Genomic DNA, 72,089 nt, shown 5'->3' with positions numbered 1-72,089 from the left:
AAACAAGCAAACACCCCACCACTTTCCCTCCTCCAGTGATTCTATCCTGTTAAAAGCTAGCTGGTTGTTCTCTTTCCCAACCTGATGTTAATAGGTAAAAACTTCAGCAGCTCCTGGGCTGCACTTAGGGGTCCTCCAAAATGCTCTATTCCGAGCTGTGCTGGGCCAAATTAAGCCGAATGCTTTTGAAAGGAGAAAGAGGGGGAGAGCTCTCTTTGAGCACTAATAAATCTCTTTTGCAACAGCTGGCTGAGCCCTTTTAACCAAAGCCAACCACCAACTGCGCTCCATTATTGGATTCTTTTCTTCCCTTTGTCCCCAGTGATGGAGAAAAGGAGATCCCATGTCGTAGCAGCCTGGCCGTTGTGATGGGCCTTCCACAGCGGGATTCCGTTGCTGTTATCGGCCCCATTTGTGATTCACAATAAAACAGGCGCTCTATGGGAATGCAGCAACAATTTAATAATAATAATAATAATAATAATAATAATAATATCTTTATTGTCATTGCCCCCTCTCAGGGACAACGAAATTACTTGGCTGCTCCATCCACCCAGATAGGGCACTCCACTTAAAATCAAAACAACTATAAAAACACTAATTAAAACAATATAATATAATATAATATTTGTGTGCCACACTGATCGTGTGGCCGAATGCCTTCGCCGCCAGTGAAATATACCCAGAGTCGAGAGTGGATTTCATGCTCTTTATTCAGCTCATAGTAGTGAGGAATGAAAGTTCCCCCCAAAATATCTGCTTTATATACATTATTTACACAATGGGCCCCACGTGATTGGCTAATTCTGGGATTCTCCTGTAGGCCAATCAGGTTGCGGATTCACTTCCACTTGGAGCTGGATTGGGTGGCTCCTGTGGACCAATCAGACTGCTGCATTCTGAATCCTATTGCTCTAGGACCAATCAGACTGCTGCATTCTGGGTCCTATTGTTCTAGGACCAATCAGACTGCTGCCTTCTGGATCCTATTGTTCTAGGACCAATCAGACTGCTGCATTCCGAATCCTATTGCATTCCGAATCCAAACTACTATTCTTCTTCTTCTTCTTCTTCTTCTTCTTCTTCTTCTTCTTCCTCCTCCTCCTCCTCCTCCTCCTCCTCCTCCATTGTTGGCTCGGGGCAGAGCATCTCTCTTGCATGCAGAAGTTCCCAGGTTTGATCCCCAGCATCTCCAGGAAGGGCTGGGAGAGATAACAACAACAATGAAAGATGCGGGTGCTACTTTATTCTGAGTTGGTACTGTAAAAACTGACCGCCAATAGCTCTCCAGCTATTTTAGACAAAAGTCTTTCCCTGCTTTACCTGGGAGTGGTGGTTATTGAGCCAGGGACCTTTGACAGAAAAAGAGCAGGCAGCTTGGATCACCAGCTTTTATTGAAACCCCTTTTCTTGCCCAATGAGGGCATATATTTGGAACGAAAATTCATATCTGTGCTATTATTACTATTATTACTATTATTACTATTATTATTATTATTACTAGTAGTAGTCTGCATACTTTCCCATTGTTTGGAGTGTGGCCATATGCCTGTTAAATTTAACTGCAGAACTGCTAGCATTACCTGATTTATCATCAAGGGTGAAAGGATCCTGAATTTGCATTACAGATGATTTTTTTACATCCCCCCTTTTTAACATATGTAAATTCAAGAGCACATTAAAGTCATTGCTCTCCAGTCCTTTTGAAACAGCGGGAAGCCTGGCTTATTTTTAAGTATATAAAGTGAAAGCACCGTGGGGTCCCTCGTCCTTTTCCCACAGAAACACAAAGTCACATTTACTCTGAGAGATGCACAAAATCTTCCGGTTTCTTTGTTGGGGGAGCATTTGAGCTTCTCCTTTCCAGATACGGGCTCACCTCCTTCCAGTTTGTGGTTTTGGTAGCCTCCAAACCCCCATTTCTCCCCCAACCCCCTGGAAAAAGTGTGTACAACGGGAGGCGGTGGGGATACAGGCTTGACGTCACCATGGTAACAGCATCCCCATCCTGTGTACATTCATGAGGATATCTGTAGACCCTTGCAAACAGGAGGTCTCTTCGGATATTCAATGAAGTCGCTTTGGCCCACTATCAAGCTTGTTTATGAAAAGGATCCGTCCCCTTCTTGCGCCATGCAAAAGGAAGGCTCTGACATTTTCCCCGCTTTGGGACTGAGCTGGCAATCTGTGGGTTACGTTAAGTTGTTTTAACACGTAGCCAAAAATGGCCATTTCACACGGAAGCAACAAAGGCCACATCCTGTGTACATTTCCTGCACCAAACAGCAAGGCCCATTAAAACTTGCTGTGTTCTCAGCTGGGAGACGGGAAAGGAGGGCATAAATCCTAGGTGAGAGAACAGGCTGGCTCAAGAGGCAGTGTGGTGTAGTGGTTAGAGCACTGGAGGGACCAGGGTTCAAATTCCCCCTCAGCTCATTGAGTTGACCTTGGGCTAGTCATTGCATCTCAGTCTCAGGCCCAGGGGTCAGCAAACTTTTTCAGCAGGGGACCGGGCCACTGTCCCTCAAATGTTGTGGGGGGCCAGACTATATTTTGAAGGTGGGGGAAAGAAAAAATTCCTATGCCCCACAAAGAACCCAGAGATGCATTTTAAATAAAAGGACACATTCTACTCATGTAAAAACACACTGATTCCCGGACCGTCCATGGGCAGGATTGAGAAGGCAATTGGGCTGGATCCGGCCCCCGGGTCTTAGTTTGCCTTCCCGTGGTCTAAGCCAGTGGTGTCCAAACTTTTTTCAAGGGGGGCCACATTTAGTGAAGTGAAGGGCCATGAGGGCCAACCAAAGTTGTTGACCTTTTTTAGGGTTCAAATTGTTGAGGTTTTTTTAGAATTTTACCCCAAGAAGTAAACTGCCAGAAAAGCCAAATTAAACCGACCAGCGGGCTGCATTAGGCCCCCAAAGCAGACTTTGGACATGCCTGGTCTATGATGTTGTGAGGATAAAATGAGAAAACTATGTACGCCACCATGAAGGAAAACTAGAATATAAATGCAACAAACAAACGATAAATTGATGGATGCTTTCTCTGTTTCTTTCCTGCAGGCTTATTTGGCTTTCCTAAGGTGTATCTCTAGGGACGCAGGTGGCGCTGTGGGTTAAAGCCTCAGCGCCTAGGACTTGCCGATCGAAAGGTTGGCGGTTCGAATCCCTGCGGCGGGGTGCGCTCCCGCTGCTCGGTCCCAGCGCCTGCCAACCTAGCAGTTCGAAAGCACCTCCGGGTGCAAGTAGATAAATAGGGACCGCTTCCAGCGGGAAGGTAAACGGCGTTTCCGTGTGCAGCTCTGGCTCGCCAGAGCAGCGATGTCACGCTGGCCACGTGACCCGGAAGTGTCTCTGGACAGCGCTGGCCCCTGGCCTCTTGAGTGAGATGGGCGCACAACCCCAGAGTCTGTCAAGACTGGCCCGTACGGGCAGGGGTACCTTTACCTTTACCTTTTAAGGTGTATCTCGTATGATGAGTAGGCATTTTGTAATTTTGCTAGTTTGTATTGTTTTACGTGCTTACTTATTCGTAATTTATTATCATCATCATCATCATCATCATCATTATTATTTCAATTTATAATCTACAGAAAGCAGAAAGAACAATTATAACATCAGGCGATAGTTAAAAGATGAAAAATGAAACTGCGATATAAGCACGTAGAATAAGTAGCTGCATGTGGGTTAAAATAACAAAGACCAAGTAAACACTATCAACACTATCAGATCATAATAATAATAATAATTTATTATTTGTACCCCGCCCATCTGGCTGGGTTTCCCCAGCCACTCTGGGCGGCTTCCATAAAAACCAGAAATACACTAAATCATCAAGTACAGTTCCAGGTTTGTCAGGCTTGTGACAAAGGTTTTGTTTGTTTATCTATCTATCTATCATCTATCTATCTATCTATCTATCTATCTATCTATCTATCTATCATCTATCTATCATCTATCTATCTATCATCTATCTATCTATCTATCTATCTATCTATCTATCATCTATCTATCATCTATCTATCTATATCTATCATCTATCTATCTATCTATATCTATCATCTATCTATCTCTCTATCTATCTATCTATCTATCTATCTATCTATCTATCTATCATCTATCTATCATCTATCTATCTATCTATTTATTTATTTATTTATTTAATGGATATCCTGTCAGCCCAGGGCAGCAAACACACGTGGTAAAACAATTGAAACAGCTGTTGTTGTTGTTGTTGTTGTTTAGTCGTTTAGTCGTTTAGTCATGTCCGACTCTTCGTGACCCCATGGACCAGAGCACGCCAGGCCCTCCTGTCTTCCACTACCTCCCGCAGTTTGGTCAAACTCATGCTGGTAACTTTGAGAACACTGTCCAACCATCTCATTCTCTGTCGTCCCTTCTCCTTGTGCCCTCCATCTTTCCCAGCATCAGGGTCTTTTCCAGGGAGGCTTCTCTTCTCATGAGGTGGCCAAAGTATTGGAGCCTCAGCTTCAGGATCTGTCCTTCCAGTGAGCACTCAGGGCTGATTTCCTTCAGAATGGAGAGGTTTGATCTTCTTGCAGTCCATGGGACTCTCAAGAGTCTCCTCCAGCACCAGAATTCAAAAGCATCAATTCTTTGGCAATCAGCCTTCTTTATGGTCCAGCTCTCACTTCCATACACCACTACTGGGAAAACCATAGCTTGAACTATACGGATCTTTGTTGGCAAGGTGACCCCTTCATGGATCACTCCCTTGCCGTGGCGAAGGAGCTTGAATAACTCAGAGAAGCTATGAACTATGCCGTGCAGGGGCACCCAAGATGGACAGGTCATAGTGGAGAGTTTTGACCAAACGTGATCCACCTGGAGCAGGAACCGGCAAGCCACTCCAGTATCCCTGCCAAGAAAACTCCATGGACAAAGACAACAGTCATTGAAACAGCTACAATTAATAAATAAAAAAATTCCCAGTACAGATTTATTTCAATTGATTGTTTGCATTCGTAGCACTTTCTCCATATGCATATACATATTAATGGGCTTTTCACTGCTTTGGGCCCAAAAGTCAGTATATAAGTAAACCCCCAAAGCCCATAGCAACTCAATGGGCCTTGCTTCCGAGTAGGACCATCTTAGGACTTGCAGCTCTCCTAACTGAAAGATCCTCCAGCCCCATAGTTAAAGTTCACCAGGTAATGAATCTTGCCAGCCGTCAAAGTAGCCACTTAATCTGTGAGCTCGCTGCCTTCCAGTCGCCCTCAAACTTGGCTTAGAAAAAATGCTTTGTGTTATGTACTGAGTTGAATAGGATCCAAACTGCAGCAGTCTGATTGGTCCTAGAACAATAGGATCCAAAGGGCAGCAGTCTGATTGGTCCTAGAACAATAGGATTCAGAATGCAGCAGTCTGATTGGTCCTAGAACAATGCAGCAATATGATTGGTTGGCAGGAACCACCCAATCATGCTCCAGATAGAAGTGAATCCACAACCTGATTGGCTTACAGTAGAATTCTGGAATTAGCCAATCATGTGCAGCCCATTGTGTAAATAATGTATATAAAGCAGATACTTTGAGGGGACTTTCATTCATTCCTCCTCACCACTATGAGCTGAATAAAGAGCATGAAATCACTTTGCGACTCTGAGTATATTTCACTTTGTTTAGCTTGCATGTTATTTGCTGAGTCTTCCCAGAGAATGTCGCAGGCTGATCTGAACTGCTTTGTCCTGGAGCCAGCTGATCGGCACATTTCAAGATGAGTCACGCCAAACAGCAGTGAAGAATGGAAATGTCACATGGAGCATGATTACTCATCGCCCTCACTATCACCCCCAACCACACACACACACACACACACACACACACACTTTCCCCAGTGGTAAGAAGTTTCTGGGAAACTTTCCACAATCCTTTTACAGGCAACACAAGAATACTGGAGCATCGTGGTATTTGGATAATGCCTGTTCCTTAACAGGAATTGCGACCATATCTGCCTGTGTTTCTTTGTCATTTATTTGCTTATTGCATACAAATTACCATATTTTTTGCTCTATAAGATTCACTTTTTCCCTCCTAAAAAGTAAGGGGAAATGTGTGTGCATCTTATGGAGCAAATGCAGGCTGCGCAGCTATCCCAGAAGCCAGAACAGCAAGAGGGATCGCTGCTTTCACTGCGCAGCGATCCCTCTTGCTGTTCTAGCTTCTGAAATTCAGAATATTTTTTTTCTTGTTTTCCTCCTCCAAAAACTAGGTGCGTCTTGCGGTCTGGTGCATCTTATAGAGTGAAAAATACGGTATATACCGCTTGATTGTGGAATCAAAAAAGATAAAAACAATGAAATGATTGCTGCGGAATTTCCAGCCATAATTCAAAACACACCGAAAGCTAAAACCACAACAGACTAGACTAAAGCAAATTAAAACTCAGGCAAACTTTCTAAACATCTGGGCCTATGTTTATCTAGAACATCCCTAGATGCCCATTAATATAAAGCAGAACTCTCTTAAGTGGTTTACATGAGATATAATCGTAAAAAGTCTGTATGAGTTCACGGGGGGACGGGGGACGACACAACAAACAAATGCAACTTTTAGAAAGATGAATAGAAACAGAATTAGAGATAGGTGCAAAGTTTGGGGGACATGTGATTCTCAAGGTGCTGCTGGGCTACAGCTCTCATCAGCCCTGACCATTGGTCCTGATGGTTATGGCCTTCGTATCATTCAGAAAGGCAGAAGATCCCAAAGCAATGTTCTATAGAAGGAGCAAGGGCACCTGTCCACTTTTGTCTTCGCAGCACCCCAGTTATTTAAGGTAAGGCTGAGGGGCTGCGACTTGTCCTCCCAGGGGGCTTTGTGGGCCACATTCGAACCCCTGTCCTTGCTGCAGTGATCTGTTAGCTACAAAAGAGGGGCTTTTCCTTGCCGGTGTAACACTCAGCTTTCTGATACTCTGAGATCAGGCAGTCAGCAGAGCCTGGCTGACAGATCCGGCCCCAATTTATACCAGATGGTCACCGGAATTCAATATGCCCTTCGTATAAGTTCAGTCAGTTAGTGAGCTGAGAGGTTTCTTTGCCTTATTAAACCTGTTATGTACTGAAGTTCTCATCCTGGGCCAGCAGGGGGATACTGTAGATAGTTTTCACTCAGGTCCGCATATGTAAATAAGGAATTGAAAGTGACGTTCAGTGATTGGATAGTTACAGAAAGTTGTTACTGTTGCATTGTAGTGGAGCTCTGTATAAGCAGGTTGGCTGAACCCTTCAGTTCAGTTCTGTTCTGGGCCTGGAATAAACAAGAGCTGTCTGAAGAATCGTTGTGTCGTCTGATATGTTCACCCACAACTTAACAAAAAACCCCACCACACGCTTTCCCTTGCCCCCAGCTATGCCCCACAGAGTGTAATTATGGGTTGCATGTTCTGCGCTCCTGTTCTCCCTCTCTCAGGAGGGGCCCGTGTCTCGAAGGAGAAACAAGAAATGGGGTGTCGGACATGCAGATCCCCCAGGGCGACGGCCTTCACAGGAAAACCCGACAGAGAGGGAAACATTCATCCACAACTCTCCCGAGAATCATCTTTGGCCCTTCATCTCCCCAGCTGGCTTCTCCTTCATTTCGCCTGTCTTCTCGTTCCACTTAAGAGACTGGTGTCACCACGCTTAAGAGAAAATAGAAAGCAGCCTCAGTGGCAAACAACACGGTTTCCAGGCCTGCCTGAAATAATCTTTCCAGCGCTGAAAAAGGAAACGTCACCATAAAAATAGGGCTGTGTGCACCCCGCAATTGTGTGGCCTCGTTGCCACCAAACGGATGGATCTTGCCCTCAAGGTAGGCCTGGAATTGTGTTACATGAATTTTAAGGAGCATACAAGCAGGCACACACTCCACAGCAAACCAATCCTTTGCCCTTCAAAATTAAGAAATTGAAATATACCGTATTTTTCGCCCTATAGGACACAATTTTTCCCCTCCAAAAAGAAGGGGAAATGTGTGTGCGTCCTATGGGGCAAATGCAGGCTTTCGCTGAAGCCTGGAGAGCGAGAGGCATCGGTGTGCACCGACCCCTCTCGCTCTCCAGGCTTCAGGAAGCTATCCGCAAGCCTTCGGAGCACGGCGGGAGTTGCCACCGGGCTCGCAAGGCTTGCGGGCAGCAGCCTGCAGCCCGGAGCACAGAGTGCCCTCCGGAGGACACCCCGTGCTTCGGGAAGGTGTCCGCAAGCCTCACACGCCCGGCAGGAGGTCCCACCGGGCTCGCAAGGCTTGCAGACAGCAGCCTGTTCTGGGGGCTGGGGTCGGGGGAAGCTCGGGCGTCCCCCGCGCCAGGGGAAAAAATTATATATCCCCCCCCCAAAAAACCTAGGTGCGTCCTATGGGACGGTGCGTCCTATGGGGCGAAAAATCCGGTACTCAGAGTCGAGAGTGGATTTCATGCTCTTTCTTCAGCTCATGGTGGTGAGGAGTAATGAATGTTCCCCCCAAATATCTGCTTTATATACATTGTTTGCACAATGGGCCCCACGTGATTGGCGAATTCCGGGATTCTCCTGTAGGCCAATCAGTTTGTGGATTCACTTCCATCTGGAGCTGGATTGGGTGGCTCCTGCAGACCAATCATACTGCTGCATTGTTCTAGGACCAATCAGACTGCTGCATTCTGAATCCTATTGTTCTAGGACCAATCAGACTGCTGCCTTTTGGATCCTATTCAACTGAGAACATAACAGAAATAGTCTCTGGAAAAAATAGACACTTTATCTGAGTTCACAGAGCGATCCTGATACCATCTTGACACTCTCTCTCTCTCTTAAGCAGCATGAATATAGCCCCCCACTGTCACAAATGATGCAGTCCACTTTTCCCACATTTGGGGAAATCACAGGGGTCAGCCCCCTTGCAGTGCAATGGATGAGCCTCACACTGAGAAAAACTCCTTCTTGATCAAGGTGTCTCCCCTTGCCAGGTTAGTATTTGACTCTCTTAACAACCCGAAATCTTTTCTCTGCAGCGGAAAGAAGTATATTGGGAAAACCTTTCCCAAAATGTCTTTTCACTTGCCAAATTCCTTCAGATCAGCAAAAATCAGTCAGCAAGAACTCTTGGGCTAGCCTGGAATACTTCCAGACTCTTCCCTCCCCCCATGGAGCTCAGAGGTTAGTTCATACAGGGTTATCATCGAGTTTTATCCTTGCAAAGACACTGGAGGCTAGTGACTTGGATAAGGCTGACCAATGATTTTTGACGGCTAAATAGGCATTCTGAACCCATCTTCAGTTCCTCTAGCCCCTACGTTGCAACAGTTTTTGACATTGCAGTGGAGACAACGACAACAACATATTATCACATGCACACACACACACACACACACACACACACACACACAGAGAGAGAGAGAGAGAGAGAGAGAGATTGAGCATTGAGATTGGTTGAGTACTCCCACTAATTGCTTACTTTGGTTAATTTGTTCCCAGACAAGATAAATTGTTCATTGAGTACACAGTCTAGATTGCAACATCTTCCTGACAAAAACACTCGGCGCTAGACATTAAAAATAAATGGAGCTGAGCGGGGGGCAAACACACAAACCCTGTCATATTGATCACGTCAGCCGAGAACTCTCGGGGAATGGGGGCTGATTCAGAAATAAGAAATGGCCCAGTTTCCTGGGTCTCATTGTCCCACTGTCTATTTTTCCGTTCGCCCCCTTGAGCTGCCCCCCTTGACTTCATGCCAAACTAATAATTGTCAACGTTGACCATCTATGGCCCCAGTTGTGGGTTGGTCCCTGGATTTATCGTGGACATTTGGACAGGATGAAAATGTGGCAAACAGCAGAATTATGTGTACAGGTTGAAAGACTGAAGAACCAAAGCAAACAAGGAGGCTGGTATTATTCCTAGGGAATTATGAGCATAGGAAGGAGTCCAAGAGGTCCAATTAAGGCAGAACCAATCAGCAGACGGCTGGGAGTCAGCTGACATGGGCAAAGCCAATCAGCACAAAACTTGGAGTCACCTGACCATGGCTCAAAATGTCCTTGCTTGCTTCTACTTGGCTATAGACTGTGTCCATAAATATTGGCGATGACACTACAGACCCAATCCTGCACTTATTTCCACATGCTGAACTGGGGAAAGCATGTATTGCCATCACCATAACCCAGCCCAATTTAGGGGCAGGGTGGGAATGAGCTCAAATCTCATTCTCTGTGTATTGTATTGTTTTTTTCTCTTGTTTTTTTCCCCTCTTGTCTTTTTTCCTCTTCTTTTCCTTTTTTGTAAGCTTTACAATGGCATCGGAAGGGGGCAAAACATATGTGGCTAAAACTGTATAGATTTTGGGCCCGTTTAACCTTTTCTTCCCAAACCTGCAAAATAAACATGACCCAGCTTTGCACAATAAAGAGGAGCAAAGCGCTCTGCCGAAACCTCCTGCATGCTACATTAATTTTATTTCCCCCCCTTTCCTTCTGATTAAACTGCCCACTAGTTATTCGTTGCCTCTGGGCTAATGCTAGTACAACTCTGTCCCTAATGGGAATGGAGTGGGCATGCATAAAACTACAATTAGAAGAACGGTACGATGCACATCTCAGACGTGGATATATCCCTGCCTATGCTTTGAGAGAGAGAGAGAGAGAGCATTTTCACCAGCTGCTCATCAGTAGCACAGGATGCAATTCTACATTAAATTCACATCTAAAATTTTAAAGCAGGGGCTTCTGAATCTCTCTCTCTCTCTCTCTCTCTCTCTCTCTCTCTCTCTCTCTCTCCTGGCAAGGGAAGGTAAATTCTGTCCATTTCATTTTTCCTCCATTTCTCTTTTTCCCCCCATTCTTCAGTTCTCCATATTTCCACACCAGTTTGCATTTCTTTTTTTAAAAAAAAGTCCGCATGAAAATTCATCAGCATTTCAGCACTAGTTTGCCCTAATAGAAACATTCCGCCTGCACCTTTGCCCAATACTAACATTCTTTGCAAAACGTTTTCCTGTAATATAGCACATTTTAATGCACACTTTGCCCTAGTATATATAAATTTGCACACATTACTTAACTGGAGAACCGTGTTGCGAAATTTGAAGAAGTGTGAAGTTCAAAGGACGTAAGCTTTTGTTTTTATATGTGCAAAGTTTATATATATATATAAAAAATGTGATTGTTTTACGTACACTTTTATTGTATTGTAAATAGCTTCAGGATGCCTCGAGGGAAGCGATTCATAAATAAATAAATAAATAAATAAATAAATAAATAAATAAATATTATAGTGTCCATGTTTCTTCCCTCTCTCTCCCACATTTAATCCTCAGAGCAACCCTGTGAGGCAGGCTAAGTCTGAGAGGCAAATGACTGGCCTCAGTGAGGTAGGATTTGAACTGAGGTCTTCTGAGTCTCTGTTTGACACTCACAAAGCGCCACCACTCTGGCGCTCTCATTTGTCCATGAGGAGGAACCCATGAGACACAGGACATGACATCATTGTGAAGTGCATCTCCCCGCCCACCAGTCTTTGCCAGCCAATGACGTGAGGCGGGAAGTCGCTCTGACCACCTCTCATGAAAACACCAAGTGTCATGTGGATTTTGAAGGCGAACGTGATACGTGCGGGGTGCACGTTTGCAACCCACAGCGTTGACAACCTGCAGTCACGCATCTGCGCACGTACGGGTTCTGCGCTTCTGTGCAACCGCCAAAACCCAGAAGTAACCCGAATGGTACTTCTGGGTTTTGGCAGTCCATAACCTGAAAAAATGGGACGTGGGTGGCGCTGTGGGTTAAACCACAGAGCCTAGGACTTGCCAATCAGAAGGTCGGCGGTTCGAATCCCCGCAACGGGTTGAGCTCCCGTTACTCGGTCCCAGCTCCTGCTAACCTAGCAGTTCGAAAGCACGTCAAAGTGCAAGTAGATAAATAGGTACTGCTCCGGCACGGGACAACTGCATATTCCTGCATTGTAGGGGGTTGGGCTAGATGATAATATAATAATTTATAATAACAATTCATTAATTATACCCCCCCCCATCAGGACCCCTTCCAACTCTATAATTCTGTGGTTTTATGATCCAATCTGGCTGCAACACTGTTCACCTTCCACCACAGATCACTTTGTTCACCTGTCTGCTGTGGTGAAATGATGTAATTTACGTAATTAATTACGTGCATTGCGTCATCATTACGTTATTCCTGCCCATTCATTTTTGTTACAGCCATGGGATGAATAAGTAAACACTGGCAACTTCTAGTCCTGTTTTCTTTTTCCGTCAGAATTCTCTGACATGCCTGCCTTCAAGACGGGATCCAGCAAAAAAATATCCTCCTATTCTCTGCGGGGTTCATTTACATACACACCGTTTAGAAAGGCAGATGATTAAGTGGTGTATAAATGCCTGGAATAAACAATAAGGTGCTATGGTTCTCGACTGCTGGCACGAGTGTTTATTTCTTATTCTGCACATGCCCGTTGCCTCATAACACAAGTTCTCCAGGAGACATACAGCAACTAGGCTTAACTAGAATTTGTGGGGAATATCTGGGCAGTAGGTGCTTTCTCAAATCTATATCTGAAGTTTATTTCCTTAAAGCTGGGGAGAGAGAGAGAGAGAGGAAGAAATCTGATTTCTTAATACTGTTGAGCAGAGCTTGAATAACCGCTGGGCCTGTGCCTGCTTGCATCTTGAAGAAATAACCCTTTTCTGTGTGTGTCCAGCTGAGAAGTCAACTCTTGAATTCTCATGCAAGATAACGTTTTGGCAGCGCTCTGGCTCGGCTAATGTGCAGCATCTGTAGCTCTTACATCGAGGGCTTTTGATGTTCCAGAGTCATGAAATGCACTCCACTGACTGCGGAGCTGTGTCTGAAATAATAGCCGGCACCCTGGCAGATGATGAAAACCTTCCTGAGCTCTTCCCCTTAAGCTGGGCTCCACCAGCAGATGAGAGAAGCAGCAACGCCGGAGAATTATTTGGGGCTGCCCGGCCGAGACTCAGGGGTCATTTCACATAAGCTGGGCAGCTTCTGGGGCAGCTCCCCCAGACGGCATCATTCATGCTGATTTGCTTGCACAAAGCTTACACGGAGGTCAGATTAGAGTCAGTCTTTATTGAGCATTCATTAGCGGGGCGGTTAGATGCAAGGATCATTCATCTTGTATTGCTTGCAGGGCGTTCATACGCCACTTGTTCATCCCGTGCTTTTCAGTGCATTTCTGCCTCACTTTCCAGACTCACCTTCAAATCCAGTTTATCTGAGCTAGAGCGGCAAAGCCCTTCTGAAAGAAGTGGTGTAGTGGTTAGAGCGTTGGACTAAGACCTGGCAGACTAGGGTTCAGATCCCCCGCTCGGCCATGAAGCTCACTGGGTGACTTGGAGCCAGGCACTGTCTCTCAGCCGAGCCTACCTCACAGGGTTGTTGGGAGGATAAAATGGTTGTGGGAACTTGGCACACCACATTGAGCTCCTTGTTCATAATGAAGAAACCACTTTAACTGCAAAAAGTTCCTAGTACAGTCACACCTCAGGTTGCATTTTTTCGGGTTAAAGGTAAAGGGACCCCTGACCATTAGGTCCAGTCATAGCCGACTCTGGGGTTTCGGCGCTCATCTCGCTTTACTGGCTGAGGGAGCTGGCGTATAGCTTCCGGGTCATGTAGCCAGCATGACTAAGCTGCTTCTGGCGAACCAGAGCAGCGCACGGAAACACCATTTACCTTCCTGCCAGAGCGGTACCTATTTATCTACTTGCGCTTTGACATGCTTTTGAACTGCTAGGTTGACAGAAGCAGGGACAGAGCAACGGGAGCTCACCCCATTGCAGGGATTCAAACCACTGTCATTCTGATTGGCAAGTCCTAGGCTTTGTGGTTTAACCCACTGCGCCACCCACGTCCAGGTAGCGTTGTGCAAAGAACAGATTTTTTGCAACGCATTAATCAGCTCCCAGTTGTCCCCATCGAATGGTAGGTTTCACCACACTCAAGGGAAACACAAAACACCTTTATTATGTATTATGATCCTAATGCGGTTTTAAGCCCCATGGAATACCAGGGGTCAGCAAACTTTTCCAGCAGGGGGCCGGGTCCACTGTCCCTCATATCTTGTATGTGGCCAGACTATATTTTTTTTGGGGGGGGGGGGATGAACGAATTCCTATGCCCCACAAATAACCCAGAGATGCATTTTAAATAAAAGCACACATTCTACTCATGTAAAAACACCAGGCAGGCCCCACAAATACAGTGGTACCTCAGGTTACATACGCTTCAGGTTACATATGCTTCAGGTTACAGACTCCGCTAACCCAGAAATAGTGCTTCAGGTTAAGAACTTTGCTTCAGGATGAGAACAGAAATCAGGCTCCGGCAGCGCAGCAGCAACAGGAGGCCCCATTAGCTAAAGTGGTGCATCAGTTAAGAACAGTTTCAGGTTTAGTATGGACCTCTGGAACGAATTAAGTACTTAACCTGAGGTACCACTGTAACCCAGAAATGGATTTTAAATAAAAGGATACATTCTACTCATGTAGAAACATGCTGATTCCCGGACAATCCGTGGGCTGGATTTAGAAGGCGATTGGGCCGGATCCGGTCCCTGGGCCTTAGTTTGCCTACCCATGGAATAGTCTGGCAGGGGTTTGCATGCTGTCAGCAAACTCAAAGACCCCTGCCCACAAATATGCAGCATTTTAGGAAACCGTGAGGTTGATCAGATTTGGTCTTCTGATCCAGAAATCTGTCTAGCAACTGTTTTGCCGGAGATGGCCCCCTGGGCTCTGTCCTTGTCCTACTTCTGTTTTGTAATAAAATGATCTCCGGGAAAACTGTCACAAAGTCACACAGCAGATGCTCTCCCTAGTGGCATTGGCTCGACATTTTGGACGCCTTCTGTGCCTCTTGAACCTAAAACCAAACTGTTTCAGTTGTGGACCAGAATCCTCAACAAGCTAAACCCAGTTGCTGAGTGCCCATCCCACCGCTAGAAACTTTTTGCTCAAAAAAACAAATCTAATTTATTTATTTATTATTTTCACGTATGCTTCCACCTGCCTGGATCTCTCCCGGCCGAGACCGTGGAGAAGGTGAAATTGTGGTTAACATGTATGCAGCTCATGTATAAAAGATTTTGGCCTCTGGTTGTCTTCACCATCATGTTTCTCCACTGTTAATTTCATCACTTCAGTGATAATGTAAAACTAGCCTAAGGGCCCGCTGGATTCTGTTGCAGGCAGACCACAGTGGGAGGCCAGCCTTGTCAGTCAGAGGAGGGGTGAGGGGGATTTAATAGGGCAGAGAGGAGAAGGGCTGCTTTGTGGTCTGGAGTGACCTTTAAAGAAAGATACAGGTTGTTTTGTGGGGGATCGCACATTGCTTGACATGGGCAACCCCCAAATTTGCAGAGCGGTAGAAAACAAGAGAGTCCTTTAGCACATTCAGGAGAGTCAGGGCTGGCCCCACAAGGTAGCAGCTGCCTCAGGTGGCAGTTAATAATAATAATAATAATAATAATAATAATAATAATAATAATAATAAATTTTTATTTATACCCCGCTGTCAGGGAACTGCCATCGGAGAGTCAGGTGGTGGAGGGGCTCAAGGGGGCTAGGAGACCCTCGGATGCGGAGGAAGGAACCAGCAGGGGTAGAGAGAGAGTTCCTGGAGAAACTCAATCGGAGGGATGGCTCCAAGATACTTCCAGTGAAAACAGCGGGGAGGTCTCAGGACCTCCTCTGGGAACACCTACTCCTCGCAGGAAACTGTCACGCCAAGAATCCCGAAGGAGAGTTTCCATTAAGGAACTCTTATGTTGGCGTAAATTCCGGAAACGCCCACTGACAGATTCTGCCAGCGATTGAGGGAGTCATGCTTAGATGGCTCCGTGCAAAAGGAGAGCTTTGAGACTTATTGCAAAGCTCTGAGGGATTCAGCTCTTACGCACACGCAGCCCCTTATCCCATCACACCCGCCCATCCCGGTTCAGAAAACCGGGCTCAGGGTGGCTAACAACAAATCTAAAACACTTAATTGATGCAACAAAAAACAGCATAAATGTGAATAACAATAAATTCAGAATTCAAAAATCAATTTAGGGGGAAATCCATCCAATAAACATTAGATGATCACCAGGGCTAGCTGGCTAAATTAGTCCTATTTGGGCCAGCGAGGAGACCAGGGGAGAATTAGCTGTGGGATTCCAGAGCAGGTAATCTTCATAAAAAGGGTGAGGGGGAGGGAAGGAAGGGGAACAAAAGATCAAGCTAAGTTCAAATTGAAAGCCAGGCAGAATAGCTCTATCTTACAGGCCCTGTGGAAGGGAGTTAAATTCTGCAGGGCCCTGGTCTCATGGGACAGAGCATTCCACCAGGTCGGAGCCATCACTGAGAAGGCCCTGGCCTTGGTGGAGGATAGTCTGACTTCCTTAGGGCCCGGGACCTCTAAACTATGGTTATTCATGGACCTTAAGGTCCTCTGCGGACTTTAAGGATGCTAAGATTGGGGCAATGGCCAGAGCTATGAGTGCAGTGGTGGAGGAAGGGGGTGCGGCTGTGTGGTCCACCCTGGGTGTCATCACTGAGGGGGTGTGTGTGACAAAATGTTTTTTTTAAAAAAAAAAATGGGCCCATGAAACTTTTTAGGAGTGACGTGGTGGCTTGGGAGCCTGCGGGTTCTGCGCTTCCTGAAACAGCAGTGTGGGACTTGTGTCTGCCCACTGCCTCTCCCTCAGCCACCCTACAACGGAAGGGGAGGCTGCAAACGTCAGAGAGGCTTGCCCCGCCCCAACAGGCGGATTGCCCCACCCCTGGCTGCAGGACACGCCCCCAGGCACCCGACCGGCCAGCTATGCTGCTGTATGAGTGGCCAGTGGTCTGCCCTGTGTCCCCTACACTAGCCTGCTGCCCTCAAGTGCAGTGGAAGACAGCGTCCTATCGCCAGTATTGGAGCAAGGTTCAACCACTGGTCCAATTGGCTTCTGCATGTGCCTTGGGAAAGGGTGCCATCTTGTCCCTTGCCTCGGGCAGCAAAATGTCTTGAGCTGGCCCTGAGACTAGTCCATTAGGGCACTGGAAGGGGCAGTGCCACACTTACTTGCCTGCGGACTGTCTCGCCAGAGTGGTGCATGCTCTAGTTATCTCCCGCTTGGACTACTGCAATGCACTCTACGTGGGGCTACCTTTGAAGGTGACCCGGAAACTGCAACTAATCCAGAATGTGGCAGCTAGACTGGTGACTTGGGGCGGCCGCAGAGACCACATAACGCCGGTCTTGAAAGACCTACATTGGCTCCCAGTATGTTTCTGAGCACAATTCAAAGTGTTGGTGCTGACCTTTAAAGCCCTAAACGGCCTTGGTCCAGTATACCTGAAGGAGCGTCTCCACCCCCATCGTTCAGCCCGGACACTGAGGTCCAGCGGCAAGGGCCTTCTGGCGGTTCCCTCATTGCGAGAAGCAAAGCTACAGGGAACCAGACAGAGGGCCTTCTCGGTAGTGGCGCCCGCCCTGTGGAACACCCTTCCATCAGATGTCAAAGAGATGAGCAACTACCTGACATTCAGAAGACATCTGAAGGCAGCCCTCTAGGAAAGTTTTTAATGTGTGACATCTTAGTGTATTTTTGGTTTTTGTGGAAGCCACCCAGAGTGGCTGGGGAAACCCCGCCAGATGGGCGGGGTACAAATAATAAATCGTTATTATTATACTTGCCCTCCCTTATGTCTAACCTGTCCAATGGCCTGACACTGGCTGTCAGCTCCCTCCTTCCTAGACTGATTATTTATTTCTTGTGTTTATAAGCCACCTTTTCCTCTGAGGAGCTCGTGGTGGCGTATGTGGTTCTCTCGCTCCTCATTTCCTCTTCACAAATCCCCACTCGGCCACAAAGCTCATTGGGTGACCTTGGGCCGGTCGCTTTCTCTTAGCCTACCCTACAGGGTTGTTGTGAGGATAAAACGGGGAGTGGACAAACCACGTGTGCCACCGTGAGCATTTTGGGAGAAAGGTGGGATGTAAGTAATTGAAATAGACAACAATGTGACAAGAGTTAAGATTGGAATGTGATATTGGGAAAAATGCAGAGATTAGAATAAAAAACCTTCTCCTACTAGCCAGAATATGGAAAGCCCTCTTTAAATTGTTTACCGTATTTTTTGCTCTATAAGACGCACCAGACCACAAGACGCACCTAGTTTTTGGAGGAGGAAAACAAGAAAAAAAAATATTCTGAATCCCAGAAGCCAGAACAGCAAGAGGGATCGCTGCGCAGTGAAAGCAGCCATCCCTCTTGCTGTTCTGGCTTCTGTGATAGCTGTGCAGCCTGCATTCGCTCCATAAGACGCACACACATTTCCCCTTACTTTTTAGGAGGGGAAAGGTGAGTCTTACAGAGCAAAAAATACGGTAATTCAGAATGTATAATTGGCTTTAATTCGGAATGTATAATTGGCTTTAATATTTGTGTTGTGATGTGGGAAGATTTGATATGTGATTAATTGGAATGTTATTAATGAAAAAATAATAAAAATTATTTTAAAAAAACGTGACAACAAGAGTTCCTCTGAGTGTGTCTAAAATGCTTCCTTCGCTTCCTCTCTCACCGTTGCGTAAGTAGCCCCTTGGCTGGATATCAGATTTCTCAGTGGAAGAGAGAGAGAGCAGTTGCAGCAACAGGGCAAAAAATGCCACATTCGTCCATGTAGATTCTGCAAACAGGACAGCAGAGTTTGCCATGAGCCAAGAGATGATTGGGAGAGATAAAGGTTAGAAAAAGAAAAAGGAAGTGTGTGTGTGTGTGGGGGGGGGGGTGTTTCCAAGTGACCCTACCTTTATTGCAGGTGGCACCAGTTCTCCATCTTGTTTGACGATACCTTGCTAAAAAGAATACCGGGCTCTCCATCTCCCTGGCAGTTATCTAATTAGGTGGTGTAAAAGCGCTCGACTCCTGCAGCCCCAAAGGCGCAAATGAATGGAGATCAGCGGAGGGGCGAGGGTGATTCATTTGAGGAGCTCTCCAGGTGCTCGTCGGCAGCATGGCTTGCCTCTGCCACCCCTTCTTGTTTCCCAAATAAATGGGGGCGAACATTATCCCCCTACAGCAAGCTGATCCCGGGCTGATGAAGGAGGAGGAGGAGGAGGAAAGACTCCCACCAGCACGACAACCTCTGCCTCTGCTCCCAAGGAAGGGTGTTTCAGAAGGGACAGCACCCCATCAAGACAACCATGGCCACAGATTTAAAGTTGCTAGCAGAGTGCTCTTCAAAATCTGTTGGTTTTGGAAAGGAAGGTGCAGCCTTGAATTCATTGCACCTTAAGCACTCTCTCTCTCTAAAGAAGCCAGATGGCTTGCACAGACACCGCCCTATTAAAAGTTACTTATACCTAGGGGCTGTTAGAATTCCTGCTCCATGATTGCAGTCATGGGATTGTTGTCTTTCACATGACAGTGTATGTTTTGACTCCACAGAGTGGGAAGTGACGGAGACAGGATGTTTGTGTTACTGCGTTCCGTGAAGTGGGACTATTGTCCTTTGTTCTTTCTCTCTTTGCTGTCTGATGCTAGAGAGAGAGGGAGCCATGTTGCAGTGCTCCGTGTCTGTTTATATGTAAATAAAGTAGATTAGCCAAAATGCTGAGTTGCTGAGGTCTGTTACGCAACTGCGCATACTCTGCAGATCCCAAAATTATTACCGTATTTTTTGTTCTATAAGATGCACTTTTTCCCCTTCCAAAAATTAAGGGGAAATGTGTGTGCGTCTTATGGAGCGAATGCAGGCTCCAGGGCTTCAGCGATAGCAACGCGAAGCCTCCGAAGCACAGTGGGAGCGTTCCCACCGGGCTCTGGAGGCTTCGGGTTCCTTTCGCTGAAGTCAGAAGAGCAAGAGGGATTGGTGCACAGAAGGGGCTCCGTTTCTCCTGCCGCTTCACTGAAGAGGGAGAGAATTTTTTTTTCTTGTTCTCCCCCTCTAAAAGTAGGTGCGTCCTATGATTGGGTGCGTCGTATAGAGCGAAAAATACGGTATTATTATTATTATACTAGGAGGGGGAGGGGAGGGGCTCAGGGGAAGAGAAGTCGGCACTGAGCATAGAGGCCAACTCCTAGGGACCAAGCATTGGTAGAGGAAGTGGGGTGCGGTAGCTGCGGCCGGCCCCAGGTGTCATCCCTGAGGGGGGTGACATCACCACAATGCCCCCTTGGGATGCTCACCACGGGCTAGCCCCACCCAGGGTGCACAGCATGTCCGCCGCCCCGGGTGCCAGAGGAGCTAGCTCTGCCTCTGGGGCCGGGGTCCCTTTGGGGCCCCCAGTAAAATATTTGAGGGGGCCGTGGCCCTCCAAAGTTGGTGGGCATTGCCATCCAAATGGTGTGCATTTGCCGCATCATGTGATCAATTATGCAGGGCAGGGCTCACCTGCCCCCCCCCCCAATATTTTATTCAAGTTAGCAACCCTGGCACTGGGCAAACACTGCCAGGATGGCCCTTTTGGCTCGATTCAAAGCCCCACTGCCTTGCCCCTCCCTGTGCTGATCCCGGGGGGAAGGCTACCGTTGGCGTAGTCAAAGTCCGGTCCTGGGTCACTAGCCTGGAATCAGTCCACAAGGAGCGGGGCGAGCTCCGAAACAGGAAGCCGGGCGGGGACAGGAGCACTGGAGAGTCAGGTCTGGGTCCGGATAGGAACAGGTACTCAACAACAACGTAGCTCCCACAACCTGGGACCGGGCCGACTGGCCTTTATCTGTTCTGAGGCCAGGGGTGGTCCCGGCCCCTAGGAGACCTGCCTCTCTTGGCCTTAAGGCAAGCACTCCTCCTGGGAGAAACCAGTTCCCTTCGCCTCTCTGCCCTGAGCCTCTGCAGTTCAGGAGAGGCTGAAGGGTTACTGGACCCAGGGGGAGACTCACCTGTAGGCTCTGAGTCCTCAACCACCTCTGGGGCCAGAGTGGACTCACCTGGTGCCTGCTCCTGAGGATCCGACACAGGTGCAGGCGCTTCAGAATCAAGGCCCTGCCCCAGTTCAGCCGGCCCTGGAGGCAGGGACTCCTGTGCAGGCTGAGATTCCTCCGGTTCAGCCTCTGAATTGGAATCCCAGGCCATCACACTCCCATTTGCCCCTGTAGTAAGTAGTTCCGATTCTGCTGTTGAACTGTCTGGTAAGCCATGCCCTCGCCCGCCCCTTACCTTGTCCTAGTGAATGCAAGCTACAACCTGCCTGTCACATTCTCAGCTACCTCTGTGTCCCCAAGCTGACTTTCAGCCCCAATAGCTCTCTTCTACCTGGAGCAGATCTGAACTTGCTTCCCATTTTCAACATTTACTTCCCCCTTCCTGGAATGTCAAAAGCTGCCAGCGGCTGATCTCCCACAATGGCTACCATTTAAACAGAAATCCAATACGTCTCCCCATTGTGGGGATCGCTGTGACCTGGTGTGATCTGTCCTTGGTGCTAGCTGTTGACAAGCAGCCTCAAGACCCCAGCTTTACAGATGATATTTAACTCCGGGTAAGACATCACCTTGCCAACAAAGGTCCATATAGTTAAAGCTATGGTTTTCCCAGTAGTGATGCATGGAAGTGAGAGCTGGACTATAAAGAAGGCTGATCACTGAAGAATTGATGCTTTTGAATTATGGTGCTGGAGGAGACTCTTGAGAGTCCCATGGACTGCAGGAAGATCAAACCTCTCCATTCTGAAGGAAATCAGCCCTGAGTGCTCACTGGAAGGACAGATCCTGAAGCTGAGGCTCCAATACTTTGGCCACCTCATGAGAAGAGAAGACTCCCTGGAAAAGACCCTGATGTTGGGAAAGATGGAGGGCACAAGGAGAAGGGACGACAGAGAATGAGATGGTTGGACAGTGTTCTCAAAGCTACCAACATGAGTTTGACCAAACTGCAGGAGGCAGTTGAAGACAGGAGTGCCTGGGTCATGAAGAGTCGGACACGACTAAACGACTAAACAACAACAACAACAACAACAACAGACTTTCTAAGATGTATTAGGCTGAATCAGATAAGCGCTGGAGATGCAATGAGGTCGAGGGAACGTTCTTTCATACGTGGTGGACCTGTAAAAAGATAAAAGAGTATTGGGAAATAATTCATAATGAATTGAAAAAAATGTTTACTCCCCCCCCCCCAAAAAAAACCCCACCAGAGTACTTTTTGTTGGAGATAATCCAGATGGAAATTCCCTGTTGTCAAAAAAAGTTTATTTATGTATGCCACTACTGCAGCCCGTGTTTCGTTAGCCCAAAAATGGAAAACGAGCGAGGTCCCAACTAAAGAAGAATGGCTACTTAAGCTGATGGAATATGCACAGCTTGCGGACCTAACATACAGAATAAGAAAACGTTTTAAAAAGATTGGAAAATGTTTATTGAATATATGGGGGGGGAATTGTGTACACTTGAGAATGTTGGCAGCATTAAGATAAATTCAACAGTGTAAGTTTTAATGGTTGTAATAATGGAATACTGAATAGTTTAGTTTATGTAAAATATGCAGGGATTTATAATATGAAAAAATGGACCATGGAAAGGGAGGAAGGGGAGTAATTGATATTTTATGGTTGTTTAAATGAATATTATAAATTTTAAAACAGAAAATTTAATAAAAATTATACACAGAGAGAGAGATAGATCCCAACTCTCCTTCCCATATTATACCAGATAAGCTGGTCCTTCAGATAGAGGACTGCTCTCTGTAAAGTAGGGCATATGCCCCCCAACTTTTTGGGAGATGCCCAGGGTTGAACCCGTGACCTTCTTCCTACAAAGCGTCTGCTCTGCCACTGAGCTATGCCCCTTCCTCCACTGAGCATCCTGCCTTCCACGTACTTCATTTCTTCACAACGCTGAATCTAACCTGGTTTCCAGCTTCCACGGAGGTCACAGATCCTTTCAGAAAGGATTATTAATGAAGTGCAAGTACAAAGTGGAGCTCAGTGAGCCGTAATGGCGTTTCTCGCCAAGCGTGCGTGGCCGTCGGGAGCTCGAAAGACTTCTATGTTGATAGGAAGGTCTTCTGCCTTCAGAGGGCCCTCTCTTTTCTTTTCCATTTGGAGAGTGTGCAGGAGAAACAAGCCCTTCTCCCTCCCACTCCACTGCCCAGTGGCAAGTCCCCAGATGGGGAGAGCCAAGTTTAGAGCTGGACTTCGGCTGTGTCATAACCGCTTAGATCAATCATGTCTCATTAAGTATGGTGACGGATACAACCAGGCATCACCCATCACAACCGCTACCCGTCAGCCTCAGGGGGAACGTAGAAGATCTACATTTTCAAGAGGTTATAAGCAAGCCATCCTTCCGCTTGGTCCCATGTTTTCTCTCGGTTTCAGGAAGACATGGAAAGGAAAAAGAAAGGAAAAACCAACCAACACAATATATGCTCTTAATATTGCATGCCACATGGATTCGCAGCCAAAGTTAGGAGGGGGAAATAAGTCGAACGGAATCCGTTCCAGAAGTCCGTTTGACGTCCAAAACGTTCAAAAACCAAAGTTTGCCATCAGCATGCTGATGACACCCAACTCTATCTGTTGATGGATGGCCATCCTGACTCGGCCCCAGACATGCTGATCAGATGTTTGGAAGCTGTGGCTGGATGGTTACGTGGGAGCTGGTTGAAGTTAAATCCTTCGAAGACAGAGGTCCTCTGGCTGGGTCGGGAAGATATGAGATGGTGGGGGCAACTCCCATCTCTTGCGGGGGCGCAATTAGTGACAGCACCGTCCATTAAGAGTTTGAGTGTAATCTTCAACACCTCCCTTTCTATGGAGGTGCAGATTACAGCTATAACAAAGGTGGCATTTTTTCATCTCTGCCAAGCTAAGCAGTTGGCTCCTTACCTCTCTCGCCCTGACCTAGCCACTGTGATCCACACGACGGTCACCTCCAGACTGGATTATTGTAACTCACTCTACATGGGGCTGCCCTTGAGACTGACCCAGAAACTCCAGCAGGTGCAGAATGCCATGGCAAGACTTCTTATGGGGTCCTCTCTGCGAGATCACATTCACCCGATGCTATACCAGCTGCACTGGCTCCCGGTGGAGTACAGGATCAGGTTTAAGGTGCTGGTTTTAACTTTTAAATCCTGACTCCCTCCTTTGGCAATCTTCGCAGAACTCTAGCCCAATGGTTGCCACTAATTTGATTTGAACTGATTTTATAATGAACTGATTTTATAATGTTGTATTATTTTACTGTTGTTAGCCGCTCTGAGCCCGGCTTTGGCTGGGGAGGCGGGATATAAATAAATTATTATTATTATTATTATTATTATTATTATTATTATTATTATTATTATTATTAAAGTGCAGCTTCTGGTTGGCTGCAGGAAACTCCTGCAGCCAATTGGAAGCTCCATCGGACCTTCGGCTTCCAAAAATAGTTCACAAACTGGAACAGTCACTTCCGGGTTTCGATTGTTCGGGAGACAAAACATTCAAGAACTAGGCTGTTCGGAAACCCAGGTACGACTGTAACTATGAACTTTTGGTCAAGTATTTTCCTGCTCCTGCTAAAATCAGAAGATGAGTCCTTTCTGCTGGTTCCTCCTCAGTATCAGGTACCTGGTGTTGGAAGCCCAGGAAAGGGCCTTTTCAGTGATGGCTCCTTCTATGTGGAATTCCCTTCCTCTTGAGCTGTGCCTGGCCCCCATCCCACTATAGTTTCAGATGCTTATTTAGGATTCCTCTTTTTTGGCAGGTGTTAGGAGAAGATACTTGATTGCTCCTGCTACTATTAGCAATGGCTATTCTGGTGTTTTGTTGTGATGTGTTTTTGCAGGTCATTTTGATGGCTTTCTATCCATTTTGCCTTGTTGCAAGCAGCTCTGCAGTTTGTGCAAAGGGAGGTGCAAAAACCATCTAAAGAACGGAATGGTGAAACATTAAAATGTCATTCAGGTGATGCAACCTAGTCTGAGGTCCAAGCTAAATACCTGAGAGAAGTAAGAGCCCCACACAAATTACAACAGGCCTCTCTCTTGTCAAACCGACGCTTCGTTCCTCTGTTATTAATGGCTTCCTCCAAACAATTCGGAGAATCGCAGTTCCGTGAGGGTGCTGAGAATTCCTTGGCGGAGATCATTCTGCACCACGGAGTGGCAATTTCCAGCATTCCCTGGGGCAAAGGAACAAAGGCTGTAGCAGTTTCCTTTGGCCTCTAGTGATTCCCACATCAGATGGTCATTTGACAGCAAACAAATTACGCAGGGCTCGTTGTCTGGACATTTTTGGCATTGTGAACCAGGATAATTCTCAGCACTCCTGTGCTGAATGAATCCATCAGTTCTGGCTTTTCTCAGCTTCTTAAATTCAGTCCACCCCATTTCTGGAGGAGTTTACTAACTTCTTTGTTTGTTTGTTTTTAGAAAACCTCAAACAAATATTTGCACACATTTATTTTTTTTGCCTGTGTTTCTCCTACTATATGGATTTTTTGCACACAATCTTCCCAAATATTATGTATTTCTATGCTTTGTTCTCACTAATATATGCATTGCCCTCTCTTAGGACATGCTCCTTGCACACAGGTTTTGGAACTGCATCCCAAAATTCAGAAGATTGCCAGTTTCAAAGGACAACTACATGTCAATTCTTGCCTTTAGTTCTGGAAGAGCAAAGTAGGTTGTTTTGCATTAAACTGATTGGATTTATCCCCCACCCTCATCCATTCCTACTCCAAAAATTATAACTGCTCCAATTGTGCACCCTACTTAAATAGTTAAATCCACTTTGCCTCTGATGTTTTCCATCTTTGGGGTTTCAGGTCTTGCGGGGCAACCTTGTCCATTTTGTTCCTCACTGAACTCCAGTTCCCAGAACTGTCTGAATCTCTACCATTTTCAGTGCAGGAGGCCACTAAATATTGCTTCTCCTAGGCTCCTGGTTTTCCACAATGAGAGGATGTTGCTGGATGGAGCTGATCCAGCAAACCTCTTCTTACATCCTTATCTGGTTGGCTGGATTTTCTTTTTTTAATGCTTATGAAACTTCATAATTTAAATTTGTATTTAAACAGGTATTTGAATGCACCTTATCCCAAAATGCATATTTAAATTCCATGCCCACATTTTCAAACACATTCCATCCGAAAACGTTGCTACATTGAGTTTATTTTTAAACATTTTTTATTCCCTCCAAAGTTGCTTATATATTAAAATAAGAGTATACATCAAAAGCAGAGACATCACCTTGCCAACCAAGGTCCGTATAGTTCAAGCCATGGTTTTCCCAGTACTGATGTATGGAAGTGAGAGCTGGACCATAAAGAAGGCTGATCGCCGAAGAATTGACGCTTTTGAATTCTGGTGCTGGAGGAGACTCTTGAGATCCCATGGACTGCAAGAAGATCAAACTGATCCATTCTGAAGGAAATCAGCCCTCAGTGGTCACTAGCCAGTGGTCACTGGAAGGACAGATCATAAAGCTGAGGCTCCAATACTTTGGCCACCTCATGAGAAGAGAAGACTCCCTGGAAAAGACCCTGATGTTGGGAAAGATGGAGGGCTCAAGGAGAAGGGGACAACAGAGGACGAGATGGTTGGACAGTGTTCTCGAAGCCACAAACATGAGTCTGACCAAACTGCAGAAGGCAGTGGAAGACAGGAGTGCCTGGTCTTCTCTGGTGCATGGGGTCACGAAGAGTCGGACACGACTAAATGACTAAACAACAACAACATACATCAACTGCAGCAGAGTAAATTAGTACACACACGCACCCTGAAACTCCCGAGTTATATCACAAAATCCAGAGGAGTGCAAAACTTGAAGGGTAATTAGGCTCCGATTTCATGAATTGTGCCCAGGAGGCATGAATCTGCTCAATTTCCTTAAAAACGCAGACCAGACAAAATTCTCCCTCCCTAGACTGTGCTACACTCATTCCCCGAGATCTGCTTATCCACCCACGAAAACACTGCCAAACGAGATCTGCGTGCAGCCTAATACTTTCTGCTTTTATTATTTTGTAAAATAACGTTCTGGCTGGATGGCAATCTGTGGAACAAAGGTTTCCTTCCCTCTGTACTCTGCGACAAAAATAGACCTGCCGAGTTATTTTTAGCACGGATCAAGTGCAAAGCGGGTCTAAATTCTTACCGCCGGCAATGAATATACCTCTAAGAGTGTCTGGGAACTCCTGTAAACAGTGATTTGCAATGAGGCTTCTTATTGCCGGAGAGGCATAATTATCTATTCTCTAATTTCATAGTTCGTGTCTCATAACATCAAGGTGTTTAGGGTAGGGAGACAGAGCAATATATCACAAAGCACCGCACACACAGTTTTTCGAGCCTCGATTTCTGCTGAGCAAAGGACGCATTACTATGCATACATGAGAGGAAGGAAAAATAAGTTTCCAGAAATGTTACCTCAATGTTTTCTTGTATACGGAATTTTGTGGCAAGGGTGGTGACAGGATATTACATCCCTCCTCACCTCTGCATTCACAGAGCCATTTGCTTTTCACGCCAGGAAGCAGTTTTCAGAAAAGAGCACTTATATTCCGGATTTTAACATTTGATCCACAACTCTTGTCATTGTCACATACCTTAGTTTGGCTTCTGTCCACAACACTTTAGCCGTGCAGGCTGTTAGGAAGATAACATATGAAGATATGAGCAGAGGTTGCGGAATTTGGGGCTTTTTAGCTTTTTTTGGGGGGGGGGGAGGAAGGTGTGCAGGGAAAAGGCAGGATGATAAGAAGTGTGCAGGATTATACGGCATGTGGGGAAATGTAGACACAAAGAGGTTTCTCTCTCTTTCTCTCTCCCTCTTGAAATCCTGGGACATGAGGTCATCATTGGGGAGTTCAGGACAGACAAAAAAAGTACTTTTTCACACGGTGTATGGTTAAAACTATGGACTTTGCTACCGCAAGGTGCTACAACACCTTGGTTTTTTGAAAGAGGATTTGATAAGGCCATCAAAAGCTCCCGGTCATGGTAGCGATGTGGCGACGTCTCTAAGCATCTGAACATCCATTGTTGGGGGTCGCAAGCAGGAGAGGTGTACTGTGCTCCTGATCTCATTGGAAGCCCCTCATAGAAAACCCCACAAAACCCCACTCTTTACCGCCAAATCGGCGCAAACGGCAGTCCATGGGAAACCCAAACTGCTGTTTGTTCTGATTCAGCATTGAAGAGCGGTTTTTTGTGGGGAAAGCACCAGGGCAATAAAGAAAAGCACTCAGAATAACCGCTTTAAAACATGTAAGTGTGGGTGAGGCTTCAAATGAAATGTGCGCTTTTTGTACACTTGCGTGGGACTGTCACAGAGTTGAAAGGCACCCTGAGGCAGTGACATAGCAAGGTCAGGTGGTACCCGGCGCAAAATTTTTTTTAATGACTCCCACACACACACATATTGAAATCTAATTAGACTCCCAAGAGACTGCGATCTGCTCATAGTATAAAAAGACTGCCTGTGATCTACCCATTGCCAGGAGTTTTTGAGCTTTTCTCAGGGAAGGGTTGACCAAAATTGTTGAGCTTTTTCAGGGGAAGGGCTGGCCAAAGTTGTTGAGCTCTCTACAGCAGCACGGGAGTGTGGGGCTGTCAAAACGAAGAGCAAAGGGGGGAACGCCACAGCTCCCCCCCTATCACCAACGGCTTGGGGTAGGCAGGAGTCGCAGGCTGGCGGCAAGCCGATGACACCCCCCCCTCAGTGATGACACCCGGGGCAGTCCGCCCCACCTCCACCTTGCTCCGCCCCTGCCCTGAGGATCGTCTAGTCCAGCCTTTCTCAACCTGTGGGTCCCCAGATGTTGTTGAACTACAACTCCCATCACCCCTAGCTAGTAAGGCCAGAGCTCGGGGATGATGGGAGATGTAGTCCAACAACATCTGGGGACCCACAGGTTGAGAACCGCTGATCTAGTGCAACCCCCTGCAATGTACGACTGTGCAGCTGTCCTCGGGTTACAGACGCTTCAGGTTACAGACGCTTCAGGTTACAGACTCCACTAACCCAGAAATAGTACCTCAGGTTGAGAACTTTACCTCAGGATGAGAAAAGAAATCGTGCGGCGGCAGCGGGAAGCCCCATTAGCTAAAGTGGTACCTCAGGTTAAGAACAGTTTCAGGTTAAGAAGAGACCTCTGGAAGGAATTACGTTGTGAACCCAAGGTACCACTGTACGGGGATTGAACTTGCAACCTTGGCATTCTCAGAACCACACTCTAACCAACTGAGCTATCCAGGCTGACATGAGAAAAACTGGAGAAACTGAGACTGGCAGATCCACCCATCCCTGTGTCAATTTCCACAGCGGAGCTGCTCTTGGCATGTTTTGTGGGTCTTGGGGAAAGAGGGGACAGGGTGGTGGAGTGTCACACTGAACAGAGCCATTGGTCGGCCTGACCTACTACTAAGGGTCCAAGAAAGGGTGTAGCAAGTAGTTTTTCAGTAATCGGTTCGTGTGCTGGCCCCAGGGGTAACCCGAGAAACACGGTCCAGGTCCGGTCCAGAATCCGAAGGTTCCGCTAGGAGTCAGTCCAACAGGGTCAAGGCAAGACATGAGCCAGGAAACCAGGCAAGGACAGGTATAGGATCTCAGGCAGGATCCAGCATACAGCAGTGTTGCTCCCGCAACCTGGGGCAGGGTCCGACAGCCTTATATCTTTGTCGGGGTAACGGCCGGTCCTGATCCCCTGGCGACTCACCTCCCTGTTTCGCCCAAAGGTGAGCACTCCTCCTGCGAGTACTCGGGTCTCTCCTTCTCTCAGACCTGAGTCTCTGCAGCTCGGGAGACGTCAGTGGGTTACTAGACCCAGGGGCCGCCTCAGCCTTTCCTGACCAAACCAGTAGTGGAGCAGCTGTAAGTGATGGCTCAGCTGGAGGCAACGAGGTAATCCCTGCATCTGGAGTCAGGGCAGGCTCCGGCCCCTGACTCGGCCCAGCTGGTGTTTGTTGCTGGGGAACCTGTGCAGGCTGGGACTCTTCAGAATCAGGCCCCAGACTTGGTTCAGATGATGCCTGAGGCAGAGGATCCAGTGCGGACTGAAACCCCTCTGGTTCCCAGTCCGAGCCTGAGTCCCAGGCCATCACAGTTCGGTTCCACCCCACGTGCTGCTTTCAGAGCAAATCTGGAAATCAAGACGCTATACCTTTGAGTAGTCTCGACACGTCAAGTCGTCTTGAATGCAAAGCACAGTTTGAAACCTGTATTAAATGTTTCTCTTCCATTAAACGGTCGCCCACAAAGAAAGAAGCCAACTAAGTCCCCAGCCATTATTTTAAGCGCTTGCTTCCCCCTGCAAATGCAATCCAGAGCACTGAAAAAACCGCAAGCTGCTCTTTGTTTCTGGGGCACGCAGGTGTGTGATTAGTGAGAGTTAAAAATGTAGCAGCAGCTAATAGAGTCCGTGTGCAACTCGGCGTGTGTGCTGGAGCATGTGGCAGAGTTTTTCTGCAGAGTGATGGGTTGCAATAATCCAGCCAAGACATTATAAACACTCACACACCATAGACTACTAATTCCGCCTTAGGCTGCCTACACCGTTTCTGGGTTATTGTCCTAGAAAGCCAACAGTCCAGACATTTCTTGTTGCCGCAACTGACTCATGTGAACTGGAAACGACATGAAACGCTCCCCAAGCACCTTTGTGAGCAAAATCTTCCCTCTCTGAGACCCACATCGACTCTGAGCTGTGCAAGATTCCAGGGGTCCAAGAATCTTACCCGAGGCTCAGGTTTCCTTTTGGGTTCAAACAGAAATCAAACATGGCTCTCAAACATTGCTTTCCCTCTCTCTCCCCCCAGCTTGCTGTTTTACTTTTAGTTCTCATCACTGTCAACCCCCCCCCCAAAAAAAACACCTCTACTCTAAGCCCTTTTGAGGGAGGGGCACCCGCCCAAGGGGTTCTTACAGAACCCCTTCATTTCCCTTTGTTTAGTTATTCATTTACAGTGGTACCTCAGGTTAAGAACTTAATTTGTTCTGGAGGTCCGTTCTTAACCTGAAACTGTTCTTAACCTTAGGTACCACTTTAGCTAATGGGGCCTCCCGCTGCCACCGCACGATTTCTGTTCTCATCCTGAAGCAAAGTTCTAAATCCGAGGTACTATTTCTGGGTTAGCGGAGTCTGTAACCTAAAGCGTCTGTAACCTGAGGCGTCTGTAACCCGAGGTACCACTGTATCTACATTGGCTCCCAGTACGTTTCTGAGCACAATTCAAAGTATTGGTGCTGACCTTTAAAGCCCTTTAAAGCCTGAAACAGCCTCGGCCCTGTATACCTGAAGGAGCGTCTCTACCCCTATCGTTCAGATGTCAAGGAAATAAACAACTCGGTTTTCGAACGTAATCCGTTCCAGAAGTCTGTTCAAGTTCCAAAACAAAAAAACTGAAAGCAGAAGCCTCAAAACGGAAGCCTCAATACAGAAAACTCAAAACAGAAGCCACGTTTCCTATTTGACTTCCAAGGCGCGTTTGAAAACTGGGGCATTTACTTCCGGGTTTTCAATGCTCAAGTTCCAAAACGTTCAACTACAGAGGTGTTCAAAAACCAAGGTACCACTGTATCTGACTTTTAGAAGACAACTGAAGGAAGCCCTTCGTAGGGAAGTTTTCAGTGTCGGGTGTTTTACTGTGTTTGATGTTTTAATTTGCTGTAAGCTGCCCAGAGCGGCTGGGGCAACTCAGTCAGATGAGTGGCATATAAATATTTTTCATTCATTTATTTAATTGATTTATTTCTTTGCAGCATTTGTACCCCACTCTTCAGCCAAAGTGGCTCCCCATCAAAACAAGCCTACCCAGAGGTTTACAACCTAAAAGAAAAAATCACAACACTCAAAGGAAAAGGGACATCCTGAATAGAACGTAAGATGTGACTGCGCATTTGCATGCGCGAGCGACGAAACCCGGAAGTAACGCGCTCCGTTACTTCCGGGTTGCCACGGAGCGTAACTTGAAAACGCTCAACCTGAAGCACATTCAACCCGAGGTATGACTGTATTATTATTATTATTTTCTGCTTTTTCCTTCTGATGCCCTGTGGTTAGGGGTGCGGGCCAAATTGAGTTCAGTTTGCATTTTCATGCCAACCCAGTGAATTCAAATTCTCTGAATCAAAGCATGGCCGAGCCACAGATGCATTTGGCTCCCCGGGCATACTCTCGGCGAGGAGTCGCGACCCTAACACCTGCACACTATTGCAACAACATAGATTGACACAGCAGAAGATGTTGACGCGCCTAATTCTGTAGCCTTGAAATTGGCAGAGGTTTGACGTATAGCTTCATCTGGGTGAGGCAGAAGGGAATTCTCCCCAAAGGCATTTATCTTTTCATGAAGAAAGGGACTCTTTTACTGTTTCTTTTGCTTGCTCTTTCTGTCGGACAGGGAGAAAACAACTCTTTAATCTACACCGAAATGATTGTTTTGGTGGTCAGCTGGCAAGAGGAACTGGGCAGCCCAGCCACTTTGGGCGGGGGGTGGTACAAGATGCTGTAGGGATTTTCAGGAGACCAAGAAATCGATGGGTGGTGTTGCTTGCTGTCCATTGATCAAAGCCTACATCGCAAATAACCCTTCTGGGCCTGGAGCCATTGATGCTGGTCTTGAAAGGAGCCCTTTGATACCTGGCGAGGATAATCTGTCATTCTAGAGTCATAATCCACTTTCTCCTTTAGTTTAACCAGAGAGCTGCAGTTCAGGTGTGAAATGTTAAAATCCCAGCTCAGAGGAGATGAGCAGGACTTTGGCATGTTGTCGTTGCTGTTTCTGGAGATTTGCTTCGCTCTTTTCCCTCGAGGCAGCTGTAGTAGCGAAGTTCAGCTTCCTTTCAAAGAGAGGAGAAGCACGTTTCAGAACCCCTTCTGAGCAAAATGGAATCAAAATTATTTTCACCTTCCCTTGAAAACCCGGCCTTCAGTCCCTTGGGATCCTCCAAAATCACCCGGAATGAAAAGAAAAACAATATTGATAAATCTTTGCACATCCTTCTGTAATTATTTTCACTGCTCATGTGGATATTTCACAGATCCTCCATACATACACAGCCAGTTCCAAGCTCTTGCGTCCTCATGAAAATCCGTCAGCATTTGAGTGGTAATTTTTCTTACTATGCACATTTTTTGTCTCTGTGTGTGCAATTTTCCCTAATATACAGATATTTTTGCAAAAGCGCTCTCCCCCGACATTATTTATTTATTTATTTACTCAGATACTTATTTATAAAAAAATATGCACATGCCGCCCTCTCACAAAATATCATGGAGAGGTGTACAGCAATGTTGTAAAAATACCCTTTAAAAGGAATACAGAACAATCATTAAAATGACTGGCTGATTTTTGTTATGCTATTTTATTTTTATTTTCTTTTTCTGGGTGGGATGCTTCTAATTTAAAAAAGTTTTCAGCATTAATACACACATATTGCGAATATACAAGCATACAAACATACATTTCATACAATCCTTAAAAATGTTCAAACATACCTACACTCCATCCCACAGATAATTCCTTTTCCCATCACCATCCACCACCCCTCACCCCATCTTTGTGTTAGACTTCCAATCTACTCAATTGCAATTTCTTTCCACTTCTATTACTTTCTTTCACACACCTTTAACCTAATTCCATGCTCCTTTTTCTATTACACATTGTTATCCATCTTATTTAGTATTTCATTATTTAAAACGGAACTTGTTTGTTCTAATAGGAGTTCTGATTTTTCAATATGGTTTTGCAAGTATCCTTTAAACACCTCCCAGTCCCTGTCTATCTCAAAAGAGAAGATAGCTATTTTCAATAAATATACGCATTCATCAGCATGATTTGCCCAAGTATATGCCATTTTGTACACATGCCTTGGCTACAGAGATGCATTGCAAAATTCAGAGAGGTGCAAATTTCAAAGGATGGCTGTCCGGAGTGCGTGCAGGAGCCATGCCCTGTGACCAGTAGGACTTCGCGGGATTGGGGCCTTCCTAAGTTTGTTCTGGAGAGGCAAGGTGTGGCCGCACAGGTGAGGCCACTTGGTAACACAGCATTTCCCTTCGGCTCTTTGCCACAGCAACACGTTTCCTGCCTTCCTGCATTTGGCTTCTTGCTTCTTGACCCTCGGACCCTTGACTTTGTGACTCCCTGCTTCCTGACCCTTGGACCCCTGGCTTCTGGACTTTCATTCCTGCTCCCACCTTGCCATCTTGCCCCCGGTCCCAACATCCTCAGCCGGGACTTCAATCGCCCGTAGAACGGACCGTGACAATGGCTGTGCTTTGGTTGCTCCAGGAAGTGTGAATTCAGCATGTTGGCCTTTAGTTGTGAACTGGATCAAATATCTCAACCATCCCTCTACTTAGGAAGGAGACTTTAGCTCCTCTTCATTGCATCATCATCATCACCAGTCCTGCCGGAACCATGAATGTTAGAGGCAATGAGGAGCCTTTTCTACTCATTTAGGCTTCTTGCTCAATTCAGAATCCTGATTTTTCCAGTGATCCAAATCTCTCTTATCAGCATCACCAATTTATTAATTGCCTTCTAAAGAACTGTCTCAAGGCGATGTACGCTGAATATCATCAAAGTTTAAAACTCAAAGGAGCAAATACATTTAAAACAAAATTAAAACATTTAAAGTAGACTTAAAAGGGATACGGGTGGCGCTGTGGGTTAAACCACAGAGCCTAGGACTTGCCGATCAGAAGGTCGGCGGTACAAATCCCCACAACGCGGTGAGCTCCCGTTGCTCAGTCCCTGCTCCTGTCAACCAAGCAGTTCGAAAGCACGTCAAAGTGCAAGTAGATTAATAGGTACCACTCTGGCGTGAAGGTAAACGGTGTTTCCGTGCACTGCTCTGGTTCACCAGAAGTGGCTTAGTCATGCTGGCCGCATGACCCAGAAGCTGTACGCTGGCTCCCTCAGCCAATAAAGCGAGCTGTGCTCCCAAAGTCGGTCACAACTGGACCTAATGGTCAGGGGTCCTTTTAAAGTAGATTTAGGGTAGACACCCATTTCTCCAGCTGAGAAAGCCTGTCAGAACAAACATGTCATTGATTGTTTCTGAAAATGCAGGTAGTGGGAGCCTTTCAAATCTTGTCAGGAATGCAATTCCACAGAAGTGGAGCAGCCACACTAAAAGCCTTGCTCTGTGTTACTGTGAACTGGGCTTCTGAGATCTTTGGAACTTGCAAGAGAAATTCTTTGCACTTCTTAGTGCACTCCTACAGAAGATTTTAAACCCAGCCAGACTTGACAATTCCCCTTTGTCCCACAGAGGTTGGACTGTGTAAACTCATAATGCATACTTCCCAAGCAATCTGGTCATCAATGCACACTTGCCCAGGGAACTAACACGAATTACACAACTTGATTTGCATCACTCTCATTTCTCAACGATTTAAAGAACCCATTTTAAAATCTCGCCCCCCCCTGCTGCCAACAAGGGTTGCCTCCCTTGTAATAGATTGGCAATTTGTTCTTCTGTAATCTTGTAGCCACTGGAGGGGGAGAGAGCTGGGGGTATCTTAGGCCACAAGCTCAGAGTAACAAGAGCAGAAGAACTTGCTGGATCAAGCCAAAGATCAAAGATCTAATCCGGGGTGGCCAACTCCCAAGAGACTGCGATCTACTCACAGAGTTAAAAACTGGCAGTGATCTACCCCCTTTTGGGGGGTTCAGGTCAAGGTAGTTGAGCTTTTTTTTAGGAAGGAAAGCCCTGTTTTGGGGGGTTCAGGTTGAAGTTGTTGAACTCTTTAGGGAGGAGGAAAGCCACATTTTTGGGGGGTTCAGGGCAAAAATGTTGACCTTTTTTTTAGGGGAGCCCAAAGTTGTTGAGCTTCTTTGGGGGGGGCAGTGATCTACCAGTGATCTACCACAGATGTCCAGTGATCCACGTGCCTGATCTAATCCAACAATGGACATTCGGAGGACACCCAGGACTATAGCACCACACACTGGTGCTGGAACTATCATGCAGTGGTCCATTGGCATGAAAACCTTTCCCCAAGAGAGAGACCTTGAAAAACATTGCAATAGATCAGTGATTCCCAAAATCGGGGCAATGGAGGAAAGGGAGCGGCAGAGGGCGCAGGAGGCGCAAATGACTATCAGACTTTAAAAAGCTGGTATCTCCAGAGCAAGTCCATCGATTTAATTAATTAAACTAAATCATTTTAATTGAATTTTGAATAAAGGTGCAGTTACTGTTTCTAATTTTATTGTGTCACTATTTTCCTTAGTGGGATTATTGCTTTCTTCATCATCATCATCATCATCATCATCATCAAATTTATATACCGCCCTATACCTGGGGGTCTCAGGGCAGTTCACAGAATAAAATCAAGATATAAAACCACAAAAAACATAATAAAAATAAAGACAACAACCCAATAGCCCCCCCCAAAAAACATTTTAAAGGGGCATGTGATGTAAATCAGATCAACCAAAGATCTGGTTAAAAAGGAATGTTTTCCCCTGGCGCCTACAGGTGTATAATAAAGGTGTATTATGTATTTTGTTTTTTCTATTGTAATTTAAGGTTGTGAACTGCCCTGAGATCTATGGATGAAGGGCCGTTTGATGATGAAGATGATGATGATGAAGATGATGATGATGATGATGATGATGATGATGATAATAATAATAATAATAATAATAATAATAATAATAATAATAATAATAATAATTTATTTATACCCCGCCCATCTGTCTGGGTTTCCCCAGCCACTCTGGGCGGCTTCTAACAGAATATTAAAATACAATAATCTATTAAACATTAAAAGCTTCCCTAAACAGGGCTACCTTCAGATGTCTTCTAAAAGTCTCGTAATTGTTTTTTTCTTTGACATCTGATGGGAGGGCATTCCACAGGGCGGGTGCCACTACCGAAAAGGCCCTCTGCCTGGTTCCCTGTAACTTGGCTTCTTGCAGTGAGGGAACCGACAGAAGGCCCTCGGCACTGGACCTCAGTGTCCGGGCAGAACGATGGGAGTGGAGACGCTCCTTCAGGTATACTGGACCAAGGCCTTTTAGGGCTTTAAAGGTCAGCACCAACACTGTGAATAATAATAATAATAATAATAATAATAATAATAATAATAATAATGCTTTTGATAGGGTAGGGAGCCCTGGGGATAAGTTTATGGAACCAAGTGTTGGATCGTGGCATTCTTGCAATTGCAAAAAAAATCCCTTGTAATTCTTCCTGGCGCTAATAGCAAAAGCTGCACGGATTCCAAATGACCCGCGCCAACAAGTTGCATGAAACTAACGCTTCCGTCGCGAGTGACATGCCGCTTATTAATGGCAGGTGTGAGGAAGTTAAGCACGGCGTGTACACAGATCTTTATCCACAGCTATTCTTCAACAGACTGGCAGAGATGCATCGCTGCCTGCTGGGCAGGAGACAGAGAGGGATTAGATGTTAGGCGGGAGACCCCCAACCTCCCAGCTGTAAGTTTCTGAAGAATACAGATGTGTCCTCGGCTGATGAGAAGCGCAGACAGGGGTCTGTGAAGGAGATACATCAACAATGAAGGTTATTGCCATATAAGGCGAAGAAAGCAATGGCGCTTGCCGGGGGGGGGGGGGAGAAGCAGGTTCAGGCAGACGGGGAGATCGTGGGATCGGAGCATTAGCGCCGAGGCCTGTCGAGTTGTGCCGGGATGAAAAATAGGGGAGGGAGCTAGGAAAACAGGCAGCCAGATCAACCAATGAACAGAGCTCTCAGTATCGGCAGGGATGGAGCCTGGGATGGTGTGTGTGTGTTTGCGGGAGTGTAAGCCCTTCCCCAAATCCAAATTGCACATTTCTGCTTGGGTCAAAGCTCCCCCTTTCTCCCGCTGGGTGGAAAAGCTTTCCTGTAGGAAATAAAGAGCCCGACTCTTTCTTGGACAGCTCACAAAACCCCTGGGACTGTGATCAAAAGAAGCCTTTATAGGAGTGGCGCTGTGGTCCAAACCACTGAGCGTCTTGGGCTTGCCAATCAGAAGGTCGGCGGTTCGAATCCCCACAATGGGGTGAGCTCCCGTTGCTCGGTCCCAGCTCCTGCCAACCTAGCAGTTCAAAAGCACGACAGTGCAAGTAGATAAATAGGTACCGCTCCAGCGGGAAGGTAAACAGTGTTTCTGTGCGCTCTGGTTTCCGTCACGGTGTTCCGTTGTGCCAGAAGCAGTTTAGTCCTGCTGGCCACATGACCCGGAAAGCTGTCGGTGGACAAATGCCGGCTCCCTCGGCCTGAAAAGCGAGATGAGCACCACATCTCCATAGTCGCCTTTGACTGGACTTAAGTTTAAATTCTTATAAGCTTATTTTCTATGTTTTTTTGTTTTCTATGTTTTTTAGAGGTTTTTATTTTTATCTGTAAGCTGTCTTGGGTACCGTCAGAGGAAAAGGCAGCGTATACAATCATCATAATAATTATAGGCCACACTTCCATAACAAAAAACAAGGCGAAATCCAGAAATTACAAACCCAGCATGACAATAAGTTCAATAAAAGCACTGGTAAATACTGGTTGGGGAAAAGAAATTTGCATTTCAAAGGCCCGTCTGAATAATACAGTTTTCCAAAGGCATCTAAATGGAAGCAGGGATTATTCCCACTAGATATCTATTGGCAGGGAGTTCCACAGGGCAAGCCAGTGTGTTCCATAGTTTAACTATGTGCCTTTTAACTGTCCTCAATCTTCCAACATCCTTTTGAAAAGCAGTGGAGGCTGGTCTATGAGGGCAAATGGGGCACTGCCCCCACCAGACCCAGCCTACCTTCTGCCAGCGCCTCCACCTGTTTGCCCTTTTACTTGCCCTTACTAGTCCAGGGGGTGCCACGGAGTGCCAGCTTCCTCTTCCTTAGTCTTATTTGTAGAACTCAGTAGGAAGTATGACCGGGACAAAGCTATACAGTGGTACCTTGGGTTAAGTACTTAATTCATTCCGGAGGTCCGTTCTTAACCTGAAACTGTTCTTAACCTGAAGCACCACTTTAGCTAATGGGGCCTCCTGCTGCTGCCGCACCGCCGGAGCACATTTTCTATTCTCATCCTGAAGCAAAGTTCTTAACCTGAGGTACTACCGTATTTTTCACTCCATAAGGTGCACCAGACCATGAGGCGCACCTAGTTTTTAGAGGGGGAAATCAAGAAAAAAATACTATCCACCCCCCAGAGCTTCTCGGGGTTGCCGGGGGAAGCCCGGGTTCCCCCCCCCCAGCCCCAAAGAGCAAAGAAGCCAAGACAGCCAGCGGGTTCCATCCCGCTCGCTGTCTTGGCTTCCTCTTTAGCTGCGCACGGGAATAATAATAATAATAATAATAATAATAATAAAAATAATAAAAATAAAAATAAAAATAAAAATAAAAATAAAAATAAAAATAAAAATAAAAATAATTTATTATTTATACCCCGCCCATCTGGCTGGGCCTCCCCAGCCACTCTGGGCGGCTTCCAAAAGAATATTAAAATACTATGATACATCAAACATTAAAAGCTTCCCTAAACAGGGCTGCCTTCAGATGTCTTCTAAAAGTCTGGTAGTTGTTGTTCTCTTTGACATCTGGTGGGAGGGCGTTCCACAGGGCGGGCGCCACTACCAAGAAGGCCCTCTGCCTGGTTCCCTGTAACTTGGCTTCTCGCAGTGAGGGAACTGCCAGAAGGCTCTTGGCGCTGGACCTCAGTGTCCAGGTAGAACGATGGGGGTGGAGACGCTCCTTCAGGTATACTGGACCGAGGCCGTTTAGGGCTTTAAAGGTCAACACCAAAACTTTGAATTGTGCTCGGAAACATACTGGGAGCCAATGTAGGTCTTTCAAGACCATTGTTATATGGTCTCGGCGGCCGCTCCCAGTCACCAGTCTGGCTGCTGCGTTCTGGATTAGTTGTAGTTTCCGGGTCACCTTCAAAGGTAGCCCCACGTAGAGCGCATTGCAGTAGTCCAAGCGGGAGATAACCAGAGCATGCACCACTCTGGCGAGGCAGTTCGCAGGCAGATAGGGTACCAGATGGAGCTGGTACACAGCTGCCCTGGACACGGATTTAACCTGTGCCTCCATGGACAGCTGTGAGTCCAAAATGACTATAGCAATTCCCCCACCTCCCGCAAAAGCCCACAGGAGCCACGCACCCTTTAAGGAGTGCACGGCTCCTGCAGGCTTTTCTACGAAGAGGGAAAAGCCCGCAAGAGCCGCGCAGAGGTTGTGTGCGGCTCTTGGGGGCTTTTCCTGCCTGCCTCCCCCCTGCATTTGTGCCATAAGACACACACACACTTCCCCTAACTTTTTAGGAGGGAAAAAGTGCATCTTATGGAGCGAAAAATACGGTATTTCTGAGTTAGCAGAGTCTGTAACCTGAAGCATATGTAACCTGAGTACCACTGTAATCCGCTGGCTCTGCTTTTCATTGGCTCTGGCGCCGCCTGCTGTTCAGCTCCTTGCCTTCTGGCCTACCAGCTGCAAAGGTCAGCAATCACCACTGTTGAAAAGTAGCCCTTCCTCCTCCTTCTTCTTCGAAGAAAGGCACCAGGTGGATTTAAAGAACTAAAACAGCAACCACGTCTTAAAGAGAGTTCATTCGGCGCAACCTATTTCTCAAGGCTAAGGGATAACGAGGCTCCAGATGTCCTGGTTCGCATACGAGATGATGAACGATCTCAAAAACAGAGGGTAGGTGCCGACCTATTAATTCCAGTGCGGTGGTTCTCCCACACCTCCGCCCGGCGTCTCCTCATGGAACGGCGATCAGAATTGCGCCTTTGCACGCGTAAGGAAGCCGGGAATTAATGAGGGCAAAGTCTCGGAGCTCCTTTCCTTCGCAGAAGTGACACGGAAGCTGTGAATAATGAGCTTTCGCGCTACGCAGGCCCCTCTCCAAGGACCCAAACGTAGACACGTTCCATTAAGAAGCCACTCCATCAAAGCGTCCCGGGAGGAGACGTGCTGGTGCGTTTTCCAGAAAGATGCCACAGAGCGGAGGGGGCAGGGGGAGGCTGGAGGATGATAGATGCCCGATATGATGTGCAAAGCTAACCACAGAGGACCGGATGGAGAGACATCGTCGACAGGTAATGGAAGACACTCATTCCGATTCCCAAACAGGCCTCGGAAGGAGACCCGCACGCAGTGATTATTTGCCGTATCCTGCTGCTCCTCGGAAAAGCTCAGGGCAGCTTATCGATACTTGCCAAAATGTCCCCCATCTTTTTCCTTTTCCTTTTTTTCTTTATACTTTTCAAATTGATACGTTCCATTAATTCGACAATCCATTTAACATTTCAAAATTTGACTTTCTTCCCCCTCTTTCTGCGGCTCCTTAAATTTATTTTTCCATATCTTCTGCACATCCACATTCATTTAATTTACTCATTTAATTATCTACTGCATATATATACTTTCACAAAACTGCAGACTTTTACAATAATCCTGCTAATGTTTTTATCTGCTTACAATTTGTCTGTAAATATTCAATAAACCACTTCCATTCTTTTATAAAGAGTTTGTTGTCTTGATTTCTTATGCTTCTGGTAAGTTTTGCCATTTCTGCATACTCCGTAAGATTTTTTTGTCCATTCTCCCTTTACTGGGACTTCTGCTTCATTCCATTTTTGGCCAGGAAGCATTCTTGCTGCTATAGTAGCATACATAAATAAATTATACAATTTAGGTAGTTCTGTCCCTATAAATTCCCAAAAGAAAAGCTTCTGGGTTGTTTTTTCAAAAACCTTATTTTGAACATCTTTTTCAATTCATTATTTATCATTTCCCAGTAAGCTTTAACCTTACTACAAGACCACCACCATTTATCCAAAATGCCTCTCATCCATACACCTTCCAGGGCCAAACCAGCTCTATATGTGCAAAAGAACCGCAGGGCCAGATTTAGGTTTGATGAGGCCCTAAGCTACTGAAGGTAATGGGGCTCTTTATATGTCCAGCTGTCCTTTGTCAACAACAAATTGTCGCTGGGTTTTTTTTGTGTTAAATATATGCTATATGGTAATTTATGGACCTAATAGGTCTCTAAAGCCATTTGCACATAACAAAATATGTATTTTATCAAGGTAATTGTTACAACCAGTCATAGCTGTCAAGCGTCCCTTATTTGGCGGGACAGTCCCTTATCCCAGCTCCATGTCCCACTGCTGTCCTTTATTGATGATGTCCCTTAAATAAGCTACTGAAGGTAATGGGACTCTTTCTATGTCCAGCTGTCCTTTGTAACAACAAATTGTTGCTGTTTTTGTGTGTTGAATATATGCTATATGGTAATTTATGGACCTAATAGTTATCTAAAGCCATTTGCATGCAACAAAATATGTATTTTATCAAAGTAATTGTTGATCCCTTATTTTGGCTGCTGATCCCTTATTTTTGAGGCTGCTGGTCCCTTATTTTGGCTGCTGATCCCTTATTTTTGAGGCTGCTGGTCCCTTATTTTCAAATCTGTAAGTTGACAGCTATGCAACCAGTCCATGCAGAATCTAGGCACCCTATATATAGAAATGAGCAAACCAGTGATATTTTAGAAAGCAGGCTAGCAGGCGGGGCCCATGACTTACATCATAGGAGCCTACACAACACAAAACACTGTTTCTGTGTGTAGATTTTATTTTATTTGGTTTTTTTTATCTTATATTTTGGAAATGTACATTCAGGTTTTTTCCCCTTTACATTTTTTTGGGGCTCCCAAGAGAGTGGGACCCTAAGCTATAGCATGTTTAGCTTATACGTAAATCCAGCACTGAGCCTCCCAAAACGGAAACCACACACCTGTTCTCCAAACCAGGGAGCAAATTAACCCCTGACTGTGTGCAGAATTGGCTTCAAATGCACATGTTATTTAAAATCACCCACCCAGCTACGCTAGCTGCCCACCCGCTCCTCCTTTAGGGCTAAAGATATGAAATGCCCACCTGTGCCAAAAAATATCTGAAGAGTGGGAACTGAACCAGCGAGAAGTATTTGCTCTGAGGTACAGTGGTACCTTGGGTTACAGATGTTTCATGTTACAGACTCCGCTAACCCAGAAATAGTACCTCAGGTTAAGAACTTTGCTTCAGGATGAGAACAGAAATCGTGTGATGGTGGCAGCAGGAGGCCCCATTAGCTAAAGTGATACCTCAGGTTAAGAACAGACCTCCAGAACAAATTAAGTTCTTAACCCGAGGTACCACTGTATAGTATACCCCCAATGGTGGAGAAACATATTTTCAGCCACAGTCTCTTCTGGGCAATTTTGCAAGGGCCATGAGATTGTGGTGGGTGGAGCCAGAGGTAAAAGTGGGCAGGGAAATGGATGCAAATATTTAGCTTCATAAAACCATGGAATTGTCGAGGTGGAAGGGATCCCCAGGGTCATCTAGTCCAACCCAATGCAATGGAGGAATCTCAACTAAAACATCCATGGTAAATGGCCATCCATCCTCTGCTTAAAAACAATCTCAACATTGTAGAGAACTATCTTCCAGAACCCTGGGAGTAATAATGTTAAACTATCCAATAATCCAGCTTGGTGAACGTGAGCTGTCTGGAGAATATTCAATAAACATCTGTCGTTCTTAACATTCACCAGGCATTTAGCTATTTCAACCCTGCTTTTTCAGCATTAAATGTTGTCCGCCTGTCTCTCAAAGAGGTTCAGGTAGAACCTAAGGAAACACAAACAAAGCCACAATAAAACCCGAGAGCATTAAAAAAACCCAACAACACTGGGTGAGGAGAGGAAGGCATTTCTTAGAGGCCAGGGTCACACCGACACCATGCTGCATTTAACTTCATCACCCCGTTTGTGGGTGATGAATGGGATACAATGAAACAGCAAGTGCAAAATTCATGGGGAACCTAAATCTCTGCCAAAGCATTTCATCGAGTTCTGGGCAGGGTCTCCCTATTATGAACAGCCAGCGCATTATCCCCCCCAGGGAGCAAAAGATAAATACCATGACCCCGGAAAAGCATGTCACAGAAAATAGCTTCCCAGTCTCCAAATTGCAACAAAAGGGGAGAAAACAACACCTTGCAGCTTACATTTTCGAAACAGTAAACGTATTGTTCCGACTTGATTTCCTGAGGGCAAGAGTTGGAACGCAGCACGGAGCCTAATGGGAAAGGGACGCAACAGGTCGGAATGGCTTCGAAAACATCTATTCTAACCCATCAGGTGTGCTCAAAGATATTCAGGCAGCATCCAGCCCAATATTGGCACTCGGCGCTATCGGGTAAATGCCAGGCTCCACAGTCCCCTCAAGGGTCCACCATGGCTGGCCACCGCCCCCTGCCAGAACCTCCTTTGCTTCTTACATTCTTACCAGGGTGACAGGGACTTTGCAAGGCACCAACAGAGGCTGCAACCGCCCACTATTACCATTTAACAAATAGGGACCAGTTCACCTACGAGATGGTCTTACCCCACATGTGCCCACCTGACTGCTTTGATCAGCCGAGTTGGCGCGAATACTGCTGCCACATGATACCCGTTCCACATCTGTAAGAACCCACTTTGGGATCTCAACCTGCCTGTTGAGATCAAGCACGTACCTTCACTGTTCTCTTTTTGACACCCGCAAAAAACCATTCCTGTTTAGACAAGCCTACGCAGGTGCTTCGCAGGTGGCACTGTGGGTTAAACCACAGAGCCTGGGACTTGCCGATCAGAAGGTCGGCGGTTTGAATCCCCGCGACGGGGTGAGCTCCCGTTGCTCGGTCCCTGCTCCTGCCAACCTAGCAGTTCGAAAGCACATCAAAAGTGCAAGTAGATAAATAGGTACCGCTCCAGCGGGAAGGTAAACGGCATTTCCGTGCGCTGCTCTGGTTCGCCAGAAGCGGCTTAGTCATGCTGGCCACATGACCCGGAAGCTGTACGCCGGCTCCCTCAGCCAGTAAAGTGAGATGAGCGCCGCAACCCCAGAGCCGGTCACGACTGGACCGAACGGTCAGGGGTCGCTTTACCTTTACTTACCCAGGTGCTTTGAAAGCGGAGGTGATTTTCTGTTTTAGAAAGTTAACTTTCATCTGTTTCAAAGTAAGATTGTTATTCCCACCCCCACCCCCTTTGCTGGTGCTCTTTTGTCTTTCGTAAAGCACTGTGAGGTTTTTTTGTTTTTACTTTCAAGCGGTATAACATTTTTATGAAAGGAAAAAATACATTGGGGTGCCCAGAAGCATTCTGGGGGGAAAGGAGGTATCAGGCAGCTGCGTCTGCCTCTGGTTTTAACTACGTTGGGGTGCCCAGAAGCATTCTGGGGAGAAAGGAGGTATCAGGCAGCTGCATCTGCCCACCGCTTGGTAAGTTGGGGGGGGTTGTCACCATTGTGATGCAGGAGGTCACACAAGGATGTGTGGGGCTAAGGCCTGACACTGACCCTGAATATCCCTATGGTTTGCAGATGTCCAGCAGTGGCTTGGGGAGTTAGGATCCTGTCAAGCTTCAGGGACTTGTCTTCCTTCCCTCCTTTGGCAGTAGATAAGCAGGACAAAGCAAAAGGAGTCTCTTACCAGTTAGAGATTTTAATGATCACAGCGAGAGAACAAAGGATCCTTTCCTAGGAATGGTGGTGCTCCCAATTAAGGGTTTCACCTACTTCCCCTCTTGTCAACCATGTCACTTCCGCGTCCTGCAACCTGATCTCACAACCACTCTGCTTTCTGCGCTGCCACCTTATCTGCTCTCCTTGACCTTGGGCTGAGCGGATGGACGCTTTCCAGCGAAAGAGAGTCTGTTAACTCTTCCTCTCCCAGTTCTTCTCCTAGCTGTTCACCAGCCAGTTCTTCCCAACTTCGGCCTTCTGAACTACGTCCCTCTACAAACCGCTTTTCCAAATCTATACTGGGAAGATTCAGGATCCTAATCAGGAGCAGGGGAAGGGGGAGGCTCCCACTATTATTCCTCAGTGCAGCCCTCCTCGGCACAGTCCCTGACAGATCCGCACCCAACTCCATCAAAACGCAGGCTTTGTACTGTATTTTCCCGTGTATAAGACTAGGTCCCCCCCCCCTAAAAAATAATGTCCAAAATTAGGGGGCGTCTTATACATGGATAGTGCCGAGGATGGATTTTCTTAAATCTGTGTCCTCCAAAATATAGGGTGTCTTATACATGGGGGCATCTTATAGACAGAAAAATACGGTATGTGTCTGATTTACTCTGGAGCTGAACTTGGAGACTTTCCACCTAGGGGTGGGCAAATCTACTAATTTTGGTTTCTTTCAGTTCTCATTCCCACCCCATCTTCAGTAAAGTTATATCCACGTTTTCACATTTGTGGGGATCCCTCCCCCACAAAGTCCACTTGAAAATTCACCAGCATTTTAGTGTGAAATTCTCCCAACGTAGACGTTCCTGTGTGCAATCTGGCCTAATATTTTGGTGGTTTTGCTTACATAGGCATTTGTAGGAAGCTGTCAGACCATTGCTCCCTCTAGCTCAGTACTGTCTGAAGTGACAGATAGTGGCTCTCTGAGATTTTAGACCAGATTCCCTCCTTGAACCTGGGATCTTTTGCATGCAAGGCTGATGTTCTATCATTGAGCTTCAGCCCTCCAAATGGGTGCCGTTTTGTACACAATACTTGGCCGGAGAGGCGCATTGGGGGAAAAACAGAGCCATGCGAATCTTGCGGGATGGTTATTTCAATTCGCACATTGCTTTCCGAAAGTGCGAAATCAGAAGATTCGCCTTTTGGTGCGAACTGGACCGAATCTCTCCCCCCGCCCCCACCATTCCCATTTTCCCTCCAAATGTCTTCTTCCTGAAAAGTTCAGGCAAAGATCTCCAAGTTTCCAGCAGGCCAACCCCAATTGGGGAGCTTTGAGGCCATCTGAACCCAGGCCAAGCCAGGCTTTGTTCAGAAGAAAGAGGAGAAGCCCCAGCTTGTTGCAACATGCATTGGGGTGGGTGAGTGGGTGGGGGCCTTAAAAACAAGCTGGTTTTAAGCATGCTGCTGTTTTGCAAGGGCTTCCATGGCAACCATGAAAGTAAACAAGCCCAAACAGCTTGAAATAGCTGCCTTCCGCAGCACGGTTATTGTCTCTGTCACTTGGCCAAAGCGGTGAGTTATGGCCAAGCGCAAATAGCCCATGGAGTGCTTGGCTCTGTTCAGTCTGTTTTGCAAGCAGCTGGAAATGCTTAAGGGGAGGGGGCTGTCCCAGAAGGAGAGCGGGGTCCAGTTAGAGTTGGGAGAGTGGAGGTAGGATGTCTTAGGGGAAAGCAAGGGTTGGTGTGTTTGGGATTTGGCCTGCCTGCCAGCCAGGAAATCAAAATCAAGAATGGATTTTGAAATGGCAGCACTATTTGGCACTGTGGGTTAAACCACAGAGCCTAGGACTTGCTGATCAGAAGGTCGGCAGTTTGAATCCCCGCGACGGGGTGAGCTCCCATTGCTCGGTCCCTGCTCCTGCCAACCTAGCAGTTCAAAAGCACGTCAAAGTGCAAGTAGATAAATACGTACCACTCCGACAGGAAGGTAAACAGCGTTTCTGTGCGCTGCTCTGGTTCGCCAGAAGCGGCTTAGTCATGTTGGCCACATGACTTGGAAGCTGTCTGCAGACAAATGCTGGCTCTCTCGGCCAATAAACTGAGATGAGCGCAGCAACCCCAGAGTTGGTCATGGCTGGACCTAAAGGTCAGGGGGCCCTTTACCTTACAAAGCCTTTGACAACTTGGGAACTGTTTACATACAAGAACACTTTACCCAATATATGGGCTGGTATTCCATGCTCTCTTCCTGCTCTCTCATTGGTCTGGTGCCTCGTTGTGTTGCTTGAGGGATGCTGAGGTCTCCTGACCTAAGTCCTTAGGACCCCCAACAGCTGCTGCTTCCCTCCTCTGAGTTGCCTTTGCCCTGCCAGCCCTGGTACCCCCACCACTCAATGACAGGCAGTTTATAACCTCTAGGTTAGGTTGCTTCAATGGGTTAAACCTAGGGCTGCCTCTGAAAACAGTTCAGAAACTACAGCTGGTGCAGAATTAGGTAGCCAGGTTCCTCGCCAGGGCAAGATGGTTTGAGCATATAACGCCAGTCCTGGTCTGACCGCACTGGCTGCCAATTGGTTCCACACTGGTTTTGACCTCTAAAGCCTTAAATGGCTCAGGATCACAATACTCCAAGGGCCTCCTCCCTCCTTATGGACCTACCTGGAACCTGAGATCGTCTTCTGAGGCCCTTCTTCATGTGCCTCCTCCACAAGAGGTCTGGAGGGTGGCAACACAAAAACAGGGCCTTCTCTGCAGTGGCTCCCTGTCTGTGGAATGCTCTCCCCAGGGAAGTTTGCCTGGCACCTGGGGTTATTGGGTTTAGGGTTTTTCTGTTCTCAATTTTATAATGCATTTTGTGTTTTTATGTTGCACTATCATGTTGTGAACTTCCAAGAAGAAGAAGAAGAAGAAGAAGAAGAAGAAGAAGAAGAAGAGGAGTTTGGATTTGATATCCCGCCTTTCACTCCCTTTAAGGAGTCTCAAAGCGGCTAACATTCTCCTTTCCCTTCCTCCCCCACAACAAACACTCTGTGAGGTGAGTGGGGCTGAGAGACTTCAAGGAAGTGTGACTGGCCCAAGGTCACCCAGCAGCTGCATGTGGAGGAGCGGAGACTCAAACCCGGTTCCCCAGATTACAAGACTACTGCTCTTAACCACTACACCACACTGGCTCTCACTGAGATCCATGAATGAAGGACGGTATACAAATTTGATAAATATAATGGTAATGATAACAATAACGCGAATAACGACTGCTGTCAGAAACAGAGTCACAATCCATCTTCTCGTTACTACTATATTTAGATGGTTTTTTTAAAAACTGTCTCGTCTGATTAATTTTTCCATGCACTGCCTTGAGTGAAGGGCAATGGATATACAAATTAAGTATAGTAAATAAAGCATGACTTATTATTACATCAAAACTGTTCCAGCACCAAGGCAGCTGTCCACATTTACCCCCTGACACAACAAGGGCCCAAAAAAGTGCCGGCATAAATCCAAGTTGAAAACTTGGCTTCAGAAGTTGCATTGCGTTGATCCTAGATGGCACTTCCTTCCCAACATGCAGAATTGCAGGACAAATGGTGCAGCGCAAATTAGCCCCCCCTCCTTTCTTCCAAAGATTGCTAGATGAACTCAGCTGTTTTCTCTTAAATCAGCTCAAAGGGGCTGCCTTTAGCATCTGTTCCTAATCCTTTTGTGAGGAAACCAATATCCTTCTGGTTTTGCCATCGAGTGGTGTTTCACAAGTGATGGGGGGTTGCCCCTCTCCCGTTTATTTCGATGGGGTTTGGGCAGGGAGAATTTTCCAGAAGATCAGGGCCCTTCTGAGGAAAGCAGGCTGTGCCCTGACTATGGGGCCAGGATGAAAACACACACACACACACACACACACACACACACACACACACCTGCCTCTTCCTTCATCTCATGTACCAAGATGACACTCAATTTAAAAAAAAAGTGTCATGATACAGTGGTACCTCAGATTCAGTACTTAATTCATTCTGGAGGTCCGTTCTTAACCTGAAACTGTTCTTAACCTGAAGCACCACTTTAGCTAATGGGGCCTCCCGCTGCCGCCACACCGCCAGAGCACGATTTCTGTTCTCATCCTGAAGCAAAGTTCTTAACCTGAGGTACTGTTTCTGTGGTTAGCGGAGTCTGTAAGCTGAAGCATATGTAACGTGAAGTATATGTAACCCGAGGTACCACCGTACTAAGAAAGTATTAAATCTTTTTCTTTATGCAACTGCTGCGGCCAGAATAGCCGATGCACAAATGTGGAAGGTCAAAAACAGTCCAACGAAAGAGGACTGGCAGAATAAGTTAATGGAATATGTGGAAACAAAATAATAATAATAATAATAATAATAATAATAATAATAATAATAATAATAATTCCTTCCAGTAGCACCTTAGAGAACAACTAAGTTTGTTATTGGTATGAGCTTTCGTAAATTTTTTGTTGTTGTTTGTTTAGACTATGGCAGACCAACACGGCTACCTACCTGTAACTAGGAATATGTGGAGTCAGCGGCACTGACTGCAAAGGAACCAGGATGAACATAAGAGAGGAGTGGGAAAACTTTGGGGCATATTTAAAGAATTACAGCAGTTACATAAATCTCCGAGTAGGACTGGGTATAGGAACAGCAGCTACATCAACTAGAAAGATATGTAGCACAACTAAGAGTAAAGAGGAACCCATGGAGAGGTGTGGGGGGATAATGTAGGATAATGAAGAACATTGTGAAATGGACCTACCAATTTACTGCAAAAGCATAAATAAAATTAAATTTAAAAAGTGTCGTGATAAAACGTCCTTGCACAAGCTGCACTGGGTTGCAGCGTGCCTGTCAGATGTGACAAATAGAGACACCTTTCGATTCATTGCATTTGCAGCTGCAAGCTGCAGAAAAATTGAGAGCCCAGGGAAAAGACGCCAAGCATTGTAAGGAAACAGGACTCTCAGTTTTACCAGGTAAAGGGACAATTTTCTGGTCCCTTGTAAATCACTCAGTCTGTTTCACATTCTTTTTTAATGTGTTACAACATGATCCCAACTGTCTTCACCCAGAAGTAAGTCCTGTCAAACTAGCCACGAAGCGCTGCCGTATTAATGATGGCTCTGCTCTTCTTGCTATTAATGTTCAAAATTCAATAAAGGTACACATGAGCTTAGCTGGTTAGAAGCAGCTCAGACAGGGATACTCTCCATGTATGAGGTGGTCCAGTCCTGTTCTGCAGAACGCAGCGCCAATCCGAAATATCCTACTAATGCAATTTGCTGGGCATGCTGCAAATTACCTTTCCATGTGAGGATTACAAGAATTGTGGAGGGAAGGGATTAGGAAAAACTCACAGTGTCAGGGTTGGGCCAGCACAATTGGATCTGGTTTGCCTTCCTTTTTATTTTCCCGTTTTCTGGTTTTATTGGAAGTCATAGCCGAGTTGACCTGGAAACCCAAATGTGCATTGGGGTGGGGACAACCCCTTAGTGGGGAAGGTTTCCTTACAATGTGGTAAAAATGAAAAACCGTTGAATTAATTTTAATATCCCACAGGGTAACGGAAAAAGCGAGGCACCTGGCTAGGGTTGTGAAATTTCCAAACTTTGAGAGAAACCAGAGAAGCAAAGGGACTTTCCTGGGTAGCTTTCTTTCCAAGACGGAAGGATCTGGATGCACACCTGGGCGACACACCTGGCATTCCTCCACCTGGCTCTTTGGGGCTTTCCTTCTTTTAACATTTATGAAGATCTGGCTATAATTTCCATTCTCGGCCAGTGTGCCAAATGCCTGGAAAGTGGTATAGAAAGAGAGGGTGTTGTTGCCCTTCCCCCAGTTAAAATCAGATAAAATGGGCCTGATTAAGGAATATTAATTGGAGAGAGAACATCCTGTTGCAGATGCTTTTGCACTGCAGCTCAGAAATAAAGAAGTTCTCCCCAACTAAACTAAAAATAATACCTTTTTTTTTTAGTTTAGTTTAAGGCAAGGTTAAGAAGCCTGCATCCTTCCTGATGTTGCTGGACTCCAACTCCCGTCATCCTTCACCTTTATCCAGGCTGCCTGTGGCTGATGGAAGTGGGAGTCCAACAACAGATGGAGAGCTCTTCAGGTTTTGTTGGGATCCTGCTTCCATCAGCCGCATCCGGCATGGCCAATGGGAGTGGGAGCCGGTTATGTACTCAGTTGAATAGGATCCAAAATGCAGCAGTCTGATTGGTCCTAGAACAATAGAACCCAGAATGCAGCAGTCTGATTGGTCCACAGGAGCCACCCAATCCAGCTCCAGGTGGAAGTGAATCCGCAACCTGGATGGGGCCCATTGTGTAAATAATGTATATAAAGCAGACATTCTGGGGGAACTTCCATTCCTCCTCACCACTATGAGCTGAATGAAGTACATGAAATCTACTCTTGACGAGTATATTTCACTGGCGACAAAGGTGGGATCCTGCTGACCTGACCGCCACACACAGCACTGCAGCACCGCCACCTGTCGTACTGCTGCCTCGCACCGTGTATCCAGGCTTCAGCTCCGGGCCCCAAGGAACTCAGAATGGCAACCGACAGCAGCTTCTCACCGTTCAACCCAGCACCCGGAGACTGGGAAGCATATGTCTCCCATTTCACCTTCCTCCTAGAAGCCAATGGGGTCACCGATGAAGAAGACGCCAAGAAGAGGGCGATATTCTTCAGCATCTGCGGAGAGGAGACGTTCGAAATCGCCCAGACTCTCAACACCTGAAGACATTGCTACTGTTCCTTACAATACAATAATGGAACGGCTGAAGGGGCACTTTTCGCCACAGCCCTCAGTGGTGGCTCGTCGAAATGCCTTCTACACAAAGCAGCAAGCTCCTGGGGAAACCATAACTGGGTTTGTGACCTCCCTCCGCCAAGCCACCTGGTTCTGCAACTTTTCAGAGTTGGAGAACATGCTTCGTGACCGCCTCGTCGGTGGCCTGAAGGATGCTGCAACAACGCTTCTACGCCAAGAAGGACCTAACGTTCCAGGTCGCTCTGGCAACAGAAGCTGCCGAAAGGTCGACGCAATAGGCACAGCCGAGCCTGCCACCCCAACTGAGGGTCCACCACAAAGACCTCACCGATGACCCAGGATCCGACAGGGAGGAGGTGCACTGAGTTCAGCAGCGCACTCAAGCAGCGCACAGACCACAGCTGCCTCGACGAGAAGGAGGGAACTGCGCAAGCTGTGGGGAGAGTCACGAGAGGAGGACCTGCCATTTCCACTTTCAGGTGTCTTTTGAAAGTAAAATAGTTGTTTACTGCCTTGACATCACAGGGCAGGTGCCACTACTGAGAAGGCCCTCTGCCTGGTTCCCTGTAACCTCACTTGCAGTGAGGGAACCACCAGAAGGCCCTCGGTGCTGGATCTCAGTGTCCGGGTTAGATGATGGGGGTGGAGACACTCCTTCAGGTATACAAGACCAAGGCCATTTAGGGCCGTTTAGGGCTTTAAAGGTCAGCACCAACACTTTGAATTGCACTCAGAAACGTACTGGGAGCCATAGGCGCCGACTCCATGGGGCCTGAGGGGGCCCGAGCCCCCTCAAAAATTCGTTTGGGGGGCTCTGCCCCCCCAATAATTTAAGAAAATTATTAGTTATATTATGCTTTGTAAAATCACAAAATTATGTTGGTATTTTTTATTTTCCTTGTTTGACGATAATTACCTTTTAAAATATATTCAGTAATGAGTTAAAACAAAGCCACTCCCGATCTAGAGAGGGGGTGGGGTTGCGGGCTCTCGACCCATCAACAATCTCGCGGGGCTGGCGTCAGCCCCGCGGGAAGCGGGGATTCCCCCAGCTCATTAATATTCACCGCCCACGGCGGCAGCCAATCGGCTGCCGCAAAGGGCGGGCCCTCACAGGTTCACTTAAGGTCGGGGCAGCCCGGGGCTCGCCCCTTTCGTTCCCCCAGCAGCAGCGGTTTGGAGGTCTTGGGCCCCCCCAATATTTTTTATAAGTCGGTATGGGCCCCCGCCCCCCCCCAATATTTTTTATAAGTCGGCGCCCCTGCTGGGAGCCAATGAAGATCTTTCAGGACCGGTGTTGGCAGCCACCCCCAGTCACCAGTCTGGCTGCCGCATTCTGGATTAATTGCAGTTTCCGAGTCACCTTCAAAGGTAGCCCCACGTAGAGTGCATTGCAGTAGTCCAAGCAATATTTTCACCCAGGCTGCAAACCTTTATGGGGGAGCAGAAGCCCTTCAGAATTCATACTCCCAGTTGGGCTGCAGGTCAGCCAGGGGGTAAATGTGCCATCTGTATCCAGGGCAGCTGTCTACCAACTCCACCTGGTACGCAGGCTGGGACCCTACCTCCCCGCGGACTGTCTTGCCAGAGTGGTGCATGCTCTAGTTATCTCCCGCTTGGACTACTGCAATGCGCTCTACGTGGGGCTACCTCTGAAGGTGACTCGGAAACTACAACTAATCCAGAATGCAGCAGCTAGACTGGTGACTGGGAGTGGCCACCGAGACCACATAACACCAGTCCTGAGAGATCTGCATTGGCTCCCAGTACGTTTCCAAGCACAATTCAAAGTGCTGGTGTTGACCTTTAAAGCCCTAAACAGCCTCGGCCCAGTATACCTGAAGGAGCGTCTGCACCCCCATCGTTCTGCCCGGATGCTGAGGTCCAGCGCCGAGGGCCTTCTGGCGGTTCCCTCATTGCGAGAAGCAAAGCTACAGGGAACCAGGCAGAGGGCCTTCTCGGTAGTGGCGCCTGCCTTGTGGAATGCCCTCCCATCAGATGTCAAAGCGATAAATAACTACCTGACAGTCAGAAGACATCTTAAGGCAGCCCTGTTCAGGGAAGTTTTTAATCTGTGATATTTTAGTGTATTTTTTGTTTCTATGGAAGCCGCCCAGAGTGGCTGGGGTAACCCAGCCAGATGGGCGGGGTACAAATAATTTATTATTATTATTATTATTATTATTATTATTATTATTATTATTATTATTATTATCTGGCTTTAGCCTAAGCTATCGAGTGGGTGTTTTTTGCACAACCTCCCACCAAGTCTTGCTCAAGGTGTGTGGTGGAGAAGTCAGTGAGGCACAACCTTATCTATCCTCATTCCTCCCAATGCAGAATGCTCCACTTCTGATTTCTGAGTCATCTTCTTTCTGTTTCCTTCTTTTATGATGAACGTCCGCATGTATGCATCCATTCGCCCTAGACGTCTTGTTAGTTTCTTCCTCAAGTTTCTTTTAGCAGAAGTAATGTCTGTGTTCCCTCTGCTGGCCTGATGAGGAATGACATTGGTGTATATAGGACTGCCAAGATGAAACAGCGAAACCTTTAGCATATTAACTCGGAAGAAATCTGGCTGTGTTCAGCAGGGCTTATGCTCAGGAAGGTGTGTGCAGGATTGCAGCTCCTGGTGCCATTAGTGCAGGAGCAAAGTTAAAGATAGGACCAAAATTTGTTTGTTTCAAAAAGTTCAAACTTGGAAGAATGCCACTGAGAAATTAAAATTTAAGCCTTGATGTATGTCCAGGGAATGTAATGGTTCTAGGGGTTGCTTGTGTGTAAGTTGCCGCCACTCCTGGCTAGGTTACCTGGGTGAACCTTTTCTGTCTGGACAGCCTTTCACCTGTGGCTGTCTCAATCGCTGGCAGAATCCGTCAGTGGGCGTTTCTTGAACTTCTTCCAGCAAAGAAGTTCTTTGACACCTAGTCTCCTCCTACTCTCCCTGCGCGGAAGTCTTCTGCGCAGGGAGGGTGTGGGCAGCGGAGGACCCGTGCTCTCCCCGCTGGTCTCCGGTGAAGAGTCCTGGAGCCTCCTCTCCGATTCCCCCATCTGCCCCCCTTCTCCACTGGTGTTACGCTGATTTCCTTCCCCAGCAGATGGGCTGCCTCTCTCCCTACTGGGACCCTCTCCGGCATCCCTCTGGAGCCTTCCCTCCGCCTCTGGCTCCGATGGCAGTTCCCTGACACAAACAGTAAAGATAATTCAGAATGCTGAGGAGTATTGGTGCTCTAGAAAGTCACAGAATTTCAGAAGGAGGTTAGAGGGTACGTACCAATTGGACATGAAGCCATGTGTCTGCCCCAAAACTGTTATGTACTGAAGTTCTCCGTGACCCCATGAACCAGAGCATGCCGTGAAACTCTCACTTTCTTCTCAAAGCTTCTCCTTATTTATGTCCATGGAGTTTTCTTGGCAAAATACTGGAGTGGTTTGCCATTTCCTTCTCCAGGTGGATCACATTTGGTCTAAACTCTCGGCTGTGACCTGTCCATCTTGGGTGGCTCAGAGCTTCTCTGAGTTATTCAAGCCCCTTCACCACGACAAGGCAGTGATCCATGAAGGGGGCAGTAATCCATGAAGGGGGACTAAACTTTAGGAAGAACTTAATGATTGTACATTTCCGAGCACAATTCAAAGTATTGGTGCTGACCTTGAAAGCCCTAAACGGCCTTGGCCCAGTATACGTGAAGGAGCATCTCCACCCCCATCATTCTGCCTGGACACTGAGGTCCTGTGCCAAGGGCCTTCTGGAGGTTCCCTCATTGCGAGAAGTGAGGTTACAGGGAACTAGGCAGAGGGCCTTCTCAGTAGTGGCACCCGCCCTGTGCAACGCCCTCCCATCAGATGTCAAAGAGAAAAACAATTACCAAACTTTTAGAAGACATCTGAAGGCAGCCCTGTTTAGGGAAGCTTTTAATGTTTAATAGATTATTGTATTTTAATATTCTGTTGGAAGCCGCCCAGAGTGGCTGGGGAAACCCAGCCAGATGGGTGGGGTATAAATAAATTATTACTGTTGTTGTTGTTGTTGTTAGTAGCTGTTTGACAGTGGAACAGACTCCCTCAGACTCCTTGGAGGTTTTTAAGCAGAGGGATTTCGACTAGAAGACCCTCGGGATCCCTTCCAATTCTACCATTCTATGATTCCTGGACTCAGCACATGCTCTGAGGCACCTGGTTTCTCAGTTCCTAGCCACAATTTTGCACCTCAGGGTGGGAGCCCAGGGTTGCAGTAAAAACAAAAGAACAAGCCTGAGAACTTGGGCCCTGAGCCTTCCCTGAAAGCTCTTCCAGGCGACTTGCTCCAGTTATTGCCATTGGCCTTGTGCCCATTGCTCTGTGCACAGAGATGCATTTGGACCTCTTCTCCAGGCTGATGTGCACTTAGGCAACGCTGCTCCCACGAGGTTATTAATAGGTTTCCTGAACATTTCCTGCCTTGAGATGCTGCCTTGGGATTCTTCCTTCTCCTGGCTTACGGTTCACGTTGACCTTCTGTCTCAAGGTTGGTTCTTTCAAAACTTGCAATGCGCAGTGCCAGAAACCTCAAGCAAGAACAGCTTTTCAACAGGAACTCATCAGCTGTAGGAGAGTCGCATTAGTCCAGCAGCAGCCCAGGAAGCAAATAAAGTAAATGAATGGTGAGAAGAACATTGCGGTATGTTCAGATTTCATATATGTGTGTTGTGTGTGTGCTTTGCACAGGTTACAGACCCTCTGAGTGACCCTCGGCGCCCGGATCCAGCCTGGTAGCTTCAGGAGCTGCCTGCTGCTGTGGCGCCCGCCATGTTGCCTCACCCGACGTCCCCATATGATGTGTCCTGTGCCGTTGAACCAATCACACACTAATAAATCTACAACACTTAAAATATAAATCTGGGGACATCACAGGTTAAGAACTTAATTTGTTCCGGAGGTCCATTCTTAACCTGAACCTGTTCTTAACCTGAGGTACCACTTTAGCTAATGGGGCCTCCTCCTGCCACCACACGATTTCAGTTCTCATCCTGAGGTAAAGTTCTTAACCTGAGGTACTATTTCTGGGTTAGCAGAGTCTGTAACCTGAAGCGTCTGTAACCCGAGGTACCACTGTAAATGAAATCCAGGGACATTCCGGGGATGGATTTTGCCAGGGGACCGATTTGTGAATCCGCGGACGGTCCCCAGGAAACAGGGACGTCAGGTAACCATACCCCTGTTCCCATCCTTCCTTCCCCTGGATAAACCACCTCAGGTGTCTGTTCTGGACCTTTTGAGGCAATTTGGAAATCCCACCATACCCTCTCCTTAAGAAATGGCATTGCAGCACCATGGCAGCTGTGTGCCCCTACCCTTGTTCACTGAGAAACACCCCGTCCAAAGAATTGGTGGGTCTGCTAACTACTCTCAGCATCCTTAACAAATGACAGTTCCCAATATTCTTTTTTTTTGGGGGGGGGAGCCATGGAGTATGATATTGCTTTATAGTGCAAATGGAGCCTTAAGAGGCATCTCGCCTCTCTGTCCTTCCCAGATGGAGAAATGGGAAATTTCAGAAGCAGCGTTCAACAGATGGCGCTCTCCCTCCTTCTTTGGCAACAACCTCTGAGATCCACGCTTTCGTCAAGAAACCGGGGGAAATGGAGTTTGAAGTCTCAGACTGGAGGCAGGCAATTGAAATTAAAGAGATATGTATCATTGCACAAGGGAAACACATGTTTATTTGGGCCTGCACTCACCACAAGCCAAACCGTGTGTGTGTTTGTGTGTGTGTGTGTGTGTGTGTGTACTCTCTCTCTCTCTCTCTCTCTCTCTCACACACACACACACACACACACACACGAGTGCTTTTTTCTGGGGGGGACGCAGGGTACGCATACCCCTAAACATTTTGTGAATCTTTGTACTTTTGTCCATTTACTGTATTTATTTTTCCCTATTTGAACTATAAAACAGTGATTTTCTTGAGTCAAAATGAGAGTACCCCCTAAACATTTTTTTTTAAAAAAATAGCACTCTCTCTCTGTGTATATATATATATATATAAAATCCGTAACTCCATGAAACTGGGGGTGGGGGGTGGCAGCGGGGAATGAAGCCAGGAAACATCACTAATTATTTTATTTTTTAACAGATTGAAAGCACAAACAAGGCTGTGTAAACGAAACTAGAAATGCTACTGTCAAAACAGGACCCCGGTTTTTTTAAAAAAAACAAATCCCATCACAACAAAAACAGTGCTTATTCCTTATGATGGAAGGTGAGAGGGACCCTTCCCCACCAACCTCACTTTGTCCTCAGCCTGCCATGCCTGCCTGTCTCCCTGCTTACAACCACTTCAGGTGCTTTGCCAGGCTGCCAACTTCCTGGCTGCTTTACCTCAACGTTGCTCTCCTCGAATTAATCGGAGAAGAGAGAAAACTAGAATCAGTTGCCTCGGCCTCCACCTGCTTTTGTCTCTAGCTCCACCTGCTATTGACCTCTCGGCCTTCCATCCCACCATCCCTAATGGGTACCAGCCTCCACGGATTCCTCTAGTCGCCAGCCATTTGTGTCTCCGAACAAGCCCATCGCCCTTCTTGGTTAGGCACCTGTAACCGTCATCCTCCTTAACAGCAGTGGCATTGTCGCACCTCATCCGAAACTTGTGCGACTCCAGGGGTCCCAGGTGCTAACCCAGGGTTCGTGTTTCCTTCGGAATGAGGCACAGCAGAGACTGCGGTGCCTTTAGGATATACACTTTATTTATACATATGTAACTACCAGCCGGGACGCAGGTGGCGCTGTGGGTAAAAGCCTCAGCGCCTAGGACTTGCCGATCGAAAGGTTGGCGGTTCGAATCCCTGCGGCGGGGTGCGCTCCCGTCGTTCGGTCCCAGCGCCTGCCAACCTAGCAGTTCGAAAGCACCCCCGGGTGCAAGTAGATAAATAGGGACCGCTTACTAGCGGGAAGGTAAACGGCGTTTCCGTGTGCGGCTCTGGCTCTGGCTCTGGCCAGAGCAGCGATGTCACGCTGGCCACGTGACCCGGAAGTGTCTCCGGACAGCGCTGGCCCCTGGCCTCTTGAGTGAGATGGGCGCACAACCCCAGAGTCTGGCAAGACTGGCCCGTACGGGCAGGGGTACCTTTACCTTTACCTTTAACTACCAGCCAGTTAAGGGAGAGATGCCCACCCATTTGTCGTCTGGCACAGAGACACTTCCTTAATGATCTGTACTTAGAGGGTCATTATCACACCAGGAAGCTGTTAGAATTCCTGCTCCGTGATTGCAGTCATGGGAATGTTGTCTTTTACATGATGGTATATGTTTTGACTCCAAAGAGTGGGAGGTGACGGAGACAGGATGTTTGTGTTACTGTGTTCTGTGAAGTGGGACCTTGTCTTTTGTTCTCTCTCTTCGCTGTCTGATGCTAGAGAGAGAGGGAGCCATGTTGCAGTGCTTTGTGTGTGTTTATATGAAAATAAAGTAGATTAGCCAAAATGCTGAGTTGCTGAGGTCTGTTAAGCAAGCTGTGCAAACTCTGCGGATCCCTAAGTGTGCCGATGTCTGTTGGCATCAGTTGCTGTGATGTTCGGGCTGAAGAAAGCTTATGAAGCTCCCGAACGATCGACCAGGAGGGAGAGAACATGTCAGTCAGGCATGTGTCTCTACCAGGGTCCTACTAGAGTGTAGGCTGAGCTCCTGACAACAGCTAGCCTGGCTATTCCAGGATTTTGAATCCTTGCTTAGATTTTAACACTTACTGTAACCAGGAATTAGAAGGGTCTCGGCATGCGGCCTACACCCCTCCCCAAATTATAACAGCGTGTTGAACTTCATTATTTTCTAAAAGGCTGTGTCTGGATCCAGCCCCCTAACCCGAGAAATGAGCGCTGCACCTCTTCATCAATTTCCCACTATAGTAAAGTCTTTCCAAGTTAAGGAAACCATTGGCTAGGACCAGGAAGAGCTTTAAGCTTCAGTTTTTGAGTTTTTGCTTACTAGCACAATCCTGTTGTCAAAGTTCTTCCTCCTTCCCCTTTCCACACCCTGAACAAAGGACATTCCTGGACAATGAATAGCCAGCAAGGATATTCTTTTGGTGCCCCAATGGCCCTCTTGTTAACATATTAACATCAGTTATTTGTGCCTCAAAGCTCTTAGAGTCATAAAGTGAGAACAGACCCAAAATAAATAAAATAAAATTCCTAGCGCTATGAGAATCCTCCATCAGAGACCACTAAATTTTCAAACTTGGGTCCCCAGCTGTTGTTGGACTACAACTCCCATCATCCCTGGCCACTGGTCCTGCTAGCTAGGAGTGACAGGAGTTGTAGTCCATCAACAGCTGGGGAGTTTGAGAAATGCTATACATGGTTTGAGAAATGCTATAAATGGTTTCCACACACAAATAGCTCAACCTGCACAAGCCAAGGGCAAATTTACTATCAAAGAAGTAACTCCAATATAACTCAAGTAAGCCTCATGCCCAAGTATCCCACATTAGAAAGAAATCAGAGGATTAGATCGAAATTACGTAAATCTGTTTTAGGTCCCATCACTATCAAGTACAGTGGTACCTCGGGTTACAGATGCTTCAGGTTACAGACGCTTCAGGTTACAGACTCCGCTAACCCAGAAATAGTACCTCGGGTTAAGAACTTTGCTTCAGGATGAGAACAAAAATTGTGCAGTGTGGCGCAGCAGCAGGAGGAGTCCCCATTAGCTAAAGTGGTGCTTCAGGTTAAGAACAGTTTCAGGTTAAGAACAGACCTCCAGAACGAATTAAGTTCTTAACCCGAGGTACCGCTGTAGTTGGGTTTGCAGATCCGACCAAAGCCCCTCCCCACAAGAAAACCCGAGCTTTCTCTCTCTCCTCTCAAGCTCTGCCATTGCTGTTCTCGAGGCCTAACTTTTAATGTTTAATTGGATCCCAAAGTCAGTGGACTTTGCCCACCTGGTTGCTGCAGCTAAACAGCCCAGACAAAAGACAAGAAACTGGAAGTCCCCACCTGGAGAAGTCTTCAGGATGCTTTTGCCGTGCTCCAGTGCGGGCTAGGAAACCAACCATTGGCAGGTAAGTACCGTGGTCTGTTAACCATCTCAAACAAATAAATAAATCGTTTCCTCCTGTGTCTATACCATCCCTTCTCCAAGGCACTCAGAGAAGACCTTCAGAGGTTCCACATTAACCTCAAAGAGCCGTCAGGGAGGCTGTGGGAGGGAGTTGCCTTGTAGCCCCCAAGCAACTTTCATGCCTGTAATGGGATTCAAACTAGAGCTTCTTTGTCTGAGCTCAAGAAAAGCCAATCTAGAGTCCTACAGATGTTGTTGCGCTCTAGCTCCGATCAACCTTAGCCAATGGTAAGAGATTGATAACTTTCTTGTCTATGGTTTTTGTCTCACCCTCTTCTAAAGCCATCCACAACAGTGGCCGCCAGTACTTTTTGCGGGAGCAAACTGGTTTTTAATCCATTTTAACATCTCTCCCCGTCCTTCTCCCCTTTAACGCACCTCCTTCAACCTTCCTTGATATCTGGTTTGTTAGAATGTCTTGAATTCGTACCTTCAGAAGCTTCTTTTTAATATACCACCAGGTGTGAGGATGCAATGATGCTAATTTGCTGACATGGACAGAAGTCCCAGCGTGAGAGCACGGGCTTCCCAGAGATTGTCGAATACTTTGGAGTCGCCGGGGAGAAAACAGAATTTTGGACCTGCACCTCTGGGAAGAAAGTCCGTTTCGGAATTAGTGGTTCAGTAAGGAGAACGCCTTTAGCATTTTTTTAAGAGTGGCTTTAATTACTTATTTCCTGGTGTTGCTTTTTTCCTTGGCTTTCTTTGATAGGTAAAGTGTTATTTTGCTATACAAGCAACGCAAACTGAAAATGAAAGGGCATCAATCACTAAAGCCCAAGAAACGGTCTCAATAAGGGGCAATTCATCGACAACCCTCATGCCACCTCCGAACAGCAAGAAAATGCAGGGAAACTTTTAACTAACTGTGCAGGGGATCTCAGCTGAACGTTGCTTATTTTGAATAGCATTACTGGAGGAGCTTGGCCACGGGATAAGGAATCTCTGGATAAGACAGCATGATAGTAACCAAATGCTTTGCGGAGACTCTGTTTTAATCCCAGTTCCAGCTGACGGGAAAAACAGCCTCCGAGAAGTGAAAGATAATCCACATACCTCCCAAACTGTTCCACCATAACCCCAAACACAGTCTCTCCCTTCCCACTAAATTACTGGTGGTCCAGGAACAGCAACAACAAATGGCTGGAGAAAGATGGAGGTGGGGTTCAATTATCTCCCTTTCTCCCTTTCCCTTTGTGTTGGCTAATAGCATGCCAGGGTGCAGGGACATACAGTGGTACATCGGGTTACAGACACTTCAGGTTATATACACTTCAGGTTACAGACTCCGCTAACCCAGAAATAGTACCTCGGGTTAAGAACTTTGCTTCAGGATGAGAACAGAAATCGTGCTCCGGCGGCGCGGCAGCAGCGGGAGGCCCCATTAGCTAAAGTGGTGCTTCAGGGTAAGAACAGTTTCAGGTTAAGAATGGACCTCTGGAACGAATTAAGTACTTAACCCGAGGCACCGCTGTATGGAAGATGTAGTTCTCATAAGGCGAAGGTGGGGGACCTGTGGCACTTTGGGTAGGGTTACCAGATGTCCCCGTTTCCTGGGGACAGTCCCCAGATTTGAGACTAAGTCCCTGGACAAATTCCATCCCTGGAATGTCCCCGGATTTCATCTAATGTCCCCGGGAAACACAGCGGTGGCAGTCTCAGCAGCCCGGAGCGGTTGGCTCTGGCTGGCTTCAGGAGCTGCTCAGAAGTCTCCATATGATGGTGGTGCAGGGGCTCTAAGATGCAGCTTCCAGGCTGCCTCCACCTTCCCTGACCCCAGCAGCTAAGCTGCGAAGGGAGGCTTCAGGCTGCCTATCAGAGCAGCCTCCCAAATCCTACTTGTGTGCAAGCAGGAGCGGGCAGGGATATCTCAGCTGTGAAGGGAGGCTTCACGCTGCCTATCAGAGCTTGCATGCAAGCAGGAGGGGGCAGGGATCTCTCAGTTAGGCAACGGGAAGCCTCCCTTTCCAGCTGAGAGATCCCTGCTCCCTCCTGCTTGCACGCAGGTAGAAGTTGGGATGGGGCTGCTCCAAAAGGCAGTGTGAAGCCTCCCTTCCCAGCTGAGGGATCCCTGCCCCCTCCTGCTTGCATGCAAGTAGGAATGGGATTGGGGCTGCTCCAATGGGAAGGGAGGCATTGGGCTGCCCGAGCCTCACCGCCGCCTCCACTCTCGGCCCTCCTTCTCTGCCTTCCATGCCTGACCCACCGCACACCGCTTCCCCACCACCACCACCGAAGAACCAACAACTCAGGGGCTGCCCAGGTTCATGGAGAAAGGAGATAGAAGCCTCGGAGGAAGGGGAAATGTGGTGGTTTAGTTCAAGGTGGTGGCCGCCCCTCAGCCACCGCCATCGCTGCAGCATCACTGTCCCGAAGGCGTAGTAATTAATTAATTAATTAATTAATTAAAGTGTCCCCCGGATTCATTGAAAAAAATCTCGTAACCTTAACTTTGGGTGCTGTTGGAACACCAACTCCCATAAAACCTAGCCAGCACTGGGTGGAAGTGATGGGAGATGTCATCCCAAGTGGCCATGAGTTCCACAGGTCAGCCAGTCCTGTCCTAAGGGCTCCCCAGGGAGGTGGTATGACTGGTTCGTTTTTGTTTCCCTGAGGTCTGTTTTCCTTATTGTAGGTATCAGAATATATCAGAAAATGCTTCCACAACTGAAGAGAAGTCAAAGGTGAGCGAGAAGGCCGAAGAGGTTTAAGTTAGACTGTGAACTTCCCTGAGATCTTTGGATGAAAGGCGGTATATAAATTTAATAAATTGACCTATTCCTCCCTCACCTCAACAGCGTACGAATCAGTATGGCTATTCTGACCCAGCAATGTCCTCTCACACACAGACAAACCACACTGCAACCGAAACTCTGCCTCCCTCTTGACACTCTGCTTCTTTTGCAGAATATATATTTAAATAAAACTTCCTCTTCCACAAAATTCAAAGGGTGCAGGGGTTTCGCTTCAGAATTTAGAAGACATAGAAAGGCAGTTTTTTAAAAAAACTATTTAAAGTTTTATTATGTTTTTCCATATGTTGGAAGTCGATGGGTGAGGTACAATTATTTATTATTATTATTATTATTATTATTATTATTATTATTATTATTATTATTATTTAGGGCATTGGTACCTGAACAGAGGCACCAGGTTGCCCCCAAGATTGTGGGGGCCCAACAGCCTTTAAACAAATATTGAGGGGACCGACATGCCTTTGGCCCCTGGAGTTGGCACACCTGGACCTAAATATGGAGTTCAGGGGGATGGATAATGTTGAAAATAAATGGGTATTGCATTTCTTTAATAAAATAGCTGTCCAGATCATGAATAATCATGGCAAGGAGAGTCGTTCAAGTGTAACAGGTCACCTGACTGGAGAGTGAATTTCGAAGCGAGACAAGGTTAAACATTGCAGGACGAGTTTTTTGCCCCAGTGGCATGTGCTAAAATAACAGTATATATGGGATATATGGTGTAGCCGGTAAGCCTGTTCTTTGTTACAGTTTCAGGTCCTGGAGAGAAGGCTTCTGCAGAAGGCCCCAGCGGATGGGTCTGGCCCCGAATCAGACGTCATCCAAAACAATGACCCCAGAGCCCCCGGGAGCAGATCCGCGGAGAATTTTACCCTCCAACACACCAGAGAAGTGAAGAACAAGAGCTGTGATTCCCAGGCTAGCTTTGACTCCCGAAAAGCTGCATTCTCACCACGTCTTGGCGGATTCCTTGCCAGAACATCAGCTGCTGACCTTCCTAGGAACAGCCAGATCGAGTCCGGGAAAATGGCAGCCACCCACCAGCCGAGCGCTGGGTCCAAGCCTGCTTCCATGCTCCTTTCCCAGGGAAACAGCAGAAGAGAGGGGAGGTACAACGTCGGCCCCCACCTGCAAGAAAACAAATCGGACGGCGAGGTGGGTGCCCTTTCTTATTCCAAAGAGCGTGAGGGAGGGGCAAGAATCCTGAAAGATACTCAGAGTCGAGGGTGGATTTCATGCTCTTTATTCAGCTTATAAGGGATGTGGGTGGCGCTGTGGGTTAAACCACAGAGCCTAGGACTTGCCGATCAGAAGGTCGGCGGTTCGAATCCCCGCGACGGGGTGAGCTCTCGTTGTTCGGTCCCTGCTCCTGCCAACCTAGCAGTTTGAAAACACGTCAAAGTGCAAGTAGATAAATAGGTACCGCTCTGGTGGGAAGGTGAACGGCATTTCCGTGCACTGCTCTGGTTCACCACATGACCTGGAAGCTGTACGCCGGCTCCCTCGGCCAATAAAGTGCCGCAACCCCAGAGACAACCACGACTGGACCTAATGGTCAGGGGTCCCTTTACCTTATTCAGCTCATAGTAGTGAGGGAATGAAAGTTCCCCCAAAATATCTGCTTTATATACATTATTTACACAATGGGTCCCACGTGATTGGCTAATTCCGGGATTCTCCTGTAGGCCAATCAGGTTGCAGATTCACTTCCACCTGGAGGTGGATTGGGTGGCTCCTGTGGACCAATCATTCTGCATTCTGAATCCTAAATGCTGCTGCATTTTGGATCCTATTCAACTCAGTACATAACAAATCCTGTCTGAAATCTTGGAAAGCTATGGCCAGTTAGTGTTTACAGTACTGAGACAATTGGACCCAGTGGGCTAACTTATACTATGGCAGCTTCCCAGGTCCCATTTTCAATCATAGCTCAGCTGGTAGAGCATGAGACGCTTCAATCTCAGGATTGTGGGTTCGAATCCCATGTTCGGTCAAAGATTCCTACGTTGAAGGGGGTTGGACTAGAAGACCGACGTGATCCCTTCCAACATCTATGATTCTGTGAATCCCTGGACTAGAGTTTTAAGGGATGAGGTATCAGCTGTTGGGAAAGGGATAGGAAAGACTTGGCCTGAGTGAGAAAACACATGGATCCAAACTACAAGAAAGAAGATTCCACCTAAACATTAGGAAGAACTTCCTGACAGTAAGAGCTGTTCGACACTGGAATTTGCTGCCAAGGAGTGTGGTGGAGTCTCCTTCTTTGGAGGTCTTTAAGCAGAGGCTTGACAACCATATGTCAGGAGTGCTCTGTTGGTGTTTCCTGCTTGGCAGGGGGTTGGACTCGATGGCCCTTGTGGTCTCTTCCAACTCTATGATTCTATGATTCTATGTTCAGATGTTAGACCTGTTGAAATCAACACACCTCACTTAATGTGTTCTGTTTCTTCATGAGGTCTCGAGACTTCAGCAAGTGACTTCACACCATGCCCATTGGCCTCATAACACACCTTGTCTTGTCACTTTGTCACCATCCAGGAAGAGCTACTCACAAGGAGAAAGAATGCATCTCCTCTCCCTTCGACAACGCTTCGTGCAGCTGCTACCTGCGCCTCAAGAAAAGTCAACAGCTGTGAGTGAACTAATCTGTTTTGGTCCCTGGGGGGGGGGGGAATCCTTCCTTTTAGCAACCATGATCCGGTCAAGATTTGGCATACAGTCATACCTCGGGTTATATGTGCTTCAGGTTGAGCGTTTTCAAGTTACGCTCCGTGGCGACCCGGAAGTAATGGAGCACGTTACTTTTGGGTTTCGCCGCATGTGCAGACACTCAAAATGACGTCACGCACATGCACGGAAGCGGCAAAACACAACCCACACACGTGCAGACACACAGTCATGTCTTACGTGTTACTCAGGATGCGAACGGGGCTCCGGAACGGATCCTGTTCGCATCCAGAGGTGCCACTGTAATGACATGTCCCCAAGCAATCGCGTCACCTCAAGAACCTGTAAAGGTAAAGGAACCCTTGACCATTAGGTCCAGTCACGGACGACTCTGGGGTTGCGGCGCTCATCTCGCTTTACTGTCCGAGGGAGCCGGCGTACAGCTTCCGGGTCATGTGGCCAGCATGACTAAGCCGCTTCTGGTGAACCAGAGCAGTGCACGGAAACGCCATTTACCTTCCCGCTGGAGTGGTACCTATTTATCTACTTGCACTTTGATGTGCTTTCGAACTGCTAGGTTGGCAGGAGCAGGGACCGAGCAACGGGAGCTCACCCCATCACGGGGTTCGAACCACCATCCTTCTGATCGGCAAGCTCTAGGCTCAATGGTTTAGACCACAGAGCCACCCACGTCCCTTGTTGTTGTTTTTGTTTAGTCGTTTAGACTAGAGCACTCCTGTCTTCCACTGCCTCCCACAGTTTGGTCAGACTCATGTTTGTAGCTTCGAGAACGTTATCCAATCATCTCGTCCTCTGTCGTCCCCTTCTCCTTGTGCCCTCCATCTTTCCCAACATCAGGGTCTTTTCCAGGGAGTCTTCTCTTCTCATGAGGTGGCCAAAGTATTGGAGCCTCAGCTTCAGGATCTGTCCTTCCAGTGAGCACTCAGGGCTGATTTCCTTAAGAATGGATAGGTTTGATCTTCTTGCAGTCCATGGGACTCTCAAGAGTCTCCTCCAGCACCATAATTCAAAAGCATCCATTCTTTGGCGATCAGCCTTCTTTATGGTCCAGCTCTCACTTCCATACATCACTACTGGGAAAACCATGGCTTTAACTATACGGACCTTTGTTGGCAAGGTGATGTCTCTGCTTTGTTGGCAAGGTGATGTCTCAAGGTGATGTCCCACGTCCCTTACCCTTGCTTCAATCTCTTCTCTACTTTTGCATCACTTGAAGAATTTTATAAACTCATTAAAAATACCAAGGGGGGAAGGGGGGAAAGGAAAAACTTGGTGTTCCCCCACACTGCACAACAACCACAGATCTTGCTAGAAAAGACAACAGGACTTTTATGATTGAAGTGCTGTTCTATTCTCACCAATTTATCGGCGGGGTTTCTATTAAAATGTTGTTAGAGCAATCACCATTGAGAAAGCTCAGAGTGCCACCTGGTGGGGAATGTGCTGTTTCCTTCTCCTGGAAATCCTAATTCAGGGATGGGGAACTTGTGGTCCTCCATAAATTGTTGGACTCCAACTACCATAATATTGTGTGAAGGCAATAGCCCTCCCATGTTTGGCCACCTCTTCTGTGGCTATGAGTGTGGAAGACAATTGTAACTCCCAAATGCATCCATTCATCGGAAGTGTGTTTGCCCTGTTCTCAGCTACTGAGGAATGTGTGGAGGTCGGGCACGATTCTGCTACTCCTTTCCATGCCATCAGGGCAGGACTTTGGGGCAGAGGTCCATGGCCCCAGGCAACAGAGCAGGACCGGCCCACCCATGAGGCAAAGTGAGACGGCTGTCTCAGGCAGAAAGACCCACAGGGACGGCAAATCCCACTGCAGAGATTTATCTACTTGTTCCTGATGTAAATCTTCCCTCACCCCTTCTTCCCTGGCAGGGAAGGGAGGGACGCCATTTTGTTGCTTGCCTTAGGCGCCAAAATGTCTTGGGCCAGTCCTGCAACAGAGTGAAAAGGAGGGCCCCCAAACACAGCAAAGTGCAATTATTATTATTATTATTAAATTTACATACCACCCTTCATCAAAATATCTCAGGGCGGTTCATGTTTTGAAGTAATAGTGAAGTAATAGACATTGGCATCTATGTGGAGAGAGGGGGGCATGAGACCATTATGTCCGGAGTCTAACATTATGTTGTTTAGGGAAGTTTTTAATGTTTGATGTTTTATTGCACTTTTAATTCTGTTCGGAGCCTCCCAGAGTGGTGCGCACCGACCCCTCTCGCTCTCCAGGCTGCAGGAAGCTATCCGCAAGCCTTGCGCACCCAGGGGGAGTTCCCCCGGGCGCGCAAGGCTTGTGGGTGGCAGCCTGCAGCCCAGAGCACTGGCGCCCTCCAGAGGACACCCCGTGCTTCGCGCAGGTGTCGGCAAGCCTCACACACCCGGGGGATCTCCCCCCGGGAGCGCAAGGCTTGCGGGCAGCACCTTGCAGCGCGGAGCTCGGGGCGCCCTCCAGAGGATGCCCCGTGCTTCAGGCAGGTGTCCGCAAGCCTTGCGCACCCGGGGGAACTCCCCCCGGGTGCGCAAGGCTTGCAGAGATGCCCTGTGTTTTGCGCAGGTGTCTGGAAGCCTTGCAAGCCTGGCGGGAGTTGCCGCCGGGCTCGCAAGGCTTGCGGATAGCAGCCTGTTCTGGGGGCTGGTGTCGGGGGAAGCTCAGGCTTCCTCTGCCCCAGCCCTGCGGCTGGGGGGGGGGGAAATAATTTTTTTTATTCATTCCCCCCCCCAAAAAAAGAGGTGCGTCCTATGGGCCAGTGCGTCCTATAGCGCAAAAAATACGGTATTTCTATATCATCTATCTATCTATCTATCTATCTATCATCTATCATCAATCTATCTATCTATCATCTATCTATCCATCTATCTATCTATCTATATCTATCTATCTATCATCTATCTATCTATCTATCTATCTATCTATCTATCTATCTATCTATATCATCTATATCTATCATCTATCTATCTATCTATCTATCTATCTATCTATCTATCTATCTATATCTATCTATCATCATCTATCTATCATCTATCTATCTCTATCTACCGTCTTCTCTTTATCTTTTCTGTCTCCCTATTTCTCGATTTTTTTTCTTTCTCCATATTTTGGTTTCTCGTTATCCTCCGTCTTTAACGACAAAAGTTTGACTTTTGTTGTATTTTATGTTGATAACCTGAGACGGGCCCAGGCTCTCTCACCCTTGGGCGGGGGGGTGACTGCTTATTCATGGCTCTTTATTTAAGCTGCGTTACGGAAGGCGAAGGGAAGATGCCTTTGGCCTCAGAAGTATACCTTTTATGCACCGCATCCATAAATAAGCTAATTGTCATGAAGGAGGCATTTCTGTGTGCTGTTGTTTAGTGTCCAGGGTGAAGGTGAATGAATCTGCAGGGGAGAGGAATCCACCGGCATGAGGTCACCCTTTCCGTTCTTGGGGAAGCTCCATTTCCCAGCCCCCAGGCCTCTAAATGCACTTGCCAGCAATGACATCTGACACTGGGAAAAGCCATTCCTTTCCCAAAAATGCTCCTGAAATGTTTGCTCAGCCGAGTGTCACCCAGAGCTCGGCTGTCACAAACCCGGGTGATACAATGACACATTTGTGACATAGCTAGGAGATGCGTAGGGATGAGCGGACTGGCTAGTTTTTGCTGCCTCTTCTGTTTTCTCATTTTCCCAAGGATTATTTATTTATTTGATTTAACAAAACCAAGCTTTTCCAAAACATAAAACAAAGCAAACATGAAAATTGTCATAAAGGACAAATAGATAAAAGACAAAGTTTAAAAACTGATATTTTAAAAAATCAACATGTTGGTAATTAAAATCAGGAGTTGATATAAAATCAGATTAAAACAGCCTGGGCCAGGCATGTCCGAAGTCTGTTTCAGGGGCCTAATCCGGCTGTGGCGGTTTATTTTCTGGGGTAAAATCCTAAAAAAAACCTCAACAACTTCAAAAAAGCCCAACAACTTTGGCTGGCCCCCACGGCCCTTCACTTCATCAAATCTGGCCCTCTTTGAAAAAAGTTTGGACATTACTGGCCTAGGCTATCTGAAGGACCATATTCTCCCATACCTGTCTTGGCCCTGAGATCTTTGGGGGAGACCTTTCTCTTTGTCCCCGCACCCTCACAGGAATGCTTGGTGGGGAAGTGGGAGAGGGCCTTCTCAGTGGTGGCTCCCAGACTTTGGAATTCACTCCCTAGAGAAGCCAAATTATCTCCCTCCTTGTTGTTCTTCCTCTGGCAGGTGATGATGTTCATTCCAAAAGGCCTTTGGGAACTGACCGTTTTTGAAGCAGTGCTGTGCTATTTTTATTATTTGTATTTTAATCAATTTGTTTGTGTAATATTGTTTTACTTCTGATAGAGTTTAATTACTTATTAATGGTGATCTTTTCTATGTTTTTAGCTATTTGTATTTTATCTGTGTTGCTTTAGTCTTTGTATGGACTCACCTTGAGGAGGTGAAAATGCGAGATATTATTATTATTATCAGCTCTGGGGAAAATGCGAGATATTATTATTATTATTATTACATGTCACACACACACCAGGAAAAGAGTACATACCTGTCAACTACCTCATTTGGGGCTTAGATCTTGCCTTTTCACATCCACAATCTCGCGCAGCACCTCCAAAACATGTGTTTTGGGGCACTGTGCCCGAAAAAGTGCTTTTTCAGGTCCACGATCTCACCATGCCCCCCAAGTGCTTTTTTTCTGGGTCCGCAATCTCCTGTGGGTCGTGCGATTTGTGGAGGATTTCGGTCCCAGAAGATGGTGTCCCAGATTTGGGCCATGTCCCGTCAGAGGGTGCGAGATCACCGGTCGTGACGTGCTCAGAGGCACCTTGCCCATTCCTGTCTTAGAGCCTATATTAGTTCGAGGGATCCTTATCAGGAGAAAATGAGACACAGACCTCCCATGGCCTGGGCTTAAGGTAAAGGTAAAGGGACCCCTGACCATAAGGTCGAGTCACGGACAACTCTGGGGTTGCGGCGCTCATCTCGCTCTATAGGCTGAGGGAGCAGGCATACAGCTTCCAGGTCATGTGGCCAGCATGACTAAGCCGCTACTGGTGAACCAGAGCAGCGCACGGAAACACCGTTTACCTTCCCGTTGGAGTGGTACCTATTTATCTACTTGCACTTTGACGTGCTTTTGAACTGCTAGGTGGGCAGGAGCAGGGACCAAGCAATGGGAGCTCACCCCATCACGGGGATTCGAAATGCCAACCTTCTGATCAGCAAGTCCTAGGCTCTGTGGTTTAACCCACAGCACCACCTGCGTCCCAATGGCCTGGGCTGGACGGGGGCAAAAAACAAACAAACAAACAAACAAAACCACTGCAGGCCAAGACCTTGGGCTTA

The 72,089-nt window shown here is 47.0% G+C and overlaps 1 protein-coding gene across 1 annotated transcript; it reads left to right on the top strand.

The window, feature by feature from the left end:
• Positions 1–60,953: 60,953 nt before the first annotated feature.
• On the top strand, positions 60,954–66,668 carry LOC310828590 (uncharacterized protein; the record flags this gene model as incomplete). Its single annotated transcript, XM_083706208.1, has 5 exons — positions 60,954–61,213; positions 61,734–61,896; positions 63,908–63,956; positions 64,785–65,183; positions 66,567–66,668. Exons 2-5 carry the CDS (start codon positions 61,766–61,768, stop codon positions 66,666–66,668), a joined length of 681 nt encoding a protein of 226 aa, XP_083562334.1. The 5' UTR covers positions 60,954–61,213; positions 61,734–61,765.
• Between the last annotated feature and the right edge of the window lie 5,421 nt (positions 66,669–72,089).

Source organism: Podarcis gaigeae (assembly GCF_964106915.1).
Source record: "Podarcis gaigeae genome assembly, chromosome: 12".
NCBI lineage: Eukaryota > Metazoa > Chordata > Lepidosauria > Squamata > Lacertidae > Podarcis > Podarcis gaigeae.
Note: the sequence above shows the minus strand (reverse complement) of the source record. Positions and strands in the feature narration are given on the sequence as shown.